We start from the raw sequence: 72089 nt of genomic DNA, 5'->3' as shown, positions 1-72089 counted from the left end.
GCACGAGGAAGGCAGCAGCACCCTGGCAGACATCAATCATGTGAGTCGTGGAGAACCTGCCCGTCTGGGAGCTGGTCAAAAACAAGTACTGCCTGCTCAACTTCACAAAACGTCAACAAATCTATATTTTGAATGTCAGAGACAATCGTAAAAAGTACAAAAAGTTTTTTTAAAAACCATACAAATACACTTTGAAAAGTTTCAGCAACGTACAATAGGTTTAAAAAAAGATCCTACCATAAAGCAAACAATATCCTCTCTTAGCATTTGTAAAACGAAATACAGTGTGATGCTGCAGTTTTTAAAAGTATAGGGCCTCATTTATGAGAAATGACGCATCGCTGCGTGAAAGCAGCGATGCGTCACTTCTCAGTGCGCACTCCTTGCGACATTCCTGATGCGTCATATTTAATGTATGACGCATCATGTCGCAAGGAGTTACAGATACGTCAGTATTTCTGACGTATCTGTAAGCGCAAAAGTGACGCATTGCTGGAGTGTGTCACAAAAGTGACGCAACTCCAGCAAAGCGTACTTTCACATGGGCAAGCCCCATGTGAAAGGGCCTGCGTCAGTCTTACGCCTGCTGTGAGGCAGGCGTAAGAAATTTACGCATTTGTGTCCTAGAAGTGGCGCAGTGAAATCTTATAGATTTCACTGCGTCACTTCTATGACCCTGTCTTGCGTCAGAACGCCCCCCTGCATATATTATACCTGGCGTATGTATAATGTAGCGCAGGGGTTTACAAAGTGACGCATCTACCTAGATGCGTCACTTTGTAAATATGGTGCAACAAGGCGCATTTTTTACACCACTGGTGCGTCACAAAAAGTGACGCACTGGCGGCGTAAAAGTGACGTGCAGCCTCATAAATGAGGCCCATAGTTTCTTAGTAACTGTAGTTAAAACTACCTAGTAAAAAGTTGATAACATTTACAAAGGAAAATAAAGTGCTTAAGTGACTGAAATGAAACACAGTCACAGGGACAGGCACAAATACTAGATTTAGTACACTCACTGCCCTGGAGGCAACACAGTAAATCATGAACAGTTCCGGAACCAACGTCAGACAGGACTCAATGCTAGTACATGCTTGCACATTAACTGATTGTCTCACTGAGGGGTTGGTCAGTTCATAGCCTTCCATCTCTACACTTCTGTACTCTAAAAAAGTGCATTTAGCTCATATTTTGTCTTCTTGACATACAAAAGAAGAATTTTCCAACATGAAAAGTGGATCAAGCCCCTTTAGGTTCTTAACATATTGTACCCAAGGAACCTTGAATTCTTTGACACAGGCTGAGCAATCTGTGAAGATTAAATGCTTAGTAGTAGTGTGGGGAGTGATCCTCAGGGACAGCCATACCATAATAGGTCTGAGTTTAATAAGATCCTCTAAGTAAGGAGTTCAAGTTCCTTGTGACAAATAAAATGTGAAGAACAGGGTGGGGGGGGGAGGGGAAGAGAAAGGACTACACATTTTTACAAGTTTCCCGATTTTGGTCCTTGATTTTAATTCGCCGTCACTTTTGACAAAATTAAATATGTATTTAATTTTCCCTCGTCATTGTCCGTTGAAACCCCCCACCCACTGCTCTTACCGACACGGGCCGCGGCTGCTATCAGTGGGTAGAGTAAACCCCTCTATTTAAATACCCATTTATACATAAAAGCTGCAATATTTACCCCGCCTGGTGTGCACAACTACTTGTGGTGATCTGTGCAATTTAGTTTTTCAAATAACTGTAATTAACTTGTACATACACATATACACATGCCTTTCGTTTTAGTAGCAAGCATTAACCCCTCAATACATGCACCTATAAGGTCAAAGAGCCAGCAATTATGGCATGGTCTGATATAAATGTGTTTCATGCAGTGTAATATACATGTTTACCCTTAAATAACGGTATCTGCTTATAACATGAAGCAGAGGTCAATGTACAGTGATAAACGTGTATAACGACGACCCCATCTCCATTCCGCGAGGAGCATAGTTTGTCATGTCTGAGTATGCTGTTGTGGTGTTAGTTTAGTCATCAAGTTGGGGGGAACCAGCTGTTTGTGGCTAGCAAATTCCATAGTCGGCCTGCAGCTTGAAGAGAGAAAGATGTGCCAGCCATTTTGTTTCCTTGTATGTAGGCATTTTGAGGCAGGGAGCCACTCTTGAGGGTAGGTTCCTTTATTGGTGTATTTGTTCATTTTTTTCCTGATGAAGAGTGGCCCATCGCCATGTATTGCTTTGTGTGTGATACAAAGCAGCTTGAAGGTGGATCTTCTGGCAACTGGTACCCAGTGTAGGGCCCTCAAGGCTGGAGAGATGTGGCTTGTGGCTTCACAAGTAGGAGGCGTCTAGCGGTCGCGTTCTGACATACCTGTAATCTTCTTATACAGATGTGCAGAGGGTAGGGGAGGGGCCATGACTCACCAGAGGTGAAGCCTAGAGTGAGTTATGATGCCCGTCTCCTCCCTCCACAATGGGAATTCAAATGTTCTTACACTGTGTGCATCTGCATTTATAGTTTACGTCATGACAATGCTTATGCACATTTGATTTAACAAAAGCTTCACTGCGGCAGGTATTCCGCCGCAGTGCTAAAGGGGCAGGGCGGCCGTGTGCGGCCGCATACTGGTGACGGAACCGCTCCGTCACCAGCGTCCGTTGCGCTGTGCTTATGACTGAGCGGTTCGGTCATGGCCCGCCCCGCTCAATGGAACGCTCAGCGCAGGCGCGGAATTCGCGCCGCGCAGGCGCTCCGAGCGGGTCATGACGGAACCGCTCCGTCATCGGCACAGCGCCACCGCAGCTGATGACGGAGCGGTTCCGTCATCAGCAGGCAAGGGGTTAAGAGAAACCAGGATGTAAGGGGTTCTATTTGTGCAAGGCAGTACATTCATACAGAAGAGATGCCATGGCTTTCAGGCAAGTTGTTTCCCTGTGTAGAGTAGATGCTACATGTTATCTTTGAGGAAGTGAACAGTATTGTTCTCATGTCAGCTTTACTGTGGTGTTTGGCCTCTGCACTGCAATGATAAATGTCTGGATGGGCGTTTATTGCTACAGTTGCTCAAAACGACATGAGTTATTAGGAGGGCACATTTGTTTTCTCTATCTTCATATGCATATTATTATTATTGCTTCGAGACAGTCTGACTGATGGAAAAGTGGGTACATCAGCTCTGGTTGGTCAGTCACATGTCAGGCTTGTCTCTAGGGCTAGGAAAGAACCAGTCACAAGGCACTGCTCCAGCACTGCCGGACTCCTGCACTCCCATTGGTCTGTATGCGCACACCTCCAATAATCCTAGCATATTAGCATGCAAAGATCTGGTCTGATTTACTACAAAACATTTTCTAAAAAACAATGTATCTGTGAATATGTTTCCCCTATTCCACAATAAAGTCATTAGGGCTGTGTAGAGTCAGAGGGTGTGGCTACCCAGGCTTTGGGAGGCGGTGCCTTCCTGACGCCTGAGAGTTGAAGCTGTCTCCTCCCCTCCCAAGATGGAGGCTGGACACTTTCAGAGTCTTCTGGCCACACTGTGCTGGTGCAGACTTGAATGGAGTGTGATCAAGTGGCTATAAATTGTGTCCGATTGGCAGTCCCCCAAGATGGCAGCATCCATCTGGAGAGGCAGTGGCATGGTACCCTGATGGGCTACAGCCTAAAGTACCTGGAGAACTTCAGAGTTGGGATGCTACAGGAGACATCAAAGCCCCACAGCCTGCCCAGCAGAGCTGAGATGGGAGCTCCAGGCTACATTGGAGGCGGGGTGAGGGTATCTGTGGGAGCCCAGTGTTGCTTAATTTTCACTAGGTTCAGTTAGATTTGGGCTTTAGGTGCAACCATGACTAGGCATCAATGGACCACTAAAGTGACTGTGCGAAGTGCTAGGGAATCCCTGGAAATCTGTCTCTGTCCTGCCCATTCCATTGGCCACAAATGCATGATTAACATCTCCAAAAAGCCCCTGGGTGACGAGTGGCTGCTCCCAGGAGACACCAGTGCAGTAACTTAATTTGTGGAAAAAAATAAGTGCCAAGCTCTGACCTGGAGGCCACTGCAGCTTGAACCACACATTGCCTCGTCATGCTGCCAATGATAGCAACAACAAAACTACTAACAATCACAATTCAGACTGTTCCAGGCCTCCACATCTATAAGAATGGATTGGGCGGCAGGTAATAGTAATTTTTTATGTATACTAAATTAATAATTGACTGTTGATGTGGTTATCTCTAAATTAGCCAGAAAGCACCACCTTTTGGCAGACTGTCACAAGCCCTGGTGTTGACAATTAAGTGCAAAAAGAACAATTGATGGACAGAATGCAGAACAATGGCATACATTCACCCCAGTACAGAGATCTGGGCCTAAATCCATCCTTTTTTTGCTCACCATGATATTCCAGTTTTACCCAGCCATATGCAAATCAGTCTTGACCCTGCACCCAATGGGAACAGTCCAGCCCGAATTGCCATGCCAGGTCCCCCTGGACTGGAAACAAGCATCCTAGGACCGGTTTCTGGCTAAAGAACAATGATAGATTCAACCCAGATCTGTGACTGGGGGTGAGTGTCGGAAATGTTTCAGCGCTCCGTCCAACATCTCCTTGTGGTTGCATTGTTCGCCTTAAGTTAGCAGGGTATGCCCAGACGTGGGTCCCTTGCTCACTTTACCACTGGATTCAAGCAAGCCGGGCTGATGAGAGTTGTTAGTCCAAAACCGGTCCCAGAATGCTTGTTTCTAGTCCAGGGAAGACATGGCTTGGCAGTTCGGGCTGGGCTGTTCCCATGAGTTACAGGGTCAGACTGATTTGCATATAGCTGGGTCTGAACTGGGGTGATGAAATGAGCTAAAGAATGATGATGGATTCAACCAAAATCTGTGACTGGGCGTGAGTGTCTGAAATGTTTTAGTGCTCTCTCCATCATCTCCTTGTGTTTGAGTTGACAATTAAGTGCCAGTGCAAACCACCAAAACCACTGGCTCAAATTAAGCACTGATTATAGGCCATGAGACAAGAGAGAGGGCAAACGGGACATAGATGGAGAGTTTTGAGCCAGTGATGGGCACTATACCCACAAATTAGTTTGTTCAATATCGCACTCACTCTAAGAGGAGGACAGGATCTTGTCTGACTTAAAAACATAGAAAGGCTTTTGATGGCCTCCATAGGGAACATTCACTGGCCCCAATGCAAACATTTTGATAGATTTTGAGAAGGCCCTTGACTCCCTTAACTGGGGCTTCTTATGTCTTCTCAGAGGAGACATATGAGTAGGGAACCACATGACATCTCTTAAATAATTGAAATAGGACTTTTCTCTTCTTAACTCGCATTTCCTGCAAAAGAGGCACTCTCTAGATATCTAATAGGCACAAATTCTGACCCTCCCAGAATGTAGCCCTTTAGAGGCAAATATAGCACTAGAACCTCTGGGCAAGAAAGGCATCTCATTGACTTACCTCTCATTGGAGAAAAATAGCCAGACTCCCTCTGAAACCTCTGGTCGCACTTTGAATGGGACTTGGGGTCTTTAAATGAGGAGGAATGGAGAGAGCTGAAAATCACTCTTCGAGAGTTGGCATCCACGACATGTCCGCACCTCATATACTTTAATTATTTTATAAGACTACACCACAACCCTGAGATGTTGTGGAAAGTGAGTAGAAATCCAACCCAGAACTGCTTGAGATGACAATATGCACTGGGAAGTTTCCTCCATGTAACATGGGAGTGTCCAACAATATGAAAATATTGGTTGTTTGTGTCAAAAATACACTTTCCTAGTTGGATGGCTTCTTGTCCTCACACCAAAATCAGCAATCCTGGTGCTTATGGAAGCTATAGGGTGACACTGAGCCTCTCGTACATTGATCTGGACTTGCTTGCTCCTGGCCAAGGGAGATATTACGCGCTGGTGGAGATCAGATAGGGGGCTGGCTTAGTGGCATGGACCACTGCTCTCACGTAGAGGAGGCAGTATATAGAGCCATATGTTGTCTCTAGGAACATGATACAATATGGGAGTTGGATTATATTCACATTATTAAACCAGGATCAATTACTAATTTTTAGAATAAGATCACAAACCTGGTTGCCAGTTTCTTGCCGCTTGTGTGTCCGACGTGCAGACCGATTGAATCGTCTAAAATTTGCCGAACTGCAGCGGCGGCTGCCGCTCGAGTTCGTGCACAGTCACGAACTTCTGCCAAACAAGGCACAATCTTCGCAATCATTGATTTTATGCGCATCGCCACCCAATACACTTTTTAGTGTTGTATACATCAAGGGAGTATCCTGACATTTCAAGTACAAGCAACAACGACCCCCCAATCCTTGTCCTGAGGAGAACCCTTAACTTATTCAACGGGTTCGAAACGCGTTGGCGTCCTGCTCCACCCAGATACTGCAAACACCAGGGCACAATAGGAATATAATTTGCACAAATTCTACACTTCTGCTTAGTTTTGTGTGTTCCTATTTTGTTGCACCATATGTCAAAAGTAATACGTATCTAGTGGTGGTGGAAACAAGTAGGCTAGTGTCTCATTTTTTTGTCCACTTGTTCATTTTTCATCCAGGATTGGTGCCTCAGCAAAACGTAATTATTTGAGGCATAGCACAGTTGTTTTTTGTAATCACAATTGTTATATGTGTATATTGTAATTTAATGTATTGTTTTTGGTTTCAATGCACTTGTGAACTTCTGTAAGTGTGGTGTGTATCCCTTGATGCCAAAAAACGTTTCAAAAAACTTTTTCATAAAACATAAGTGATTAATCACAAATGGTTTGTCAGCCTAGCAATTAATTATACTAGGTGTGCATTTGTTTGTATTCATTCAGACTGTCCGGCACTTTCTTTTGTTTGTCTCACGTAGAGGAGGCAGTATATAGAGCCATATGTTGTCTCTAGGAACATGATACAATATGGGAGTTGGATTATATTCACATTATTAAACCAGGATCAATTACTAATTTTTAGAATAAGATCACAAACCTGGTTAGACCCCATATAATATGTGAAATTTCACATGCTTACACTTTTATTTTTTCTGATTATCATGTGCAAGACATTGTCTGCCTTTTATAGTGTATTTATGATGCCAATAAAAATGGTTTCTAAAAAAATAAGAATTCATTTTGGAGCGTGGTTTACTAATTATAACAATTAAACTAATTTAAGTATAATTAAATACATGTATGAGCCAGAGAGAACAAGGAAAATTTAATATAATTATTTTAAATGTAATATAAAAAAATCAGATAGGGTCTCTGGGGTGTACATTAATAACATACACAGATTTTAAAGCAACAAATTAAATTACACGTGAACAAGCATTTTGGGGACAAGATCAAAATAAAATGAAATTAAAATGCTTATAATTATAATTCAAAGTAAATGCTAAATGTGAGTTCAGTGAAAAGCTCCTCCCACTGCCATAGAGTAAAAATAAATAACTATAATAAATAACCTTAAGAATAAATAAATACATTACATGCACAAGTAAAGGTTAGGTTATTAATGTAATATTATTAAAATTACATTTATAGAATTATACAAAAAAAATTAAAAAAATAAAAAAATAATGTAATTATAAGTTTCTTAAAAGAGATTAGGGTTGGGCTAGTAAATAAAATATATTTTCATTTATTTACACGTTCTTTAAAGTTAGGATAACTTGTTAAATTAAATTAATAAGACAGCAGAGCATTGTACATGCTCAAAGACAAGCATAGCGTCAACGGGTAAAGGAGCGGTTGCTAGGCTGTGGACAGTTAATTAATTGCTATGTAGTATTCTTTAAAGAGGTGTGTCTTCAACTCTTTCCCAAACTGGACCTGCGTTGGGGCAGTCCTGATGGAAACTGGCATGTTGTTCCAGATCCTGGGTATATAGTTGGAAAAGTCTTCTTTGGTTGTGTTTTCTTTCTTTTACACTTCTTAGTCTGAAGTCTGATGGTGTTCTGCCTGCAGGTGTGTCCAGAACCACCTCGTATGGTGAACTTGTCAGCAAGTGTGGGTGCTGTAAATGATGCAGTTGGTTATGAAGTTGGCGCAGCCGGCAAGAATAGCCAATAGAGTTCCATCTGGATGATGCGATGTGATTATATTTCCTCAGGCTCTGGACGAGACATGTAGGATGCCCTTACAAGGTGCCACGGTGAAGCCGGGGAGGCCAGGAAACAAGTTGTTACCATCATTCATATGCAAGAGTACGTAGGATTGAACAGCAATTCAGAAGTTGCCTACGGGAAGAAAAGGTTTAGCTTCCTTTAGAAGATTTTTCCTGGAGGGTGATGTTGGTGTCCAGGGTGAATCCAAATGACATGAGTTGGTATTCTGTGAAAGTTGGAGTACATATCCATCAAGGGTCATGTAACTTGGCCAGGTTAGTACTAGGTCTTGCTGTTTTTCTTGGCAAAAAACAAGAATTCCCGTGTTGGTTGTGTTGGGCTTCAGGTAGGCATCCGACATCCTAGAAGAGGTGATTCAGGCGGTGGATGTTTTTAGCAGAGGAAACTTTCAAAAAGAGTTGTGTATCTTTGGCATATTAGTGGATTTTAATGCTGTTCTGTATCTACAGCCCTAAGGGGCTCCGTGTAGCTTAATCCCATCCATGCTTAAGACGAGCCCAGCTCATCATGAGGCACAGCGGAGCTGTACTCATGACGAGCTGGGCTCTTCATAACGGCCGCGGCACTCCTCCGCGTGGCGAATTCCACGCCCGTGCGGGCGTTCTATTGGAGTGGGCGGAGAAATGACGAGTCCAGCTCATCTTGAGCCCAGCTCCACTGGACAGCATGACGAGCTGGACTCGTCATGAACACCGCCACGCCGTGCAAGGCCCCTCCCCCCCCCCCGCAATGCTGGGAAATTACCCCCGCTGCGAAGGGGTTAAGAAGATAAACGGGAATAGCATAGAATCTTGGGGGACCTTGCAGGTGATCTGGAGGTGTCTATGTGAATGAAGTTTTTGAGGAGAACCCGTGAAGGACATCAGCAGAGAATCCCATTGGACTGTGTCAAAGGCACCTGAGAGGTCGAGCAGTATGATAGTATGAGACGTCAGGGGTCATCTTCACCTGAGGTCAGGAGGGCATTGTCTCTGATGTGTAAAGCAGTGGTCTCTGTGCTGCTGTGTAATCTGAAGCCAGATTGGAAGTCATGCAGGAGTAAGGTCCATTCACGGTGAACTTGGAGTTGAGGGGAGGCTGTTTTTTAAAGGATCTTCCAAGGTGATCAGTGCCTAGTGCAGGTTTCTTTAGGAGCGGAAGGATCTGCCAACTCTTTAGAGCTTCTAGGAAGAGGCCTTGCGCAAGGGAAGCATTGACAGTGGCAAGTAGGGGTGAGAGAGCTTCCCTAGGGACCGCACTGATGAGAGAGTTAAGTATCTACTCATGAAGAGGGGACCCCTGAAATCGAATACAGGCAGAGATGCAGGGAATACAACACATTAGGAGCACCAGATCCCATTGCAGCCCTTCCACTCACTACATGCAAACACTTCATACTCACACACCCTCACATACACCATAACATACATGCATAACATTTATATCAAAAAGCATAATACACCAAGTTCCCTCACAAGGTGTGGCAACAAGGCCTTTTGCTAACAGTTCATTGATTTTTTTAAGCTAATGCGTCAAAAAAGTTCCTAGAGGGAACAATTCAACAGCGCCGATGCGCGTTTCGTTGGAAAACCCCTTCTATGGGTAAACACCGTCTTCAGGGCACAAATGGAATATAGGAACCAAGCCTGTAGTGAGTGGAAGGACTGCAATGGGATCTGGTGCTCCTAATCTTTTTTAGAAGTGATATGTATTTATGATATGATATGATTATATTTGTGATGAAAACACAAAAAATTAAATAAAGCAATATTTAATTCAAATGGTGTGAATAGTATTGTTTATGATCTAGCAAGAGTGGTCCACTAATTCAATGACATATTGCATATTTCAAACATTATAGGCAGGGTATTGTTTTTTGTGTTATATTGAGAGAGTTGAGTATGTCTGCAAGATCTGCAAATGGTAGGGCTTTGAAGGATGGCTTGTGTTGTAGTCTACAAGAAGGGGTGGGTTTAAGAGAAGCAGTGTGGTGCTGTTCATGTGCAGTCGGATCTCCGGTATTTTTTAATTGATAAAGAGATTGATGGCCTTTCCCCTCCCTGGCATGTGGGATAGGAAGGTCAGGCGTGGGGGTTGATGCAGACCTTGATTGGCTTGAAGAATGTTCTGTTTCTGTTCATTGATGGTGTTGGCCTGGTACTTTGCTTTGGCTGATGTGATGAGTTGTCCGTGTGGAGCACTGTAGTATTTCACTAACACGAAGAAATCAAGGGGCATATTATCAAGGCGGTTTATCTCCGCTTTTTTGGCTTTAAAAGCCAAGAAAGCGAAGATAAAATTATCTCCCTATTACCTAGCTGTCGCTAACACCAGTTAGCGACAGCTTGTAGGAGATAGCGAGCATCTTGGGCCCCACTTTGCATGTCAGTGATATTTATCACTAATGACATGCAAAGTGGGCGTGCCAAGATGTTAGCGACTGGAAACAGTCGCTAACATCGCTATCTCCTATTACCAACTTTTGGAGATATTCGCGCTAAGCTCGATTATCTCCAAAATCTAACACCTGCCCCTGAGCAGTTCTTAGCCATGTTATCCAATGGTAGGTGGATAACATGGCTAAGAGGATTAGCTCGGTAATGCATGAATATCGCTGACTTTTCAGCGATATTCATGCATTTCGGCCGATTTTTATCGTTTAGGATATAAACCTTGATAATAGCAAGGTTCCTCAGCGATAAAAATCGCCGCAGCTCGGCGATAAAAATGATGCCGCTAAACCAACATAGCTATAATTATCGCTAGTTGTTGGTAATATGCCCCCAAGAGTTTTGTTTTTGTATCATTTTCTTTCCTGTTTGTGGATGGAGGGCTTCTTGTCCTCGTGGTCTTTAGAGTGCCAGGATGCTGAAGGTTTTCTATTGCACTTGTGTGTTTTATTGAGAACGTGGGTGGTCAGATACTTTTCAAAAACGTATTGAACTTCTTTCGAAGAGTGTTGGCATCGCCGTGGAGTTTATAAGGTGGGAGATGAGTTCAAGCATTAGGGTGTCCAAAGAAAAGACTCTGAGGATATTAACATCTGGTTGTCTCTTTTTTGTTGACCTTGCTTGTTGAGCAGTGGGACAGAGGTGTCAAAGTGGTCCATCCCGTCCAGAGGCATGGGTGATTTGCATTGGATTGTTGGTGATGTTAAGAAGACAAGGTTGAGAATGTCCCCTTTCAAGTATGTTGTCTGGTGACGTGCTGTACCACGTTGTGTTCTGTAGTCTGAGTGTGTGTGGTAGTGGGATGTGTATGAAGTTGGGTGTGTGTGTTCTGAGGATGCTGTAGGAGTGTTTATTTTGTCTTGGTGTGATTGTGGAGATTGCTAACATGAGGTGCTATGTGAGGCACAATGAGCATTATCACAGGCAACAGACCATGCAAGTTCAACGAATGAGGTAATGGACTAACACCAAACCCGGAGGACCCAGAGAGCTGTTGTTTTTTATTGGTCGGCAGGGCTGACTTTTGATGCACCTGGGGATGTCCTTCTTTGCAATGAAGGGTTTGACCGGCCGCTGTCTTTTTGTCCAGATTTCTTTTCTATCTCCCGCCCCCCTTTTACATCGCCTCTTTTTCATCACTCCTACCTCTAGACACCTAAATCTGATAGAATATGACCAATGGCAAAAAACATATGCTGAGGCAAAGTCACTCCCTGCTCTCCCTTCTAAGTAGAGTCTGCCACCAACACCTTCTTGTGGGTCTTGTCCTTGGCACTTGCTTCCACCTTTACGTTTTTTCCTGTCATCTCATATGGAATGATGATAATTTACCTTCCTCTTCTTCCCACCGCCCAGCTCTTTCATGCCCCGAGCAGGATGCTTAACCCCTCCCATGTTCGTGACGGAACTGTTCCATCATGAGCCTCGGGTGGGCTGTGCTGGTGACAGAACGGTTCCGTCATGGCCCGAACGCCGCGCCTGCGCGGTGCGAATTCTGCGCCTGCGCTGGGCGTTCTAAAGAGCGGGCGGGGCCGTGACAGAACCGTTCCGTCACAAGCACAGCTCACCGAGGCTCGTGACCGAGCGGTTCCATCATGAGCATGGGAACACCGTGCGGCCCCGCCTCCGCCTTAGCGCTGCGGCGGAATAGCCGCCGCAGCGAAGGGGTTAAACCTTCATAGGTGGGGCGGTCTCTTGGGGTGATTGGGGCATTACACCACCTGCACGTGCAGAACAGATTCATAGTTGGACTCAAACCCCTAAAGAAGAGTTGGAGGCTGTGGTTGTTATTCTTTCTCTAGACTGGCTGTTACTGTCTTCTACAATAAATGCAATGTATTGGGATCTGTTCCAAGACAAGAAAGAAGAAAAAGTTCAAATAAGAGGTGTATAGTTTAATTTCCTCCAGCAAAATATTGTTGAGGATGAGGCCTAAAGGATGGAGCGGTCGCCCTCGAAGCTGGGGAACTGGGTTGAAGTCTCAGCAGAGATGCTCAAATCCTGTGATTCTAGCCAAATCACTTAGGGGCATATTAACAAGGACTGACGATAAATATCGCAAAGCGCGATTAGTGCTTGTATATTTATCGCCGCCTATCTCTGGAGTTTATTGCCCGGTTAGGCGATAAAAACTTCAGAGATTGTGTGCATATCGCCGTTTTCCATGGTAGAAAACGGCGATATCATAGATGATAGGGCCTGTGGGCCTAGCCACAGAATCCACCCGCTATGTTAAGTATGCCTTAGTCAGGAATTTAACAGACGTTAAATTCCTGCGTTAAGGCATACTTAACGTGATTTAAATAATCGCTACCCTCCCTTGTTAATATCGCAAAGCTGCCTTTGCGATATTTTCCCTGGTTAGTTTCACAGCCACGCCTACTTTGCATCTCATTTGCAATGCAAAGTTAGGCGTGCTGGAAACAGGTGCTAAGTCAGCAAAACACGCGATAGCGTGTCTTTGCTGATAAGGCGATAAAATTATCGCCACTTTTCGGACAAAAACAGCCGCAAAAGCGGCAATAATTTTATAGCGCCGCCTTGTTAATATGCCCCGAAATTTCGAAGAATTAATGTGTCCGCCTGTAATGCAGCTAGTGGTCATGTAAAGCACTCGAGTTTACGCTAGATAAAACTCCCACAAAAAAAACGCCTTAGAGTGTTTTAAAATGTTTATTTACTAAAGTGTTGCAAATTTCCTCCGCAAGCATAGTTGACAGTGTCGTTTTTCTGATTAAATGTATTTCTTGCGAGGAAAAAACTTGCCAAAAACAGTTTTAGCAGATAATTATTAACCGTCTTTATTATGATTATAAATAAATGTAAGAAATATAAGGTTTTAAAATGTGAGCAGAGCACTTTTTCCTTCCAATCCAGAATTTATTTCACAACAAAAGCTCTATTTCTAACGCAAATATAATAACAATTACATCCATTCACAAAAGTGTTAGAACATGCAGGCACAATTTTGCCTGCTAGGTATGCAACATTTCCCCAGTTTTGCATGCCTTTAGAAGTACACACTTCCTAGCTATTTCGCTAAAGAGGGATCAGTCACTTTACTGGTACATGATTATTGCATTATGTGTTACAAAAAGTGCGGACAATTCTTACAATTGGCTTTTGTGTAATTATTTGAAATATTAAATTTTGCAAAAATGATTTGAAATGCATAATCAGCAATTAGCACTATATTTTAGTGCAAAGTGAATCCTCCTGTCTATTTTGGACACGAGGACGCATTTTGAGCTAAGAAATATAACATGATAAACCACAAGTGCGGTGCACACCAGCCACACATTGTGGTACTTCTTGGCCTCCGGCACTAAAATTTTACCACCATATGGCATTATGACATGATTACAGGAATGTCGCTTAACAAGCGTAACGTGAAATTAGCTAAATTATGTGAGATTATGTTGGCATAATGAAAATTTCTCCCAGGCCTAGTTACAATGTTAACCTTTCCAAAGTGTTTTTGTCCAGTGCATCGCATCAATGCCCTCCTCCACCCAGAACCTTGCTGTGTGCATCATGGCTCGCTAAGCAGAGGAAGTAAATGTGATAGCACACTGGCCAACTGAGCAGTGTTATCATGCACATATGAGAGATGTGCGAAGTTGAAATGTTTTTCCTCTTTCTTCAAAATGTTGCTGGGTTCACGAATGTCACAACTGATGCAAAGTTTAAATTGTGAGAGGAACAAGTCAGCAAAAGTAATTTTGCAGAAAAAAAACCTCGCAACAAATCATCCTTAATGGGAGAATATCTGTGAAAAACATTTTTGGGAGAAAATTCTTCTGCAAATAGTGAAGTTTACAAAACCTAGCAGCCTTTCAAAATGTGAACTTCGTAAACTTGACAAAACTTTGCAGAAAAATATTAAGTATCACTCATCCCTTGCACAGATACTGCCATTATAAATACGGAAGATGGGATTACTAACTCCTCATTGGTCCAGGCCACAAGATAAACAAAATAAGTGTTTCTTCAACAACAGTGTACCAAATTGGTCAGAGAGAAGAGTAATAGAGACGTATCCATGGCTTGTTTCACCCCTGATGGTGAAAGTATATTTTCCAGATGAGAGGGGGCATTTCTCTTCCATGTGCTAAAACCTTCAGAAGAGCAGTTCTTAGATAGATTGGTACCCGCTGTGGGATCTACTTCGTCCGATGAGATACGCCACCACCACGATAATGATAAGCACAGCCAATATCACCCCAACGATGATGGGCACGACCATACTGGGTTGGTCGGTGAGGCAGTAGTCCGCTGTGGAAGAAGGAGAGAGGTCAGAATTACTTATCAGTGGACAATCTATGTATGAAGTTACAAACCTTTGCACCTCCTCCCCCTCTGATGGCCTATTACAAACTCGTCCACAAAACATAAGAATGCAACACACCGAGAGGGTAACATGAAGCCGCCCCCAGGAGTAGACAAACGCAAGCCAGCTCACCCCTGCTGCCGAGGCGGTGAATGTCACTGACCTGGGCCTCACCCAGCGGGTGTGGAATCCTGGTTTTAATATACCCGTGGTAAAAGGGTCGAGAGGCGTGAGATATCTGTACACTTGACAAACGGTGCAAGTAACCTGACCCCAGTCTTGATAAAGGGCACAAGTAACCTGACACCAGTCCTTATAAATGGCCTTAGTAACCTGACACCAGTCTTGATAAAAGGCACAAGAAACCTGACACCAGTCTGATAAATGGTACAAGTGACCTGACACCAGCCTTGATAAAAAGCACAAGAAACCTGACACCAGTCCTTATAAATGGCACAAGTAACCTGACTCTAGTCCTTATACATGGCACAAGTAACCCGACATCAGTCCTTATAAATGGCACAAGTAACATGACCCCAGTCCTCATAAATGGCACAAGTAACCTGACACGAGTCTTGATAAACGGCACAAGTAACCTGACACCAGTCCTTATAAATGGCACAAGTTACCTGACACGAGTCCTTATAAATGGCACAAGTAACCTGACACCAGTCCTTATAAATGGCACAAGTAACCTGATACCAGTTCTTATAAATGGCACAAGTAACCTGACTCCAGTCCTTATAAATCACACAAGTAACCTGACACCAGTCTTGATAAACAGCACTAGTAACCTGACACGAGTCCTTATACATGGCACAAGTAACCTGACACGAGTCCTTATAAACGGCACAAGTAACCTGACACAAGTCCTCATAAATGGCACAAGTAACCTGACACCAGTCTTGATAAACAGCACTAGTAACCTGACACGAGTCCTTATACATGGCACAAGTAACCTGACACGAGTCCTTATAAACGGCACAAGTAACCTGACACAAGTCCTCATAAATGGCACAAGTAACCTGACACGAGTCCTTATAAATGGCACAAGTAACCTGACACAAGTCTTGATAAACGGCACAAGTAACCTGACACCAGTCCTTATAAATGGCACAAGTTACCTGACACGAGTCCTTATAAATGGCACAAGTAACCTGACACCAGTCCTTATAAATGGCACAAGTAACCTGACACCAGTCCTTATAAATGGCACAAGTAACCTGACTCCAGTCCGTATAAATCACACAAGTAACCTGACACCAGTCTTGATAAACAGCACTAGTAACCTGACACGAGTCCTTATACATGGCACAAGTAACCTGACACGAGTCCTTATAAACGGCACAAGTAACCTGACACAAGTCCTCATAAATGGCACAAGTAACCTGACATGAGTCCTTATAAATGGCACAAGTAACCTGACACAAGTCCTTATAAATTGCACAAGTAACCTGACACCAGTCCTTATAAATGGCACAAGTTACCTGACACGAGTCCTTATAAATGGCACAAGTAACCTGACACCAGTCCTTATAAATGACACAAGTAACCTGAGAGGAGTCCTTATAAATGGCACAAGTTACCTGACACCAGTCCTTATAAATGGCACAAGTTACCTGACACCAGTCCTTATAAATGGCACAAGTAACCTGACACCAGTCCTTATAAATGGCACAAGTAACCTGTCACGAGTCCTTATAAATCACACAAGTAACCTGACACCAGTCCTTATAAATCACACAAGTAACCTGACTCCAGTCCTTATAAATCACACAAGTAACCTGACACCAGTCCTTATAAACGGCACAAGTAACCTGACACCAGTCTTGATAAACAGCACTAGTAACCAGACACGAGTCCTTATACATGGCACAAGTAACCTGACACGAGTCCTTATAAACGGCACAAGTAACCTGACACCAGTCCTTATAAACGGCACAAGTAACCTGACACCAGTCTTGATAAACAGCACTAGTAACCTGACACGAGTCCTTATACATGGCACAAGTAACCTGACACAAGTCCTTATAAACGGCACAAGTAACCTGACTCCAGTCCTTATAAACGGCACAAGTAACCTGACTCCAGTCCTTATAAACGGCACAAGTAACCTGACACCAGACCTTATTCATGGCACAAGTAACCTGACAGTGGTATTTGTAGGGCAGATGCACAGCTCGTATTGACTGTCTATACAGTTTTATCTCTTTTATAGGTGCTCCATAAGTGAGGTCGAGTGTCCTGTGGCGTCTTAACAATCTGAATCATGAGTAGAACCAGTGATTCACTAGTTCTATCCTTATGTGCACGCTTTCATTCTTCTGCAGAACAGAGAATTCGTGAAGTTCAGGATGTTTTAAGTGATTTTAATTCCAAGGAATAATTTGCAAAAGGTTTTCCAAAAGTAAACATTATATATGCATTATTCTCATATTATTCAACATATGACAAAGTCTTTCAATTGATTCCAATGCATTTCGGGCTAGTGTTTAAGCCCTTCATCAGGGAAAAGACGCTGTAAAAATAAAACATAAGGAACAAACTCTCAGTATGCCTCCTGTATAGTATGTAGTAAGTGGGGTGTACAATGTCCTAGCACGGAATCGTGGTTAATGTGTAGTTAGGGGATCACCTTAAGAAACCTCCGTTCCCAAGTGTATGAATATAGGAAGGTAAAATCTGAAATATCTTACATGTCACTTAATTGCTGGGTAACCTCGGTTATAGCTATAGAAAAAAAACAGGAAAACGAAAAAACATGTGATGTGTGCGGATAGGGTTAAAAGCGAAAGTTGAGTCCATAGTTAACAGAAATGGGTCGGGTCACTAACCTGAAAAGGTCGCAGTATGGTGAATGCGATCATTCTCCTCTCATAGACGCTGGTTAGACGTGTCCGCCATTACCCGCGTTTCATAAACCTAAGGTGTTCCGCTCACGTGATTAGTTGGCACGGACGAAAGACTCGGGTGCCGAGCCGGCGTGTGTTGATGATATGATAGATAACGAGTGTGTGTATAACACTGGATGAAATAAATTGAGAATAAATGTAGACGCGGTAAAGCAAGTAAAAGAGATAAAAATAAAAATGAAAATTAAAAATAACCAAAATATGGAGAAAATCGAACATGTGAGGGTATGGGTGGTAAGTCGGAGTCTTAGTATGGGGTGCTAGGGGATGGGATCAGCATGAGGAAGCAAAGTAGGGTGAGTATATCAAGGTAAAATACAGAATTCTCGAGGCATGTAAGTAAAAGGAGTGTTCAAATGTAACTGGTATACATGAAACAACACAGGAATATACTAAATTGACTATGGAGCAGTTTCATAGATAACATGACAGTTCTATTCTATTGTTAAGCCCAAATGGCTTATGGGTGGAGAGTCTTTGTATCCAGACCTTTTCTCTCTGGAGTAAGTATTTAGTATTGTCTCTGCCTTCAATTTTGGTGATGGTTTCCACAATGATAAACTTCATTTGCGAAATGTTGTGTTTTTGATCGATGAAGTGGGTTGCCACTGCAGATTTTTCATTTTTCAGACGAATATTAGATTTATGTTCGGTGAGTCTGACCTTGATTTTACGCTCGGTTTTTCCAATGTATAGTTTGCCACATGGGCATAAGAGAGCGTAGATGACGTTGCTGGAGTCGCACGTGGCGTTAACTTGAAGTTTTATTTCATGTCCTTTCATAGGGTGATTGATTTTGTTACCCTTTATGATGTTGTTGCAGTTTCCACAGTTGTGGCACGGTTTAGTACCTGTAAATATAGTTGTGGTTGTGGGTTTATATTGTAGTAGTTCACCTAAATTGCGTGCTCTTGTGAAAGCGAACATAGGGGGTTCCACGAAAATGTGAGAAAAATCAGGTTCAAGGTTAAGCAGTGACCAGTGTTGGAGTATGATTTTCTTGAATTTGGCACTGGATGTAGAGTATTTGGAAACTACCACAATGAGGTTTTGCTATTTCTTTTGGGTTGGTTGTAGTAGTTTGTTTCTGTCAATGTTAGAGATTTTTTGTTTGGATTCCTCAATGATGGCTTTAGGGTACCCTCTTTTATGGAATTTAGTTGCTATTTCATCTATTCTTTGTTCAGCTTTGTGTGGGTTCGACGTTATTCTTTTAACTGTTTATCTGTGAGAACGGGAGATGTTTTTTGAGGTTAGGTTCATGAAAGCTTGTGTAGTGAAGCATGTTATTCCTATCCGTAGGTTTAATGAAAAGATCTGTTTCAAAACCATGTTGGCTGATAGAAACTGTCACATCGAGGAAATTTATTGATTTGTCTGATATTTCCCAGGTCAGTTGGATCCGTTCATCAATTTTATTGAATTCGCTTAGGGCCATTTGTAATTCTTCCTTGGTGTTCTTCCAAATGATGAAGATGCCATCAATGTAGCGAATTAGAAGTTTCAGGTTATCTGTTCATTTCTTGTTACTAAAAATATGAGTCTCCTCGTAGTTCTGCATAAAGATGTTGGCGTATACCGGCGCCACCGAATTGCCCATTGCCATTCCTACAAGTTGTTGGTACCATGTGTCTTGATAGGTGAAGTAGCTTTGATAAAGTGTGAAAAGCATGAGCTCCATCAGGAATGTTTGGAAAGGAATATCCAGATTGGTGTTTAACAGGGCCTGTTCAATTGTTTCTATCCCGAAAGAGTGGGGAATGGAGGTGTACAGTGAGCGTACATCTGCGGTGCATAGTATTAAAGGTTCTTCGGTGTTGAAAATTACGTTTTGTAGTATGGATATGAAATGAGTGGTATCTTTAATGTATGTTCTCATTGTTTGGACCGTGGGTTGAAGATATTGGTCCAAAAGTTCACCAATTGGTTGATGTAAACTGACACAGGTTGAGACTATTGGTGTCAGCGGGGGGTCCATAATGTTCTTATGTATTTTGGGTACCATTCTTAGTGTAGGGCTTTTTGGATTTGGTGTTGTGAGAAACTTTTTGGTTCGGTCATTAATTATACCTGTTTCCAATGCTTTCTCTAGGATATTTTGTAAGTTTTTCATAAATTCTCTTGTGGGGTTGTTGTCCAATTTCATATAGGTTGTGGTATCAGAGATGTGTTCCATTACTTTGGCTTCATACATAGTTCTATTCATAATAACAAGGGCTCCCCCTTTGTCAGCTTTGGTGCAGATAATTTCATTGTTGGTAGATATTTTTTTGATGGTATCCAAGTCTTTCTGTGTAATGTTTTTACCCCTCTTATTGGTATGTTTGATGCTAAGTAGGTCTTGTTTCACCATGTTTTCGAATAGATCAAGGGTTTTATGGCTGACCGGTGATTGAAAGGTGCTTGGCGGCCGCAGGCCTAGTAGTTGATCCGGTTCATCTGTGTTCTGTTGTGGTAGAACATTGTCAAAAAAATGACGGAGTCGAAGCTTGCGCATGAGTTTAAAAAAACTCACTTCCAATTCTAGGTTATCTGTGGTCGTGATGGGTACAAATGATGTGCCTTTTTGTAGGAGTTGAATTTCATGAGGAGTGAGATGGTAGTCACTGATGTTAACAACCAGTTGTTCTGTATTCAGACCTTTTTCCCTTTCTTGTCTTTGGTGGTCCCCGTTACGCTTCTAGTGGACGGTAGTTCTTTGTCTTTTTCTTTTTCTTTTGTTTTGTCCTCTCCGGGGTCTCCTTTTTGCGCTTGTCCCTGTTCTAAAAAAGGATTTGGTTCAGTTTGTAAACTAGTGGTTGGTTGTTGAGCTTGTGAGGTATCCATTGGTTTGGTAGTTGTTTGGGTTCTCCGTGGTCTTTGAGCATTGTCACTATCTGATGAGGAAGTCTCCGTTTGAGAGGTGTATGGTTTATTCCGTCTCTTTTGGGCGTAAACTTCGGCCCACGTATAGACTTCTCCGAGTCTATAATCGAGGGTGTCCCTCTTGTATTTCCGGATTTTCCGTTCGTAGATGTCACTCGTGTGTTTATCCATCTGTATTTGTATGTCATCGAGTATCTTTTGAAGTTCTTCCTCAGACATCATTTTGGATAGTTCCATAGAAGTTTCAGAAATCTCTATGGTAAGTTCTTCTAGTATTGTGGACAATTCTTCGATGATTAAAAGGATCAGGGCGAGAGAACATTTGTTAAGAATTTCATACCACCTTTCCTGGAATTTTTTTGAGTTTTTACAGAGTGATGGTTTTAAGGCATTTCTTAGGCCTCGCGGTATACGTTGATTGCGATGGTATTTTACAAGAGTGCTTACATGGAGTTGTTGGTTGATACGTCTTTTAGTAAGGTATAGTAGTTGTCTTATATGTTGCTCCTTAGTACGAGAAGTAGTCTCCTGTGCATTTTCTTCCCTGATCAGTGCATAAATGCGGTCCGCTTCGTCAGGTTTATATGCAAAGGTACTGGCTCTGGCCTCCGTGCTTTTGGAGATATCCCCAAAGTTACTCATGGTTTGAAGGTTAGCGTGCTATCTATCTACTTCTGGACACGAAAATGTAACAGTGGTATTTGTAGGGCAGATGCACAGCTCGTATTGACTGTCTATACAGTTTTATCTCTTTTATAGGTGCTCTATAAGTGAGGTCGAGTGTCCTGTGGCGTCTTAACAATCTGAATCATGAGTAGAACCAGTGATTCACTAGTTCTATCCTTATGTGCACACTTTCATTCTTCTGCAGAACAGAGAATTCGTGAAGTTCAGGATGTTTTAAGTGATTTGAATTCCAAAGAATAATTTGCAAAAGGTTTTCCAAAAGTAAACATTATATATGCATTATTCTCATATTATTCAACATATGACAAAGTCTTTCAATTGATTCCAATGCATTTCGGGCTAGTGTTTAAGCCCTTCATCAGGGAAAAGACGCTGTAAAAATAAAACATAAGGAACAAACTCTCAGTATGCCTCCTGTATAGTATGTAGTAAGTGGGGTGTGCAATGTCCTAGCACGGAATCGTGGTTAATGTGTAGTTAGGGGATCACCTTAAGAAACCTCCGTTCCCAAGTGTATGAATATAGGAAGGTAAAATCTGAAATATCTTACATGTCACTTAATTGCTGGGTAACCTCGGTTATAGCTGTAGTAAAAAAACAGGAAAACGAAAAAACATGTGATGTGTGCGGATAGGGTTAAAAGCGAAAGTTGAGTCCATAGTTAACAGAAATGGGTCGGGTCAAATGCCCATGTGGCAAACTATACATTGGAAAAACCGAGCGTAAAATCAAGGTCAGACTCACCGAACATAAATCTAATATTCGTCTGAAAAGTGAAAAATCTGGGCCTACAAAGCCTTGATCAAAGCCTCTTTGGATGATGTCAAAAAGTTGATTTTGTAGATCATTGGTTGGGTTTTTCCCAATGCGACTTAATCGAACCGGTGGCCAAATACATTGATTTTTTTCTAAAACCCTTTATTGAGTCAATTCCAGCACATCTCAAAGATACCACAGCATTCCTACAAAAAACAGCGACAATACAGTTTGATGATAATAAACAACTAATGGTTACGCTTGACGTTGTCTCGCTATATACCCAGATCCCTCAAGAACAGGCACTTGAAACGCTGGCAATATTTTTGGACACAAGACAAAGACCAATGTGAGTACCCACTGAGTTTATCCTGGAATTAGCAGCATTTGCTCTGCAAAAAAACGTTTTCACCTTTGACTCTGAATTCTTTTACCAGATAAAGGGAGTAGCGATGGGGTGTCCATTTGCCCCTGAATTGGCTGTTATGTTTATGGGACTATACGAAGAAAAATTCTTGTATAAGGATAACCCTTACATTGATCGCATATCGCATTACATGCGGTATATAGATGATGTGTTTCTGATCTGGACTGGAGGACGGGAAGATCTCAACAATTTTGTGGATTGGTTGAACGCACGAACAAATGATATCAAATTCAGTTGTACGGCATCAAATGATTCCATCACATTTTTGGATGTCAAAGTTGAACCACATGAAGGAGGCCTATGTACCACCTTATTCCGCAAAACGACGGATCGAAATAAAGCATTACACTTTCAAGTAATCATCCACGGAGCCTTAGACAAAATCTCCCTTTGGGACAATTCCTCAGGATTCGTAGGAATTGTACAAAAAAAGATGATTACTTTGAACATGCAAACCAACTCAAGGAGCGGCTTCTACTAAGAGGATACCCGAAAAAACTTCTAAAAAACTCTCTTAAAAGAGCCTGGTGGACGCCACGTGAAACGTTGTTTAAAAGGAAAGTTAATTCTGACCTTAAAAGATTGGTTTGTGTGTCTACTTTTTGCCCAGTGGCCAACCAACACAGGAAACTAATAACATCAAATTGGCATTTACTCAAAGAGTTACATGAGGACTTTACAGCACCCCCCTTATTCGCGTACAAAAAAGAGAAAAGTGTTGCAAATCACATTGTTAGAGCTGCTCTGCCAATTGAAAAAGCTCCTACTTTGAGAAGCCTATTTGGTTTCCCCCCAACATCAGGACACCATAAATGTGGCACCTGTATATGTTGCGACAAAACAATTGAAAATACAGTCTTTTCCTTTGATAACATCAATTGGAAACACAAAACCTTTACTAATTGTAAGACAAGGAATGTGGTGTATGCCATAGTCTGCCCCTGTCCCATGTTATACATAGGGAAAACAACCCAGGAAGCGAGGCAACGAATAACGCAGCACAAGTCAAGAATTCGCCGAGAGGTGGAAAATGCCCCGTTAGTGAACCATTGGGTGGCTAAAAATCATGATAAAACTAAATTACAGTGGACAGTGTTATCTAAAATTGAGAGGGATCCACGAGGAGGGGATTTGGATGCACGACTTAGCCAGTGAGAAGCGCTGTTAATAATGAAATTTAATACAGCGGTTAAAGGGCTGAATGAGATTTCTGAAATTTACAAACCTAATTCATGATTACTGCACACATGTTTTTATTACATCTCAAGCGCCATAGCGGAGTGAACACTGTATGGATAAGACTACAACTCCCACAATTCCATCGGGTGAAGCCGCGCCTTCAGGAAGTGAGTGTACTCTCCACTTCAACATTCAGGCGATCTTAGGAGCGGCAGCGTGTGAAGGAGCCAGAGCGATTTTGCGGTGAGGAGCGTTACTGTGAGCCTCAACGGTAAGAACGCCAGGCGCAGCCCAGTTTTGAGACCAAAGCGCCACTGACAAGCCAAATACGAGCGTTAACACGCGCCGTTTGTCTCTTCCTTCAACAGCGTTTGATTTACTTACAGCGCGACCCCCTATTGAAAAAAAGAAAATGAAATAATTGTGGAATCTGTACACGAATCCACGGGTAAGCCCACGCATAACTGTATGAAAAGAGCGTTTGTTGATGTTTTAAGGCGAGTTGCTTGTTTCGTGAATTCTAAAACAGTGCACATATGTGTCTCTTCCTCTAGCTCCTTCCCCTTCTCTGCATTGAAATACAATTTATTGATCTTACGGTTTGGAGCCTTGACCCAGGATTTGAGGTAGGCTGAGGGGAGTAAGAATGTGGATAGGGGTGGCATAAGTCTCTTAGTTCAAATCAGAATCCTCAAAAAATGTTTTCTTTCTTTTTAGTTAATTGTGGTCCTGAGGAGAACCCTGACAATTACAGGGTTTGAAACGCGTCGACCGACCCGGTCCCGGGTCATTGTTTGGAAAAACATTTAATTCACAATTACAATTTGAAAAAACACGAGGAGTCTTTCCTTTTCCTTTGAACTTTACAAGGAACTATAAACTGTCCAAAGAACAGGAGTCATTTTTTGCTTTTTGTACAGGTTTTTTGACACCGGGACTAGTATGTTTGAGTAGTGGTGTGAATGTATGGCCAAGAGTGTTTGAATTTAAGAGTGTGTATAATTTGTTGTATATATTGATCTGTATTTTGTATTGTTGTATATAAATGTATATAGTTCATTTGTATTTCCATGCACAAAACAAAGATGTGTTAAAAATAATTGAAATAATCTTTAAAAAGAAGCAATTAAAAATGATATGTTGCAGTTTATAAAGCAGGTTTCCATGTTACATTCTTGATAACCATTTGTTTGAATAAGAATTTAAAAGTTAGGTTCTCAGCACTGGCAAGTGTATCGTTTCTTTAGTTTTACGCTGGCTCAGCCTTGCTGAGTTTTTGAGTCAAGGCCCTTTCAGTTGTCTTTCATGGGAACAGTCCAGCCCGAACTGCCAAGCCATGCCTTCCCTGGACCGGAAACAAGCTTCCGAGGACCGGTTTCTGGCATTCCAGCCGTCTTCAGCCCGGCTTGCTTGAATCCAGTGGTGTGGAGTGCATGGGACTCACGTCTGAGCATACCCATCCCACTCGGGGTGACGAATGCAAAAACCACAGTTGATGGACAGAATGCAGAACAATGTCATACATTCACCCCAGTACAGAGATCTGGACCTAAATCCATCGTTTTTTTGCACTCCACACCACCCCAGTTCAGACATGGCCATATGCAATTAGTCTGACCCTGTGCCTCATGGGAACAGTCCAGCCCGAACTGCCAAGCCATGCCTTCCCTGGACCAGAAACAAGCTTCCGAGGACCGGTTTCTGGCATTCCAGCCGTCTTCAGCCCGGCTTGCTTGAATCCAGTGGTGTGGAGAGCATGGGACTCACGTCTGAGCATACCCATCCCACTCGAGGTGACAAATGCAAAAACCACAGTTGATGGACAGAATAAGAGTCATCTACAGTGAGACATGGGGAGGGTCAACTAGTCATGAAATGGATGAGTGAGGGTCCATCTACAGTGAGACATGAGGGAGTGCAACCAGTCATGAAATGGGAGAATGAGAGTCCATCATCAGTGAGGCATGGGGTGACACCTCTCATGCAATAGGAGAATGAGAGTCCATCATCAGTGAGGCAGGGGGTGTCAACCTCTCATGCAATGGGAGAATGAGAGTCCATCATCAGTGAGGCATGGGGTGACACCTCTCATGCAATAGGAGAATGAGAGTCCATCATCAGTGATGCATGGGGTGTCAACCTCTCATGCAATGGATTAATGAGAGTCCATCATCAGTGAGGCAGGGGGTGTCAACCTCTCATGCAATGGGTGAATGAGAGTCCATCATCAGTGAGGCGTGGGGTGTCAACCTCTCATGCAATGGGAGAATGAGAGTCCATCATCAGTGAGGCAGGGGGTGTCAACCTCTCATGCAATGGGAGAATGAGAGTCCATCATCAGTGAGGCATGGGGTGTAAACCTCTCATGCAATGGGAGAATGAGAGTCCATCATCAGTGAGGCAGGGGGTGTCAACCTCTCATGCAATGGATGAATGAGGGTTCATCATCAGTGAGGCATGGGGTGTCAACCTCTCATGCAATGGGAGAATGAGAGTCCATCAGCGGTGAGGCATGGGGTGACACCTCTCATGCAATAGGAGAATGAGAGTCCATCATCAGTGAGGCAGGGAGTGTCAACCTGTCATGCAATGGGTGAATGAGAGTCCATCATCAGTGAGGCAGGGGGTGTCAACCTCTCATGCAATGGATGAATGAGAGTCCATCATCAGTGAGTCATGGCGTGTCAACCTCTCATGCAATGGGAGAATGAGAGTCCATCATCAGTGAGGCAGGGGGTGTCAACCTCTCATGCAATGGGAGAATGAGAGTCCATCATCAGTGAGGCAGGGGGTGTCAACCTCTCATGCAATGGGAGAATGAGAGTCCATCATCAGTGAGGCAGGGGGTGTCAACCTCTCATGCAATGGGAGAATGAGAGTCCATCATCAGTGAGGCAGGGGGTGTCAACCTCTCATGCAATGGGAGAATGAGAGTCCATCATCAGTGAGGCAGGGGGTGTCAACCTCTCATGCAATGGATGAATGAGAGTCCATCATCAGTAAGGCATGGGGTGTCAACCTCTCATGCAATGGGAGAATGAGAGTCCATCATCGGTGAGGCATGGGGTTTCAACCTCTCATGCAATGGATTAATGAGGGTCCATCTACAGTGAGGTGTGGGGTGGGTCAACCTGTCCTCTAGTGCCAGGAAACACATTTGACATTCGTTCCTGCATGGGACTTGGAGGGTTCTCTCTACTGCTTGCCTCAGTACATTTGACAAGGAAGTCAGTCGACCACTGCACGCTCTGCGTTCCCCCTATTCTCTACTCTCGCTCCATTTCAAAGCCTGCAGATCGGCAGTACATAACTTGAGGTCTGTGTCAAGAGATGGTGTGGTCTGCACTACATAAATGTTCCCCTACTCTCCTCCCAGCCCCTTGCATGCTGCCATTGACCCAGATTACTCCCTTACAGTCTCTAGATAAGAAGCACTCACATGGGCTCTCCTCTCGCCTTGCGCTCTGCACTTCTCTGCTATTTCCCAAGTGAGAAGCTTGAGCCCCGGCCATACCGCCCTTGAGCTGTGCTGGGCTAGACTTTTTCGTTTGATATAATTTATTCTGATTATTATTTGGGTTAATTGAACTAATCACCTATATTATACATAACGTCATCAACTATGTTGTGTTATGTTATGTTATGTTGATACCTTACCTTACTTTATCTTATCTTATGCTATCTGTTCTCATGTTGTGTTATGTTATCTTCTCTTATGTTATGTTATCTTTTCTTAACTTATCTTATGTTTATGTTGGGGGATTTATTAAGCGCTCCTATATGAAATGGTCTCTTGGCGCTGTGAGGTGAGGGAGAGCCTTTCAAGGAGCTCTAGCAGTAGGCTTGAGTGAGCAACCATGCTTTCAGTTTTTTCCTAAAAGTGGTGTACTCAGGTGTAAGTCTGATGTCTATCGGCAAGGAATTCCAAAGTGTGGGGCCAAGTACCGAAAAGCGAGAGACACCCATTCTTTTACGCTTAAATCTAGGAATAATCAGCATATTCATAATGGCTGTTCTAAGGTTCTGTTTAGGTAAGTGCCTTGAGATCTTTGTGGATATAAATTTGGGGCGCGTCTCATAGAGTGCATTAACCCCTTGGCTGCTGGGGTAATTCCCCTGCCGTGCTGGGGGGAGGGGGGCGCACACAGCGCCCCGGTGCTCATGACGATCTTGTCATGAGCCACGGTGGTCATGTGCTCATGACGAGCTGAGCTCATCATGGCCACACCCGTTTCATTAGAACGCTCGCACAGCAGGGGAATTTGCCCAGCGTGCGAGCGTTCTAACGGTCATGACGAGCTGAGCTCGTCATGAGCACAGGAGAACCGTGGCTCATGACGATCTGAGCTCATCATGAGCGTGGGAGGGGTTAAAGACCATGCAACCAGTCTTAAACATGGACCGCTGAGCCACAGGGAGCCAGTGTAGGTGCTTCATTAGTGGCTTAGTGTGACGGTGTTTCGGTTACTGAAAGATCAGCTAAGCCGCTTCATTTTGGATCAACTGCTGACTATGGGTTTGATTGGCAGGGAGCCCTAAATAGATGGCATTGGCATAGTCCAACCTGGACATAATCGGGGCCAGCATGATAACCATGCTTGCCTCCCTGGTGAAAAATGCTCTGCTTTTCTTGAAGATCCTCTGGTGGTAAACACAAGATGAGGTAACCAGGTTGATCTGTTCCTGCATGGATAGATTAGCATTTTTTTAATCCCTAGATGTTTGACTGAATTTTTAGGGATATATGGAGTACCCAATGCAGCTGGCCAGTGTGCTGGCGTCCACTGATCGAGTCTGTTGTTGGAGATAACTATCTCTGTTTTTTCAGAGTTTAATTCGAGATAGATGTGACTCATCCAATCTTTAATGAAAAGCATAGTGTTTTGGAAGGAATCCTTGGATTCCTCCGTCCCATCAATCTGGAAAATCAGCTGCACGTTGTCTGCATAACTATATACCTTCACTCCCCGGTTTTGAAGAGCATGGATAAGGGGGCTGATACAGATGTTAAACAGATGAGGGGAAAGGATGATCCTTGGGGTACACCACATGTGGTATTGACCCGGGCTGAGTTGAAAGGTGCCAGCCTGACAGACTGGGTACGTTCCTCTAAAAATTAGAGCATCCAATCCAGAGCTGTGCCCCTCGGACCCGCTGCTGCCATTCTATCCGCTAATGTGGACTGATCCACAGTATTGAATTCAGCGGACAGGTCTAGTAATACCAGGGCCTGTGTACATCCCCTATCTGCACCTTCATTCAGGTCATCCACTACACTCAAGATAACTGAGTCAGTAGAGTGTGATGGTCTGAAACCTGCATGATGACAGTCCAGAAATTTAGTTTTTTTCAACGAATGCACAAAGAAGTTTTGCTACATGCGCCTCCAGCAATTTTTCCGGATAAGGGAGGAGTGATATTGGTCTATGATTTCTCAGGAGGCCGGGGTCTACTCCAGCTTTCTTTTGCAATGGGACCAGCACTGCCTCTTTGAAGGCACGTGGGACCACTCCTTGCTCTAAGGAGGCGTTGAGAAGAGAGAGAAAAGTAGCCGGGAAATGTGCAAGAAGATCTTTTTGTATCCTAGCAGGACAGTGGTCGATGGGGGAGCCAGATTCTATCTTGTTTCTGAATTCAGCAAACTGATCCAAGGTAATGTTTTGAAAACTAGACATTGTTATGGGATTTATATATTGCTTATGTGATTTCCATTCCTGAGATCTAGAGGAGATAGAGTTCTGAATTGTCTTGATTTTTTCATGTTGTGTTATGTTATGTTATGCTATCTTAGCTCATGTTGTGTTATATTATCTTATCTTATGTTGTTATACACTGTGGCTGAGTCAAAATATTTACTTTGTCTACAAAGTTAACTACGTTGTTCCTAAAGAGCTTGTCAGTTCAGGCGACCCGCTTCTCGGTCATCTTGTTCTTTGTCCCTCCTTTGTTTCTCTTCTTTGCATACAGGCCCATGTGATGTACAGTTATAGAAATGTTTAATATGTATCCTGCCACAACAGGCATCTCTTCCCAGACATTCCCTATGCCTACTATGGGACAGAAGAACAAAGCGCAGTGAGGCGGCATGGGGACGTGTGAGTGGGGAGGTTACCACTGTCCGAAGTCCCACCAGAGGAAGCGACCATCAAACACAGATTTTGGGATGAATTCCAAGCTGGCCAGTCTGAGGAGTCTTCGCATTGTCATGCGCTCATGTGCGGAACAGATACTTCCCCTCGGGCAGTGAAAGCTGGATCCTACCTGGTACCTTACTACTCACCCAATAGGGTTTGTAGGCGTACAGTTGTGACACACAGTGCATGGCCCACTTCGTGCCTGTGGTGGAATCAGTAGGTCTTAGCGCCGGTGACCCCGCTCCACCATCTGCGCTTCGCATCTGATTATGTTAATGTTACTGTGGGTTTTATAGAGCGCTCAGCTGCTCCGAAGAGCGTCCCGGCGCTATAGATCATCACACCAATACCAGCAACTAACAGGCAGCCATAACGGCACCAGCATTCACCAGAACAATTACAGGGCAAAGAGATAAGTTTTAAGTCCCTTTCTAAAGACAGACAGATTGGAGCATGTTCGCAACGTCAGGGGCAGCGTGTTCCAAGACGGGGGCGAGGTAACTAAAGGAACGACCTCCACAACGAGCACGTTTCACTGTCGGCACAATGGCATTGGCCTGGGCAGCGGACCTCAAGGGTCTAGATGGTGATAGAAATTGACCCTTCTCTGCAAATATCCAGCGCCGAAATTGTGAAGCGCCTTAAAAGCTGTAGTTAAGGTCTTAAAGGAGATGCGCTTACGAATCAACAGCCAATGCAGAGAAACAAGGAGGTTGCTAGCCCTAGCTTTTCTGGTTAGACCAAAGATTGCCCTGGCTGCTGAATTTTGGACTATCTGCAGACGGGTCAGCAGATATTCAGGAAGACCCAGATAGAGTATGTTGGCGTAGTCTAGGCGTGAGCCTATCAGGGCCTGCACCGTAATCTTCTTGTGCTCCAAAGATAGGTATGGCAAAAACTTTCGCAACATCCTTAAGATGGCAAAGCACTTCTCAGTCAGGCCAGCAACCTGGGCTTTGAAGGAAAGGGTGTTATCAACCATCATGCCCAGATTCTTGGCTGTAGCGGAATCGCTGGCAGGGGGAAACATGGCCGAAGGCCACCAGTGCTTCCATCTCGGGTCGGCAGGACAACCAAAAAACAATATCTCGGATTTGTCTGAGTTGCATTTGAGGCCGCTTTTCCCGAACCAATCAAACACAAACTCCAGACACTTCCGGATGGCCGCTCCGTCGAAGTCACAGCCCTTGTCACAGGTAAACAGGAGCTGTGTATCATCCGCATAGGATACGATCTGAGCCCCTAACTCCTCCACCCGTGCCGCCAGAGGTGTAAGGAAGATGTTAAAAAGGGAGGGGCTAAGTATGGAGCCCTGCGGGACCCCCTCCTCAAGCTGCGGCATAGGGGCGGAGAAAGGGGGGGCCCAGATTGTTTGTCTCCGGCCGGCCAAAAAAGATTGGAATCATGCGAACACCGTTCCCCTCAGGCCAATCTCCCAGAGTCTTGTTAGGAGAAGGTTGTGGGGAACGGTGTCGAAGGCCGCCGACAGATCGAGCATGATGAGCAAGGCCTTTCCACCCCTGTCCAGAGTCTCCTTCACAGCCTCGGTTACCTCCAGTAGAGCGGTTTCTGTGCTCAGGTTAGATCTGAACCCGGACTGTGACTGATGTAATAAGGAGTTATCCTCTAAAAAGTTGGTTAAGGTGGTATGAACATGCTTTTCCATTATTTTGTCCAGGGCAGGCAACAACGAAATTGGCCTATAGTTGGAATGCAATTTGGCGTCTGCATTCGGCTTTTTAATAAGGGGAAGGACTAGGGCCTGTTTCCAAGATAAGGGGACTTTGCCCGAGCTCAAAGATGCATTGATAATAGGGTGGATGATTGGGTTGAGAGCAGGCGCCAAGGTCGCAAGACACTTGGCAGGACAAGGGTCAAGTGGAGAGCCAGATTTCAGGCTAGACAAGAGGTCGAGTGAGGCCTGAGGCTCTAAGGAGGGGAAACAGTGCAGGACAGGACCCGGGGAATCCGTGTGCGATACCAATGAATGTGACCAGGGGTTAAGAGAGCCGTCGGCGACAGAGCCAGCATCCGAGATGTTATGGACTCCTTGCAAGGCCGACTGGATGGTGCGAATTTTATTAGTGAAAAATGCTGCAAGCTCCGTGATCCAAGGTTCCGAGAAAGCAGACGTAGGAGTACAGCAGGAAGGAGAGATAAATTCTTTAACAATCTTAAAGCTCTCTTTGCAGGAGCTGTCTGCTTCCTCAATTCTTTTAGCTAGAAAGGATTTTTTCTCTGCAGTGATCTCCCTATGATATTCTTTCACTGCTTCTCTGTAAGACTGCTTAGCAGATGTATCATACTGCCTCCTCCAAATTCTCTCCAGCCTCTTGCAATGCCTTCTCTTACCAGCCAAGGCAGCAGAAAACCACGGGGCCGACGCTTTTGCCAGTTCTGATCTAACCTGGCGGGGTGGTGCCAAGGCTTTCAAACGTGCAGTGAGCCAGTTCTGAAAACACACTACATCGTCCTCCAACCTGCCCGTGAGAACACAAGGATAGGTTTCTAAAGCCTGGGTAAGCATGGCCGGGGTGACTTTGTGAAAGGCTCTTGACATACGTGCAGCTTGCCGCTGCGTGATGCAGGCGGCCGCTAGATGATGTACTATCATAAAATCCGCTAGGAAATGGTCCGACCAGAGGACTGGGGCAAGGGAGGAAAGGGCCACCGGAACGGTCGAGAAAATTTTATCTAGAATTTGCCCTTTCTCGTGTGTAGGTGACTGCAGGTACATATGAAGTCCCTCCGAAGATGTCACATCCAAGAATTTTTGCACTTCAGGATCCTCACCCTTATCCATGTGGATGTTAAAGTCCCCAAGGATTAGGCAGTGTTTTGCCCTAAGACTGAGTGTGGAAATAATCGATAGCAGATCCTCGGTAAAGGAGCCGAGAGGGCCAGGCGGTCTGTAAAGCAAGAGCCCCATACAGGATTGATGGGGGGAGAGGGCCAAGGAGAAGGCAAGGGTCTCACAGCGAGGTAAATCATCCACAGACAAGATAGTGCACGGAATGTGCCTTTTAATGATAAGTGCCACTCCGCCTCCCCTTCCCTTACTTCTGTCTCGACGGAAAATAGCGTATGAAGGAGGGATGGCAATAGCCAAATCAGGTTCCGATCCCTCACCGAGCCATGTCTCCGTGAGAAAGAAACAATCCATTTCATCGTGTGTTAAAAGATTATGGATGTCAAGAGCGTGTTGGGGAAGGGACCTGGTGTTTAACAAAGCACATTTACTGCCTAATGGGGGAAGCTTGCCCGAGAAGGTATTAATAAGGCCAGGCATCCACCCGCACGTGAGACACTTGGTAATAGCCCCTGCAGAGTAGGGGATAGCTCGCTGACATGGAGCAGTATGTACATTATGAGACAGAAGTTCCTCTATAGTGTACATCATACTGAGTGCTCGATGTGACCCACCGGGCTCGCGCCCGAGCGCCTCCGGGACGCTGACGGGCGCAGACGGGCTGACTCAGGCGAGACTCCGGCGCAGGGACGGCGCCCCCGCAAACGCGACCGCTAGCGCGGGAGACCACTGTTTCCTTTTATGTGGTGCACTAGAGCGCTCACACCACTCTAGCCCCCACTCAAGATGGCCGTGAAAGATTGACGAAAATCCGTGCAAGTGTCCTAGGAGTATGCTGAATGCATTGCAGAGTGAAAATACAACAGTTTTACAATTCGATAAAATTCAATAAAAACGAGCCGTTTTACTCACAGAGCACGAGATAAAAGAAGCGTGCTCAGTGCTTCACAAATAGCAATTCAATCTGGTATGATGTGCACTGCCACAGACAACCCTGTGGAATTCACCTGCTGGTGCAACCACCAGCTCAGACCTGCCCTAGTGGCAAGTTGCACAGCCACTCAGAGAGGTTTTAAGGCTTGAGCAAAGTCGGCTCTGGCCCAGAGCCCCAGCATCTCAGGGGGCCCCTTTGGAGCCAGCGCTGTTCTATAGAGAGTTTTTCCCACCCTGATAACCTTTAATAATTCTTAAAAAGATTGTTTTAAATACCGTTTACATTTAATTTATTTTAATGTGTGTGATGTGTGAGTGTATTATTGACATTTTGCAGAGAAATGTGTTTGTTTCATGCAACATCCATAAACAAAGTTTCATTTAGATCGAAACAAGACTGCACATATGAGAAATGGGAGGGTGTCACAGAGATTATTTGCAGTAATATTAGTGAGCTGCTGCTGTGTTAAAAAATTTAAATCATGTAAATATCCCTGAATATTAGATGTAAACACATTTAGAATCTGGACGAGTGTGCATGTGCACTGTCAGTGACCTGGCCAAAGAGGGCATGAGAGAGCTGAAATTGGATCATACATGCAAAGCTGTTCCAAACAGGTGCCCCCAAAATATGTTTGGCACAGGACCCCCAAAATCTTTAAAATGTCTCTGCAGCCGCTGGTTCTGAAAAACTTTGCTTCATGGTGGAGAAGTGTGGCTCAAGTGGTTGGAGCGGCAGACCCTGATGCAGAGGTCTGGCCCGGACCAGGGTTCAATTTCCCGCCTCGGCGTGTCTTGCGCTCAAATTTCCCCGGACCTGACAAGTCTCGCCTCGGTGCCTATTCCAATCATGGAGTCCCACACTGTAACTCTGGGCAATAGCTTGCTTAATCTCCACGACGGCCCCACGCAGCGGGATGCCTGGCTTTCACCTTGGGGATGCCCAGTAATGGGTTATCTAACAGGGGAATACCAGGACGGGTTCGCTAAGCAAGCGCTTAGAAACCGGTCGGTGATACAGCACTATAAAAATGAACTACAGTTACATCCCCCAGGAGGGGGCCCTGCCAGACACTGCTCCAGGCATGCCTGGTTACCGTATCCTTCCTTCCAGCATGGAGATACAATGCTAGGACTTCCTTCCAGACTCATCAGTGTCGGCTTACCCAGAGTGCACCTGCTGCAGGGATCCTCTGCACACGTCACTCACGCAGTATGGTAGCAAGGCCTTTGTTTGCACACCTGGCTTACAGCACCTTTCAGACTTTGCAATACAAACTGTTCTAGTGTGTGTGTCCAGAAGCTTTTAATTTATTGCATGCAAACTCTTCGCACCTTCTGTTTCATGTTATATCAAAACAAAGCAATGTACAGGCAGCCTTACGTCACCTACCTCGACCAAACTGGCCATTCTGGAGCTGGAAGGCTTGCACCTGCTCTTGCACAATGTTCAGCGACACGGTGTGGGACACGTCTACGGTGAGGTTTTTACACTGGTAGGATTTGCCGATCCCTGTCTCGAACTCGTGCAGACTGGAGTTGTGAGCATGGAAAGACGTTTCTGTAGAAGGGAGGTAAGAAAAGCGTACAGAGATCAGGGTGGAGGTTGGTTCAATCGCTAGTTCGCTCTAGATTGGACTGGTCTTCCCAAATCTCACCTCTCTCCCCTCAAATCCGTCCTCCATTCAGCAGCTCGCTTCATTTCAGGGTCCAAACGAAGTGACCACATCACCCCTATCCTGTTTTCTCTCCGATGGCTTCCCATCGAGGCTAGAGCTATCTACAAAACGGCGTGCATTACCCACAAAGCTTTGCACTTTTCCTCCCCTCGCTATCTGGCGAATAAACTGAAATTATCTGGAGGCTCAAGACCATCTCGGAATGCGTAAACGTTCCTTCTTGAGCTCCCCTCCTTCAAAAGGGAAAAATTGATGGCACAATCGTACTCAGGTAATGCAGTGAAAATCTGGAACTCACTTCCTCCTTCGCTCCGTGCCAGCACCTCCATCCAGATCTTCAAAGCGGACCTCAAATCTCTTTTATTCCAAACACACTTTCAGAACTAATTCCCCCTTCTCAGACCTCGCCAGGAAGTTCTTTAGTCATTGTAAATGTGTCACATATATTTATATTTTTATTTGTACATCCTGTGCTTGCTGCGTTTGATTTTGTGTTCCGTTTGCCTGCGTTGCTTTGATTCTATGGCCCGCTATTTTTCGCCAGGAAGTTCTTATTTCATTGTAAAATTTGTCATTTATATTCATATTTTTGCTTGTACATTCTGTGCTTGAAATTGTGTGCCTTATGCTTACGTCGCTTTGATTTAATGGTATGCTATTTTTGTTTGTTCCATTTTTGTAACAGTTCTCTCATGTAACGTAACTGGTTCTATTGTACAGCGCTCTGACACCTTCGGGTAAAGTCCGTGCTTTATAAGAATGCATTAAATAAATAAATACAAATAAATAAACAATTTGCGCCTGTGTCAGTACCTCCTTAGCTGGCCCAATCACTGAGAGCCTTGGGTACCCAAGGAGATGGATGCTGGATGAAGACCTGGGTCTGGGAGATGTGCTCCGGTGATGAAGGTGCGGAGTGTAGAAGCTAGAGTCCTGGATTGCAATCTCTGCTTCCCCACTTCTGGAAATTGTGTGATACTGGGCTAATCCATTATCTCCCTCCATTATTTGTAAACGTATTTTGAATTTATAAAGCACAACGACCACCCAACTAGGGTATCATGGTGATAATAAAACCAAAAGAAATATCAGCAGGAAGGCACAGTTTTCATTGACAAGAAAGGGTATAAAAAGAACTAACTCCTAACTAGATGGAAACTAGCAAAGCTTTTATGAAACATCTTTAGATTTGACCCTCGAGGCAGATTTGAAGGCATAGAGTTCCATGGTTAAGCTGCAGCAGCGGAAAAAGCCCTATCACCAACAGGAATCTGGAGAAATATGGGACTGGCCAAAAGAAATGTTGGGGCATATTATCAAGGCGGTTTATCTCCGCTTTTTTGGCTTTAAAAGCCAAGAAAGCGGAGATAAAATTATCTCCCTATTACCTAGCTGTCGCTAACACCAGTTAGCGACAGCTAGTAGGAGATAGCGACCATCTTGGGCCCCACTTTGCATGTCAGTGATATTTATCGCTAATGACATGCAAAGTGGGCGTGCCAAGATGTTAGCGACTGGAAACAGTCGCTAACATCGCTATCTCCTATTACCAACTTTTGGAGATATTCGCGCTAAGCGCGAATATCTCCAAAAGCTAACACCTACCCTGATCAGTTCTTAGCCATGTTATCCGATGGGAGGTGGATAACATGGCTAAGAGCATTTCAGCGATATTCATGCATTGCGGCCGATTTTTATCGCATTTGCGATAAACCTTGGTAATACCAAGGTTTATCTGCGATAAAAATCGCCGCAGCTCAGCTGTATATTTTTGTCTCTAACCAAGCAATAGCGATAATTATTGCTATTGCTTGGTAATATGCCCCGTTGTTTTTTACCAGAGAAAATCATTGGGGCAGTTCTACTGGAATGGCTGATGCAAAGCAAATGACTAAAGGGAGTAGACAGTTGTATGATCAAACACTTTGATTGCACAATGGTCCTCTCCTTCCAGGGAGCCAGTGTAGTATGACCAGGGCAGGAAAAATATGATCATGTGAATAGAGGTTCAGAGTCAATCTGGCAGCAAAATTCTGAAATATCTGTAATCTTTGAATTCAATGAACTTTTAATTAAAAATGTACAGTACTAAGGCAATCAATCTGAATTGATAAAAACAATTTCAGACCCTAAATCCAATGTCAAAGATAAATGAATTCTGACTCCCAAGTTCTTTACACACTGGCTACGGAGGAGAGCCCATTGCTAGCTATGGAGGATAACCCAGGACTATAGCCATAAAAGGATTTTCCAAAGGGAAAAATTGGGCACAGAATCTCAGTTTTGTCGCCATTAAGTTTCAGGTTATTCAAACGCATACATTGCTGACGTTTCAGAAGACAATCCTGGAGCTTCGATGCCGTGTGGATGGCACCAAAAGGGCAGAGCCCATCCAAAAAGGACAATGCTCTCAACCCAACATATGATATATATATATATATCCCATAGTGCTTGTCCCTCTCCGTGCACCAATTCTCACTCCTTCTAATGTTCTGCCAGTTCTCTTTGCCTTTTACTATCACTTGTATACATTTGCTGGCTTCCTCTCTTTATCGATGACATGTCGCTCGCTGATTTTGGTACTGTAATGTTTATTGTACACAACTCTGGCTTTGTCCTTCTGTAATCAATTCTCTAACCCCTTCCCTTGTATTTTGCCTTTGCTTCCTGTACGTACCGTGTTTATCCCTGTAAAGCTCTCTGATACTCTAACGGGTCATGTTCACGCTATATAAAACCTCAAATAAATAAATAAATATGATGATAAACTCCAGTTAGATTAACAGCAACACAATAAATGTTATCCTACATCAACCCAGTGCAGTTCAGAAATCTACTTCTTGGTGCCGAATGCCAATAAAAGTGTGAATACAGCGCACCGATTCTAGGAAGGTTAGAGACGCTATCAGAGAAAATTACTCAATGCGCTAACATGTGAGAACATCGCATCCTCATCGGTTGGGTCAATCAATGCCTGCGAGCAGACAAAACGTACAGTGATACCAATGCATTTATCAATGCTTATCAAGTCCAGTAATACAAATTAGTTAACACAGAGCTCCGGTATGTGAGCGTAGGTTGCCACCTTCCGCTTGCGCAAAAGATGCAACAAGCAGAATTAACTTATTTACCGGGAACTGAAGTTTAAAAAATAAATTTGACCATTGTGTTAGCCCTCCGAATAGCTCGAGGTGATCAAGAGGTTCAAAGTTAATCCACACATATATGCTAGCAGGGATTTGTGGCTGAAATAAGTGGTTGTTCCAAACGTGTCTGTTCTTTAAGTAAGTGTGTAGACCATAGAACCTGGGAAATTAGCCTGATTGATGATAGCAAAGAAAATCGCAAAACTGAAAACTCTATGGTAGCGACAAAAAGCCTCATCCCTATTGGAAGGGCAACACCGTGTTGAAAGAAAGCCTGAAACTAGACCTGATGGACGTGAAAAGAGATGGGATTGGGAAAGGCTGAATCACATTAGAACGTTACCACCACCAGGTGATGATATTATGCATAACAAAATCATGTTCAAAGCAAACACAAAATGTAATCGGCATTATGCATTGTAGCACTACCTAGCCAATACAGATTACATCTAGCCACTTCGATGCTGGTGACGGAACCATTCCGTCATCAGTCACGGTTGAGCTGTGCTGATGACGGAATGGTTCCGTCACGACCGCACCCTGTTCTGGAATGTCCAGCATCGGGGAAGAATCTGCATCGCACGGAAGCGGATAAATATAGACGAGGTAACAACTCATATCAATGTTATCATTCATTCCATTTGGACAAATAGTATCCAATCCATTTATCCAATAGAATTGTCTTCCCTTTGTGACAATCTTGTTGCTTTGTCTATTTCCTGAATATTACCAGAAAAGGGTTCCAAAACATAAAATCCTCATTGTGTGATGCCGTGTTATTTCTCTCTGAAATAAGCAGGACTCTTGGTTTGGTGCTTGTATTTCTGATTGTTTCTGACCCAAGGAGTTGGCTTCTGAACCATGGGAGAGATGCTCGGTGTGGCAGCTGAAGCACTGTGCAACGGGAACCGAGGTGGAATAAAGCATGGGGTCGCCATGTTTCTTTCCCTATTCCCTTACTGGTCTGATAAAGAGCATTAAAGCTGGTGACCGTGGATCATGGTGTGACGTAGGTAGAGCAGATGGGACTCTCAGTGGGTGCTGAATAAGTGATATCACCATACAGAATGAGAGGGGAGTGGATGGGGTTAGGTATGGGGAGGGTTCAAGGGCAGGCAGGAGGCTGACATGATAGGGAAACTACAGCATGGGGGACTTCATTCAAGGGTTCTATCAGATTTAGAACTCTAGTGCTGCCAACAGTTGTGCGGTAAATCATGGTGTTGCTGTAAGGCGGACCTCAGAGCCCGGAGCATGGCCGCAGGTCACAGGGCATTTAGCACCCATATGTTTCAGGATTGCCTGGAGGAACATGCTGCCAATTATGGTACTTGTGCTGGGACTGGGATGTAAACTCCACGCCTTGGCCTTGCTTAGAAATCACTCACAGTCACACTTAGCAAAGGCATTCTGATGTAGAGAAGTGTGGCTCAATGGTTAGAGCAGGCAGACCTCGATGCAGAGCTCTGGCTAGGGACCAGGGTTTGATTCCTGCCCCGGCGGTTCTCGGGCTCATTAATTCCCCTGACCGGATATTCTCGCCTCAGTGCCTATTCTGATCATGGGCCCCACGCTGCAACTCTGGGCAATAGCTTGCTTAGTCTCCACAACGGCCCCCACAACGCGAGGGATGCCTGGTCTGCACCATGGGGGTGCCCAGGAGTGGACACTTCACAGGGAAAACCAGGAAGGGTTCCCTTGCGGTATTCGTACAAGTGCCGGGAAACCCACTGTGGGTAGCTGTGCGCTACACAAGTACATAAACATTTACATAAACAACATGTAAATTCAGCCAGGCCCTGCTCTTACAAGCAGATAACTCACCATGGGAGTCCTGGAACGTGTGGTTGATGCTTAGAAGAGTGTCACTCAAGTAGACAGACTGTAGAGAAGTGTTCTGTAAATGAAGAGAGGAAAGCCACAGTGATTGGGCTGCATTGTAATAAGGTTCCACACAAACTGCAGGTGCTCTGAGTAAGTAGTTCTCGTCTATATACAGGTCAGGCTTTCAGTCAAGAAAAAGCTACTTACCCTTAACCATAGGTTTACAGCTGGAGTTGTGTGGATTTGCATGATCTACCCAACAAGAGAGGATTCATTATATGCCCTTCCCAACACAAGAGAGGGCAACAAGAGGTCCTGCAAACCATAATGTGAAAGAAAAGACCGGAAGCCCTGACCTCCCTGAAAGAGCATCTCTTCTTAGGATGCAGGACCCTCGCCCACCTTGAGGTGGCGCTTCACCTTAGAGCCTGCTCTTCATTCAGAGCAGGTAACATGCCTGTCTGAATGGGCTCCTGTTGGAAGGAGCTCTTGTGGAGAATTTGATCCAAAACAATATTACTTTCCTAGTACAAAGGATCTGAATTTAAACGTGACTGACATCGCCTGGTAGTCAACCTTAGGAACGGTGTGTGGCTGCCCTCTGTAACATTGAAAACAAAGAACAGAGTTTAGATGCTGGTAGAAGATAATGGATCCCAACATCCAGTTGGTTCCAGACATGGTATTGGAAGGGCAGCCCTTCTGACACCATCTCCGCCAGCGGCTCCACCTCATAGAGGGCTTTCTCAATGGTGGGACAGCTGCCAGTTTATGGCAGGTGCCCCATCACTGCCCACCTCCACATGAGGCTCTCAGACTAGTCTAAAAGCTGCAGAGACAACAAAGAGGTCTCATTAGACCAGAGAGAGGGTGCAGGAAAGCTGGACTTCTAAGAAAGAGAAGATGAGTTTGAGGGCCAGAAGGTAGGAGATGGTGTCAATGACAGTAGTTGAGATGAAGAGAGTGGCTCTGACTCCTTACAGTATTGCAAACCCTACTTCTTCAAAGTCCTGATGCTGAAGAAGAATTTCTCTCTTTTGTATCCTTGAATGTCTTTTGGTTGAGGCAATATGATGCAGTAAGCAGATGAAGTAAATGTTGTTAGTTCATTTCAAGGTTTGTTTTGAAGGAGACTTCCCATTCCTTTCACTGGGATATAGAACCTGACTCTGCAGTTTTACTTTGTTCTGAAAGATGTCTACTTTGCGGCAGGTTTGCTCTACGCTTATTTTGTAAGAGTTGAGCGCAGCCTTAGAATAGTCGTTAGAATTGTTATAACAGATTGATGTCCTGGTCTGCCCCCCCCACCCCCCAAAAGGAATGAATGGTGCCTCAACCCCAGGCGAAAAAAGGGCCTTGTATTCAATAGGAAGACCTGTGCGGCTGCGTGGGGGCTGGGGTGGGAATAAGGGGGGCAGTTCCTTTCTTTGGGGGCATCGGAGCGCCTGCCACCTCGCCCCCATCCTCTTGACTGGAGCTGGCCCTGGTCCTGTTCGTCTTCTCATCATGTCCAGAGAGGGACATCCGGAGAGGAGTAAATGCTGGAGCATTCCTCATCCAACCTTTCGCGCCTCTAGTAGCGATGCTGGGATAGTCCCTGTTGGTTGGATGTCTCTGGCAGGCTCTCGAGGTTCAGCGGTCTCTCTGGATCTCTTTAAGACTGCAATCACTTCAGGACTCAGAGGAGGTGTGCTCGTTTTTTAGCTCATGGATGAATGAATGAATGAATGAATAAATTGTGAGATTTATAATGTGCGCAGCTACTCAGAGAGTGTCCCGGCACTAGGATATCTGCCCTGTAAGGAGTGTGACATCTAGTCCTGGAATAGGTGTGTTTTTATTCATTTCCGAAATAGTTTTTTTGTCTGCAGCACACTTGAGGGGGATTGGTAACTTGTTCCTGTGTCTTGCCACCAGTACTGAGCAAGCAGTGCAACCCATTTTTGTTTCTTTGTGTCAGGGATAACCAGCAGATGTGGTGATTGTGAGCGAAGGGATCTTTGAGGGATGCTGTTAGGGCCCCACAAAATCATTTTGGCTGCTAATGGGGACCTATTGGCTTGGCCAATGCTTGTTGCTGATGATGTTCAGCATCAGCAAAAAAAGGCATGATGACGTGTTATGATGCAGACGTCATTGGTTTAATTTACCAATCCAAGAGGGCAGGCTCCAACTTGGAGGTGTGTATAAAAAACATGGGGGCAGATTTACAAGCCCCCTGCGCCACCAGTACGTCATTTTTCGTGATGTACTGGTTGCGCAGGGGGCTCCTCCATATTTACAAGGACAGGAAAACCCACCCTGCGTGACTTTTCCTCTCCTTGTGAATATGGCCCCTTCACATGCATCACTGGGCGTGGAAGGGGCGTTCCATGGGTGTTGCTGTGGGTGTTCCCACGCAACACTCACGGAACAAGACACGTCTCCAGATTTACGAGAAATTGTAAATCTGGAGATGCGTCTGAATGCTACGCCACCCTAGAGGTGCCGTAACGAGGCCCAACGAGGGGAAATCTTTTCATTTCTCCTCGTTTTTTCCTCTTTCAATGCGTGCTGCATTCTACAGCACGCATTGAAAGAGGAAAATGCCTGCAGTGATTGTTTTTGTGCTGTCCCTTCCTGCACACAAACAATCTCCCTACGACGCATGCATCCTTGGATCATGGTGCAAGGGTGCCTGTGCATGGCTGCAGTGTGTGCGCCAGCGCAGGGGGAAGCACAGAGTTTAAACATATCGTAAATGTGTGGCATCCCTGTGCTTCGGAAGTGCCGCAGCGATGCGCAGCCAAAGAGCTTGCGGTGCCACGCTGCAGCACTTCCTTGTAGACCTGCCTCATGGGATACAATTGCACAAAAACGCTCCTTGAAAAAGGGGAAACCGAGCAGCAAATTGAAAGAAGGAAAGAGTAAAACCAAACTTGAAACAAGGAATGTGGTGGGGAGAAGAAGGGGAGCAACAGCAGAGTCGGTGAAGGGGGTTAAAAAGTGAACCCTCTCGGGTGGCGGTAGACATCAGGGTATTGAAGGGAAGGAGAGATGCAGTCATACTGAGGAGCCACAGGGAGTGGGAGAGCCATGGGAAGCTTGGGGGTGGGAGGATTTAAAAAATAATAGACAGAAGGAGTAGGGGAAGCAAAGAACGAGCTTGGGGTGTGACAGCAATATAGAAAGATGTTGGGGAAGCGGCATCTGAGGGAGACAGCAAGAAAACACATGCACTTACCCTGAGAGATGAAATGCAGTAGCTGCTCCTGGCGGGAGTGCTACTGGGCGGGGACGTGGGGCGGGGGAGGGGCAGTGTGGGGGGTAGTAAACACTGGAATACGGATGAATGCAGGTAAATTGACAATTAAATCAATAAAACAAATTTTGTTGCGTGCGCTGCCTCCTGCAGGTCAGAACCTTTGTTGCTGACCATGCCGGGCCCATCGGCTTCTGCAAACTCTTGGAGTGTTAAGATTAATCGCACTCTCCAGAGTCTACAGTTGAGTGAAATTGTACAACTGCTTCTAATTCACGTCTTTTGTTATGTAGGGTGCCCGACAGAAGCCTGTCTCTTGTCGGCTTCACCATATGCATGCTTCATCTGAAGCGAATGTGCGTGGGCAAGGGACAGTTTGCAATAGGGAGATGTTTGCTTTGCTCTTCCACAAGTCCACTCAGCTGTACTATGGAGTATGTCTATCCTGAGGTCATTTGGCGCGAGAGTCGTCTGTGTGATTGGGAAGATGAACTGTGTGATTGGTCTGGGGGTAAAAGGTATGTACCTGATTGCTGATTGGCTGAGACTGATGAGGTAGCTCGACGCATCATTGGTACATGTGTTTGTCAGTCAGATGAGGGAATGAATGTACTGAGGCCAGCAGCAGGGATTATGAGGAGGCTCTGACAGAGCAGACCATGTGCAGGGTGTGCTAAGGGGACATTGGGAAGCATCTCCAATGAGGGAGCTTCTGGGACTCCATGACGGATCCTCCCAAAGACCGTACCAGTTCAGGAAGAGGGTGGGGTCCCTAGCAGCTATTCGCTTTGAAAATGAGTCCCTTAGTGCGCCACCGGAAGGAATGACCTTCTGTTTCCGATACGTCGGGTGAATCACCCTCTGCCCAGAGGCGCAGGAGAGAGAGCGAGTGTGCGGGTCCCATTTTGCCTGGCAATGGGGGGGGGGCTCCTAGAGTGTTGGGGAGCCGCACCCTATTAACCCCTGTCACAGTGTGTCCATTGGACTCACTATCCATAAAGAAAGTTCTCTGAGGAGTTGGGGTATAAGTGCCTGGGGTATAAGCAGACACACCCCCACAAGCAGGGCTCCCACAGGGTCCCTGAAGTATAGGTACTCTGTATGGGGGTCTCATGTCTCAGCGAGTCTGGGTAAGGCCCGCTCACGCTACGCCCTGCTGAGGAGCACGGGCAAGGGTCCTGAGTAAGTATGTTTTGTGTTCCCCGATTGAAGCTCCTAATGACTTTAGTGAGTACCGCCTTGTGTAATCACGTGTTGGGGTACCAGAGCATGGGCGTAAAATGTACATGTAAAATGTAAACACTAACTCCAGATTTGTAAAGCGCGACTTATCACCCCTCAGGGTATCCAGGCGCTGGGGGCCGTCGGGGGGACTAAATGAGCCATTGCCCAGAGTCACATGATGCTGAGATGAGCTGCTGCCGGCACCGAGGATCGAACCATGAGCCCGCGCTCCGTAGTCTGCCACTCTGGCCGCTGCACTACACCTCTCCCTCTGCACTAGGTGTAGTCATTCTTTTACATCAGGATTATGTTGTTATCCATGAGGCATCGTCATAGATCAGCAAGCATCTTATGTTCAGGAGTCTCATGGACTCCGCATTTCATCTTCTCTGTAAGGGAGGAAGCCCAGAGCTGGAGGATCCCTTCTAGAACCCTGGACGTATAGTCTCAATTGGACGGGGGTCTGAAAGCAGGTTAACTCCACCCAGGACAGCCATGACTGAGCATTTACAGAGCTAACTCAGTTGGTAGTCACCCCTGCTGCTCTGCCTTTGTGGGACATAGTAAGTAATATACAGTGTTTATGCACGTCAGTGCATTCCTGTCCTTTCCCCCTGTGCTGGGGCCATTTCGGCAGCCTAGCTACGACCTAGGCCCCCTGGCACCATGGGGCAAGAGTGCCTGTGTTGTCAGCAGGATTCTTTTTGTGCTTTGTGTGATTCTTTCTGTGCTGCAGAATAAATCACACATAGAAAGAGAAAAGAATAAGGAAAACATACATATTTCTCCTCGTTACGCCCCACCTCGGGAGGCTTACGGATTTGGCCCTTCTCCAGGGTTAGGTGATTTTGCAATCACAATCCATGGGTGTTTTGTGGGAAAAACCACCGCAACCCCCATGGAACGCATCCCGGGCACAGAGTAAGGCGACGCAGACATATGCCTTGTGCTGCCTTACTGAAGATTTATGAGGCCACTCTAAACCGCGCAGGGTGGCTTTGCGTGGCTACATTAATCGGATTCAGAGCCCTGCGTCACTCATGCGCCACTTTACACGCGGCAAAAGGGAGGCAGTGGTCTCATAAATAGGCCCCTGAAGTGCACCTTCAGCAGGGGCAGTGCCAGCCAAGCAGTGGATGGGTGCAGCGTGTGGGCACTCCCCGCTCCCTGATAGAGGCTCTCCTGCCAGGACAGAGGTCCTTTGGAGAAGTGTGGCTCAATGGTTAGAGCGGCAGACCCTGATGCAGAGGTCTCGCCCGGGACCAGGGTTCAATTCCCCGCCTCAGCGGCTCTTGGGCTCAATTTCCCCGGACCTGATAATTTTCGCCTCGGTGCCTATTCCAATCATGGAGTCCCACTCTGCAACTCTGGGCAATAGCTTGCTTGATCTCCACAACGGCCCACACAACGCTAAGGATGCCTGGCCTCCACCTTGGGGGTGCCCAGGAGTGGACGCCTCACAGGGAAAGCCAGGATGAGTTCCACAGCGGTATACGTACAAGCGCCTTGAGACCCTTGCGGGTGAGTAGTGCACTATACAAGTACCAATTTACATTTACATTTACATTTTTGGCAGAGCAGTGGGCACTGCCCTTGCTGGGCTCTCACCCTCCTCTGCCAGTTGTTTTCATGTCTCGATATCGGAATCAGGAGTCAGACTTTCCTGCTCCTCAAAAGGGGAAGCTGAGACAGCACGGGGGGGAGGGGGGTGGGGACAGGAAGGGGAAATGAAGTTTCTACATTTATGAGGATGACAAGAGCTCAAAACCAGCATCCGCTTCTTGTAACCAAGAGTCTATAAAAAGACACAGGCACGAGCCTGCTCTGGGGACATCCTTTGAGGAGTGTGGGATAGTAGCATGAGACTTGAAACAGGGGGCGCACAAAGAGGGGTTTTGGGGGTACGGTTGAGCTTCTCAACTTGCTGTAGCGCCTTCACACCATGCTCTTGGGAGCTATGCTGCACTTACATACCCTGAGTTATGATATCTAACCCTCTGCTCGTGTTAGGGAACTTTATCCACTTTAAAGCAAGGGACAGGGCTAACATTATGTACAACAACTTTCACTATCACGTTCCACAGCAGCAAAAATAATACAGGAGTTAGAACAGGTAACTTATACAGCTCAATGTGCCCCCCCCCTTTTAAAGGGCTCTCAGCAAACATTCTGTCCTCTTTCTTGCTGCTCACCCCTGAGCTCTACTCTATATGTCACTGAGTTCAATGACAGGTGCAGGCAGTAATACAGAAGTGAGAACACACAACTTATACATCACAAAAAGGCTCCTCCCTCTTAAAGGGCCCGCAGCAAACATTCTGTCCTCTTAATTACTGCTCACCCCAAGTGTTAGTGAATGTGGTACTGGGTTCGGTGACAGGCATAGGCTGAGGCAGGACTACCTTTGGGTGACTAAGTGCACAGTCCCAGTGCCAGGAAGTTGCATCTTATGGTATGATAATATATCTAAGGCTGTCTCTTGCTGTGCTGTGTGATGCAATGCTGTTATCGTGAGGCATGTGCTGTGCAGTTAGTTTTTGTGGCGGTGACCCGCTGCTCTGCAGTATTGATGGAGTACACGTAAATATCCCCCGCCCTCAGATTCTAAAGATTGAACTCACTCACCCTGTCAGTCAATCATGATCACATTGATTGATCTCTTTGAACTAATACTTGGCTCCCTGAAGTACTCAATAGGCGCTAGATCAGTGAACTTTAGTTCAGACTTTACGGGTTTCAACCCCCTTCTTGGCTCTCAATGAGCGTAGTTCCAAGTCTGAGGAAACTGCACTATCAGGCAGAAGCACCCCTTAAACAGAAGCGGGAAGGGGCGGTCCGGGGACACCTCCAACTCACTTTCCTGTTGCCGCCGTCAGATGATCCAGTGATGAGTTCTTACCTGGCCTCTGAGTGGAAGACCTTGAACCAATCAACTTCTAGTCTTACCAGGGGAAGGTGTGAGCCTTACACCCACAGGCATTCAGGACTGGGACTAGTGGTTAGTGTTAGTCTGTGGCGGTGACAAGTCCTCTCAGATGACCATTAGAACCAGCTCAGCGTCACTAGTTGGTCCGAACCCTTCCTGGAAGACGAGGATGTGGTGTCTTCAACGGGTCTGTGCCCGGTCTGACATTTTGGTAAAAACTTGACTCAGATGTAGGTCTGTGTGTCTCCAGAGTTCATGACATGGGAGGCTGGGTGGAATTTGGTACCAGGAGATCCCAGTATAAATGGCTAGTACACCCTTAACGTTTATATCATTGAAGACTGGGTGGACCTTGGTACCAGTGGACTCCAGAGCACATGGCTAGTCTGTCCTCAGAGTTCTCTTACAGTTGCTTCTTCCGCCTCAACAATCTAAGAAGAATCCTCACATATGTATTCTTTTTGCACCAGGTTACATTTATCAACATTTCTACTTCATCAAATGTGGACTTTGTAGATGGAACGTACCCGGCCGTACTGATTCCTCTATCGAGTGATTGAAAGGTGTTCAGTAATTTAATGTTATTCCCCATTATTTCCATCAGTTTGTGGTCTGGTTTACCATCTGGAAGAAGGGTCTCAGGATTCAGTGGTTCTCAGTGGCCTTAGATCTCAGTACATACCATGTTAGGTGTGCAGATGCAGTCCCATCACCACAGTTAGAGTTAACCGAGGAAGTACAATAAAGAGAATCTTTGCACTTCAAATAGTTTCTTTTGGGAATAATACTCAGATTAAATAATAACATCACACATCAATATGTAAAAAAGAGTGAAATAATAGTGCAATCTTAGATTTGACCAGAGGATCACAGCCAGCACGTGTTTCGCCCCCTCATGGTTTGCCTGGGGCTTTTCCAAGGCATTTTGAGAAAAGGATGTACAAAAGAATGTACAGAAGTTTTGGTCTTGCTTAAAGTCTACCCTTAAAGTCTGGAGTACCACAGGGCTCCTCCTTAAGCCCGACCCTATTCAATATTGATGTAAGGCAGCTTGCCAACATTATACAGGAATTTGACATCCTAGGCATCTTGTACGCAGACGACACCCAGTTGAACGTCGCTCTGCCCCAGGATCACCATAAGGGAGACTCTCCCCTGGGCCCCTGCCTGGAAAAACTGGCCAACTGGATGTCAGATAGTTTCTTAAAATTGAACGGTGACAAAACCGAATTTATCATCTTGAGTAACAGGGCCATCCCGAGACCCCTAAATCATTGGCCTCCCTGTATGGGGGAGCCTCCAGTTCCTAAACTGGTTGTAAAAAATATAGGTATATGGCTCGACAGCACACTCTCAATGTGCGAGCAGGCAAGCAAATTGTCAGGCATCTGTGTTGGACTCCTGAGGACGCTCAGAAAGATGTTACAACTGATCCCGGAGCAACTAAGGAAAACCGTCATGCAGTCTTTGATAGTCTCCCGTCTGTACTATGGGAACTCTCTATATCTGGGCTCTCCCAAGTATGTGATCAAGAAGATCCAGACGGTGCAGAATGCAGCGGCCAGGCTCCTGCTTAAACTCTGTAGACAAGCAACAGTGAGAGAATCCTTGAAACTACTCCATTGGCTTCCAATAGCGTCAAGAATATAATTTAAAGCCCTCTGTTTCGCTCACAGGGCAACAAATAACAAAGGCCCATCGGAACTTAAATCCCTCATCTCGTGCTATACTCCCTCGATATCTCTAAGGTCCTCCCATGCACACCTCCTCAGCACCACAAAAATTAAAAAATCCAGATGGGGAGGCAGATCTTTTTCCCACCTGGTCTCAAAACTATGGAATGCTCTTCTGTTGGAACTCAGAGGGCAGCAAAATGAATTAATATTCAGGAAAAAGCTGAAGACCTGGCTATTTCCATCAAGCCACTAAGGGGCCTTTGTCTCTTACTACAGCTAGCCAGGCGCTATATAAATCACATAAATAAATGAATAAGGAATAGGTTGACTCACTCGCAGATAAGTAGATTTTTAGCCAGGTAGGTTGAGCAGCGTGCAGCTACAGTGACTCCCACGCAGGATTTGTGGCACCCATAGCACAACATGGCACTCCACACATCATATATTACACTGGCCTCACTTGACAGCATACCACAGCACAGCATGGCACACCACATAGCATACATTACACTGGCCTCACGTGACAGCATACCATAGCATTCCACAGCCTACCTTCTGGAATGTGAACTGGATGAAGCCGTCCGGGAAGGTGAGCCTCAGCATGGCTGTTTCATCGAAGCAGTGCCCGGATGCAGTGGTGTAGGCGGGCCCTGGCACTGTGATTGACCCCCATACCTAGTGGAAAGAAAGAGACAAAGGACACATCAACAACAAAGATATCAGCAGGATGCGATGAGTAGGTGACATCATGACACCCATGGGGAGATGGGGCCACACAGTGCTTTAAATGGGAAAGCATAAGTGCGGAGCCTCATTAAATTGAGCGGGGGCGTGGCTAGTGGGTGGGGTTAGAGGTGGGGCGAGACATGATGGTACATAGTCACTGCTAGTCTCAAACTACCAATATGTGCAGATTCACAGCTAGTGCAATGCCATGACCCCCTGAAATAGGCATGCAGTCCTTTACATTTAAAGGGACAGGTTGATTTGGACTGTCATGTTCATGCCTCAAGCTTTTCAGTACAAGTTTACCAGGTTTAGAACTGTGCATAAGGGTCAGTTAGATCCTGGTTATAATTTCTGGCCACCAGTAAGTGATCTTGGCTAAGCTTTGTGATAAGTTGATCCAGTATTATATGATCCTAGACTCTTTGGCCCAACATTGAGGGAAATTGGCTCAGCACTGTGTGATCTTGGCCCATGCTGTGTTTTCTTAGACTAGTAATATATGGACTTGGCTCAGCGCACTTTATTTGTGAGCCACCCCCATGTGTTCTAGAGCCATTGCTGTTTAGGCCAGCCCTGGCTGACAGTGGACCTTTGATGTACTTTCTTGTGCCAGTGGTGTGGGGTCTTAGCTACGCCCTGTCTGATCGTGGCTCAGTATTTTAGATCTTTGCCCAGTGCCTTGTTCCTCACTGAGGCCAGACGATGAACAGATCACGGTGAGATCACGAAGAGCAGCAATCAGCTCCTAGTGACATTCATGCAAAAACTCAACAAGGAGGCTGAGGGTGCTGCTCCTGCACAGCAGTTTCAACACACACTCACCCATCACAACTTTCCCTAATTTTTCTTTTTAACAAGGTAGCACCAATTCCTACCTGTGCATTCCTGGGCACCACAGTTTTAACCAGATAACACCAATTCAGACCTGTGCAGTCCTGGGCGCCACAATTTTATTCAGATAACACCAATGCCTACATGTGAATTCCTGGGCACCACAGTTTTAACCAAGTAGCACTAATTCATACCTGTGCAGTCCTGGGGGGGGCATCGTTTGAACCAGGTAACAACAATTCAGACCTGTGCAGTCCCGGGTGCCACAATTTTATTCAGATAACACCAATGCCTACATGTGAATTCCTGGGCACCACAGTTTTAACCAGATAACACCAATGTCTACCTGTGAATTCCTGGGCACCACAGTTTTAACCAAGTAGCACTAATTCATACCTGTGCAGTCCTGAGCCCCACAGTTTTAACCAGATAACACCAATTCCTACCTGTGCATTCCTGGGCACCACCATTTTAACCAGGTAACACCAAAGCCTACCTGTGAATTCCTGGGCACACAGTTTTAAACAAGTAGCACTAATTCATACCTGTGCAGTCCTGGGCGCCACAGTTTGAACCAGGTAACACCAATTCAGACCTGTGCAGTCCTGGGCGCCACAGTTTTATTCAGATAACACCAATGCCTACATGTGAATGCCTGGGCACCACAGTTTTAACCAGATAACACCAATGCCTACCTGTGAATTCCTGGGCACCACAGTTTTAACCAAGTAGCACTAATTCATACCTGTGCAATCCTGAGCCCCACAGTTTTAACCAGATAACACCAATTCCTACCTGTGCATTCCTGGGCGCCACCGTTTTAACAAGATAACACCAATGCCTACCTGTGAATTCCTGGGCACCACAGTTTTAACCAGATAACACCAATGTCTACCTGTGAATTCCTGGACACCACAGTTTTAACCAGATAACACCAATTCATACCTGTGCAGTCCTGGGTGCCACAGTTTTAACCAGATAACACCAATTCATACCTGTGCAGTCCTGGGTGCCACAGTTTTAACCAGATAACACCAATTTATACCTGTGCAGTCCTGGGTGCCACAGTTTTAACCAGATAACACCAATTTATACCTGTGCAGTCCTGGGTGCCACAGTTTTAACCAGATAGCACCAATTCCTTCCTGTGCAGTCCTGGGCACCACAGTTTTAACCAGATAACACCAATTCATACTTGTGCAGTCCTGGGCACCACGGTTTTAACCAGGTAACACCAATTCAGACCTGTGCAGTCCTGGGCACCACGGTTTTAACCAGGTAACACCAATTCAGACCTGTGCAGTCCTGGGCGCCACAGTTTAAACCAAGTAGCACTAATTCATACCTGTGCAGTCCTGGGCGCCAAAGTTTTAACCAGGTAACACCAATGCCTACCTGTGAATTCCTGGGCACCACAGTTTAAACCAAGTAGCTCTAATTCATACCTGTGCAGTCCTGGGCGCCAAAGTTTTAACCAGGTAACACCAATGCCTACCTGTGGATTCCTGGGCACCACAGTTTTAACCAAGTAGCACTAATTCATACTTGTGCAGTCCTGGGCACCACAGTTTTAACCAGGTAACACCAATTCAGACCTGTGCAGTCCTGGGCGCCACAGTTTTAATCAGATAACACCAATGCCTACCTGTGCAGTCCTGTGCACCACAGTTTTAACCAGATAACACCAATTCATACCTGTGCAGTCCTGGGCACCACAGTTTTAACCAAATAACACCAATTCCTACCTGTGCATTCCTGGGCGCCACAGTTTTAACCAGATAACACCAATTCCTACCTGTGCATTCCTGGGCACCACAGTTTTAACAAAGCATAACGAATTCCTACCTGTGCAGTCCTGGGCACCACCGTTTTAACCAGATAACACCAATTCCTACCTGTGCAGTCCTGGGCACCACAGTTTTAACCAGATAACACCAATGCCTACCTGTGCAGTCCTGGGCACCACAGTTTTAACCAGATAACACCAATGCCTACCTGTGCAGTCCTGTGCACCACAGTTTTAACCAGATAACACCAATTCATACCTGTGCAGTCCTGGGTGCCACAGTTTTAACCAGATAACACCAATTTATACCTGTGCAGTCCTGGGTGCCACAGTTTTAACCAGATAGCACCAATTCCTTCCTGTGCAGTCCTGGGCACCACAGTTTTAACCAGATAACACCAATTCATACCTGTGCAGTCCTGGGTGCCACAGTTTTAACCAGATAACACCAATTCATACCTGTGCAGTCCTGGGTGCCACAGTTTTAACCAGATAACACCAATTCATACCTGTGCAGTCCTGGGCGCCACAGTTTAAACCAAGTAGCACTAATTCATACCTGTGCAGTCCTGGGCACCAAAGTTTTAACCAGGTAACACCAATGCCTACCTGTGAATTCCTGGGCACCACAGTTTAAACCAAGTAGCTCTAATTCATACCTGTGCAGTCCTGGGCGCCAAAGTTTTAACCAGGTAACACCAATGCCTACCTGTGGATTCCTGGGCACCACAGTTTTAACCAAGTAGCACTAATTCATACTTGTGCAGTCCTGGGCACCACAGTTTTAACCAGGTAACACCAATTCAGACCTGTGCAGTCCTGTGCACCACAGTTTTAACCAGATAACACCAATTCATACCTGTGCAGTCCTGGGCACCACAGTTTTAACCAGATAACACCAATTCATACTTGTGCAGTCCTGGGCACCACGGTTTTAACCAGGTAACACCAATTCAGACCTGTGCAGTCCTGGGCACCACGGTTTTAACCAGGTAACACCAATTCAGACCTGTGCAGTCCTGGGCACCACAGTTTTAACCAGATAACACCAATTCATACTTGTGCAGTCCTGGGCACCACGGTTTTAACCAGGTAACACCAATTCAGACCTGTGCAGTCCTGGGCGCCACAGTTTAAACCAAGTAGCACTAATTCATACCTGTGCAGTCCTGGGCACCAAAGTTTTAACCAGGTAACACCAATGCCTACCTGTGAATTCCTGGGCACCACAGTTTAAACCAAGTAGCTCTAATTCATACCTGTGCAGTCCTGGGCGCCAAAGTTTTAACCAGGTAACACCAATGCCTACCTGTGGATTCCTGGGCACCACAGTTTTAACCAAGTAGCACTAATTCATACTTGTGCAGTCCTGGGCACCACAGTTTTAACCAGGTAACTCCAATTCAGACCTGTGCAGTCCTGGGCACCACAGTTTTAACCAGATAACACCAATTCATACCTGTGCATTCCTGGGCACCACAGTTTTAACCAGATTACAGTGTTACTTGATCCCAACACTGTGGTTTTTTGAGCGATAGCAGGACAGTGTGTGGATTCCGTTCTGTTCAAGGCGTGCTTTGTGATACTGGGCCCTATTTTTGTGACACTGCCACAACACTGAGTGATCCTGCCTATCAGTTTCTATTTAAATGGTCTGGGCCAGCACTGTATATTGAGCCAACTATATATTGATAACTTTTAATATTGATGAATTGCGTTATCTTCTCATTATATTTTTATGTATCGATAACTTTTATGGTTTTATATGTTGAAACCAAATAAAGAAAGTTGATTGATTCATTGATTGAGACAAGTGTGACTAATGCACCAACAAGATGTACAGGGAATTGACCATGCATCAAATTAAATGTTCACCAGCCCTGCTAAGAAGAAACTTTTATTGCAGCTGTGGAATGAGTATCCTCAACACAAGACAGAAAAGCTTGCCACAGTTAGTCAGGTGTACTGAATGGATGAGTGAGTGTTAGGAAGTTACGGTGCAACTGGCATAATAACGAGGGTGGGATTCACAAAAGTAAACTTAGAGTTTTGTGTAAGTTTACATTTTTTGGGAATTCACAAACCTGCATTTTAATAGTAAGTTTACGAGTACGGAGACTCCGTGGTCAGGGCGGTGAACTCCGACCATACAAAGGTACGACAGGCCTCTCTTTTTATGTGCGGAGTTCTCCGCCCCGACTGCGGAGTTCTTTGCCCCGACTGCGGTGTCTCCGCACTCGTAAACTTACCCGTAAAATGCCGTTTTGTGGATTCCAAAACAAACGTAAATGTACACAAAAGTAAAAGACTTTGTGAATCAGGCACAAGTTTGTTTTTTAACTGAACTGAAAGTGCCTCTCTGGTTCTCGTCTCTGGTTGCTGAATTTGAAAGCACCCGGCAGCGGTGGACAAAACCTCTGAAGGGGCCGGACAGGGTGCCGCTGCATAAGGTGTGCTAGGGTGCCTTTCAGGGCCAGCCTTCCTTTACAAGGGGACTTGGAGAAGGATTTTACCTTCACTTATGCTAATAAAGAGTGGTTTGAAGACCTGCTGGGAACAGGCCCAAAATCACAATGGAACGAGCTTCTAAACCATGAATGAGTCAAGAAAGCAGCAGCACTATTAGCACTTCCAGGCTGGCGACCAGTGGCCAAGGAATGGCTCTGGGATGGCACATTAACCATGAGGTCTGCACCAGTTGCAGGACAAACAAAACACGTGAGAAATGTATCAATACAAACAAAAGGCGTTAACTGACTACACACAAAAGGCTCACATGGGATTATTCCGGCCAGCGGTGGGGCCTCCATGGGGGCGGAGGAGCGTCGCCCACCCTGCCGCCAGCGCAGCAAACAAAAAAAATAAAACAGTAAAAAAAAAATGTTATTGATGTTTCATTTTTCAGTGCAGTGGGTCATCCCGAGCCAAGTGTTGGAGCATGGCCATCACTGCTGACTGGCAGCAGGGAGGAGGAATGCTGCACACCTTTAGTGTAAAGTGCATGTCACTTTGGTCGGCTGTCTTGCGATGACCAGCCTGACATGCGCACTTTAAATCTCTCCAACCTGAGCTATCTTAGACAGCTGAGTGGAGAGCAGGCACAGGCCTCCAGTGCCTGTGGGAGTGCTGAGCCAGCCCACTCCAACCAATCCTGGTGCTTCTCTCATGCTGGTTCACAGCATGCGAGCAGCATCTGGATTGGTATGGGAGTTGGCTCAGAGACCCCTTGCTGCCTTTTTGCGAAGTACTGAGGTTTTTTTTTGTAAATTATTTTTTGTGTCGCTCGATTTCTTTGTCCACACCACCAGGCAGGTGAGAAACTCACGCTTTCTTCAGCCTTAACTCCAGAGCTCTTAATTGTGGCCCCTTATAAGCATTGTTTATGAAGTACCACATTTGAGAGCTTTGGGGCGGCGCCTGAGGCCATTCCTGGAGTGCCCTCCTGATCACCTCACCACTTTCTAAACACCGACAGCGTGAATAATAATTGTGGGCAATGAACTCCGCTCCGCTAACACTCCGCCGTAGTGGACTTAGCTACTGCACCCACAACCCTTTGATAAAATAACTTTACCTTTACATGCTAAAAAGCATATAACCAATTCTCCAAAGTGAGCTTTGAAAAATATCAATCTCTTTCATAAACCTCATATGTAGGTAAATCTCTTAATTTTTCTACACTATTATTAGACAAGTTATTTCATCCGATAATAACAACACATTTGAAAAGAAAAACACCCTATAGGAAGGGACCACACACACCTCTTTTAGAGGATTGTATCAAATGTTATCTTATTCTTGGAATTTTGACATCAATATATCATATATACACATTTAAAAAGGCTTTCCTAAACAAAATTGACATAAAAATATATCCGTGACAGGTTTGTGTTCAAGTGAAAAGTGATAAGTGCTTAAGTTTGTGAATTGATGAATATATACAAACAAAGGTAACAATATGACAGTCCCAAACTCAAGACAATAGTTTCAACAGATACATTTTTCTTCTTTGTATTGAAACTTAGATAGGGACTGATCCATATTTTAACGTCGACGTTTCGACCCTAGACAATGGTGCTGATTCTATCGCAACCGGGGCGGGTCTTCATCAGGATTATAGTACAGTTGGACAACCTGTTGCTTTAGAAAATGTCCTGCGTGCATCTCTCAATAACAGCAGGGCAGAAACAATGTGTCAGCCGACACGACCGCCGGAAAGCTAAAGCAATACAGCTTTGTGGTGGAAGAATATAAAGTGATCGCACTTGCGGCACTTACCCTGGATACATCCAAATTCTCCACCGGCTGGTGGATGAATTGAGAACGGTTACCTAATAAGATATCAGGATTGGTTCCTCGGTGTCAGATAGTGTGGGCTGACACATTGTTTCTGCCCTGCTGTTAATGAGAGATACACGCAGGACATCTTCTAAAGCAACAGGTTGTCCAACTGTACTATAGTCCTGATGAAGACCCGCCCCGGTTGCGATAGAATCAGCACCATTGTCTAGGGTCGAAACGTCGACGTTAAAATATGGATCAGTCCCTATCTAAGTTTCAATACAAAGAAGAAAAATGTATCTGTTGAAACTATTGTCTTGAGTTTGGGACTGTCATATTGTTACCTTTGTTTGTATATATTCATCAATTCACAAACTAAAGCACTTTTCACTTTTCACTTGAACACAAACCTGTCACAGATATATTTTTATGTCAATTTTGTTTAGGACAGCCATTTTAAATGTGTATATATGATATATTGATGTCAAAATTCCAAGAATAAGATAACATTTGATACAATCCTCTAAAAGAGGTGTGTGTGGTCCCTTCCTATAGGGTGTTTTTCTTTTCAAATGTGTTGTTATTATTGGATGAAATAACTTGTCTAATAATAGTGTAGAAAAATTAAGAGATTTACCTACATATGAGGTTTATGAAAGAGATTGCTTTCCCGGCAGAACCATTGTCTTTATATAAACTTGGAACCCAGGTTCTGAGGGTCACTGGGCCACCCCATTATATTTAATGGTTTGAAAAATATCAGGCAATGAGAGAGATGTTGATTTTGGGGCCTCCCCTAACCTAGGGGGAGGGCAAGCAGATGCCTTGAACACAAAGAGCATATCATGCCGAACGATTCGGTGGTGGTTCCATCCTCCTAGGACCACCCCAAGCAAAGTTATGGGCAAATATACAATGCCAACCATAGGCCCAGCAAAGCATTATGGGGTGAGATTCTAGAGCACAGCACAGCAAAGCACAGCTAAAAAGCAAAGTAAAGATACTAGCTAAGAAGACCTCAAGGGATTTGGATGTAATCAAGGCAAGGAGCATTAGAGGTTCTGAGGAGCTTGTAATATCCCACAAAACCTTTCTTTTCCAACCGTACTTGGGAGCAGCAATTGAAAAACATGCATTTAAGAGACATTTTATTATTTAGGCTACTGACTACACCCATTAGGGAGTACAGGGTACACTGGAACAACTGCGCACTGGTACAGTCGCAATGTAGACTGTGCAATTCTCACTCCGAATCAGCTGCCCACATCGTATGCTGCTGCACAAGCTTATCATTACAGAGATGTAGGTATTTGCGGCCAATCCTTATGCAACATGAGATAATCATGCAAGGAAGCCCTACTATTCATGTACACATCTGTCACTCCAAAAGACCTAGCACAGGTCTGTAAATTCTTTGCAGAAGTGGGCAGAATACTACGAGAGTCCGGATCACCATTGGTGAGAGTTGATAACTGCACAAAATCCTCTATGGAGCCGCCCCTGTCCCACACGACAGTAGCCAGCAGTACTGTAGCCCTAGGAGTTGGCACTTTTGTAAACCTGGCTGCTCGAACAAGCTTACACGTGCCGATTGCCAACCATTAAAACTAAAGACCTGGGTTCCATCCCTCTTCAAACACTGAGGAACTTGCAAAGATTTGCACAGATTTGAAACGCATCACATTTCCTTATAGTTAGCACACAGTCACACACACACACACTCACACACTCACACACGCACTCACACCATATTCTAGTTATCCACTAGCTCTCACCTGCTGGCCACTGGTGTTGGTATTTTGGCGCCAGAGTTTCAAGTCCATCTTAGTGCGCAGACATACACTCACACACTCATGCACACACACCCACCATATTCTACTCATCCACTAGTCTCAACCCCTGGCCGCTGGTGTTGGTATACTGGTCTGATCTAGAGCTTCAAGCCCATCTTAGCGTGCACACACACACTCACACACTCAAACACACAAACACCATTTCTACTCATCCACTAGTCTCACCTGCTGGCCGCTGGTGTTGGTATACTGGATCCAGGGCTTCAAGCCCAGCTTAGCGGGCACACACATACTCACACACTCACACACACACACACAGACTCACGCACACACACACACACACACACACACTCACACGCACTCACACCATATTCTACTTATCTAATAGATCTCACCTGCTGGCCACAGGTATTGGTGTATTGGAGCCAGAGTTTCAAGTCCATCTTAGTGCGCAGACACACACACACACACTCACACACTCATTCACACACACACACACACCATATTCTACTCATCCACTAGTCTCAACTGCTGGCCGCTGGTGTTGGTATACTGGTCTGATCTAGAGCTTCAAGCCCATCTTAGCGTGCACACTCACACACTCATACACACAAACACCATTTCTACTAATCCTCTAGTCTCACCTGCTGGCCACTGGTGTTGGTATACTGGATCCAGAGCTTCAAGCCCTGCTTAGCGTGCACACACATACACTCACACACTCATACACACGCACACACTCATGCACACACACACACACCATATTCTGCTCATCCACTAGTCTCACCTGCTCTCCGCTGGCGTTGGTATACTGGACCCAGAGCTTCAAGCCCATCTTAGCGTGCAGACACACGCACACACTCACACACTCATGCACACACACACATATTCTACTCATCCACTAGTCTCACCTGCTGGCCGCTGGTGTTGGTATACTGGACCCAGAGCTTCAAGCCCATCTTAGCGTGCAGACACACGCACACACTCATACACTCATGCACACACACACATATTCTACTCATCCATTAGTCTCACCTACTGGTCGCTGGTGTTGGTATACTGGATCCAGAGCTTCAAGCCCATCTTAGCGTGCAGACACACGCACACACTCACACACTCATGCACACACACACATATTCTACTCATCCATTAGTCTCACCTGCTGGCCACTGGTGTTGGTATTTTGGCGCCAGAGTTTCAAGTCCATCTTAGTGCGCAGACATACACTCACACACTCATGCACACACACCCACCATATTCTACTCATCCACTAGTCTCAACCACTGGCCGCTGGTGTTGGTATACTGGTCTGATCTAGAGCTTCAAGCCCATCTTAGCGTGCACACACACACTCACACACTCAAACAGACAAACACCATTTCTACTCATCCACTAGTCTCACCTGCTGGCCGCTGGTGTTGGTATACTGGATCCAGGGCTTCAAGCCCAGCTTAGCGGGCACACACATACTCACACACTCATACACACACACACAGACTCATGCACACACACGCACACACACACACACTCACACGCACTCACACCATATTCTACTTATCCAATAGATCTCACCTGCTGGCCACAGGTATTGGTATATTGGAGCCAGAGTTTCAAGTCCATCTTAGCGTGCACACTCACACACTCATACACACAAACACCATTTCTACTCATCCTCTAGTCTCACCTGCTGGCCACTGGTGTTGGTATACTGGATCCAGAGCTTCAAGCCCTGCTTAGCGTGCACACACACACACTCACGCACACACACACACACACACCATATTCTGCTCATCCACTAGTCTCACCTGCTCTCCGCTGGCATTGGTATACTGGACCCAGAGCTTCAAGCCCATCTTAGCGTGCAGACACACGCACACACTCACACACTCATGCACACACACACATATTCTACTCATCCATTAGTCTCACCTGCTGGCCGCTGGTGTTGGTATACTGGACCCAGATCTTCAAGCCCATCTTAGCGCGCAGACAGACCTCAGATCCATTCTTCACAGTGTAGTCTCCTACCGGAATATCCGGAGTGATAGTGGGGATCATTGTGGTACTCGGAGCTGCTGTGTGATTGGCTGTGTGAGGTGCAACAGTGTGATTGGCTGTCGTGTGAGTGTCTGTTGTATTTCCTGTTATGTGATTGGTTGTTGTCTGGGGTGCAGAGGTATGATTGGCTGTTGTGTGAGTGCCTGTTGTATTTTCTGTTGTGTGTTTAGTTGTGTGTGGTGCAGAGGTATGATTGGATGTTGTGTGCAGAGCAGTTGTATGATTGGCTGTTGTGTGCGGTGCAGAGGTATGATTTGCTGTTGTGTGTGGTGCAGTTGTATGATTGGCTGTTGTGTGCGGTGCAGAGGTATGATTGGCTGTTGTGTGTGGTGCAGTCGTATGATTGGCTGTTGTGTGTGGTGCAGTTGTATGATTGGCTGTTGTGTGACCTGTTGTGTGAGTCGTGTGTGGGTGTGTAGTTTGCCTTGTGCTTGTTTGAGGGGTTGTGGTGTGATGTGTTGTAGTTGTGGTTTTTTTGTGTGGCGGACAGGATTCGTTTTCCTGAGCAGTACTGGAAGCTGAGAAATGGAGAACATTCTGAATATTAGCAATGAGAAGCAAAACAAACAGTAATAGATGTATTTTTATTTCAAAAGTAAAACATCAAAGTTTTGTTACTTTTTGACACTCAAAAGAGTATTGACAAAATAAATGTTTTGCTAAATGTAGCGACCCATGTCAGGGCTAGAGCAGAACTCTGCTCAATGACACACAACACCAAACATGACAACTATAGGCCACACTGCAACACAACGTACAGCGCTAATAGGGCCATGTACAAACCCTATTTAGTGGGTCGCAATTTATTTGAGCTTCGCTAAATAGGATTCGCGACTGGCAATTAGGCATTGCAAGGGCGTCCCTTCCTAACTGCGTCTCGCTACCCTATGTAAGAATGTTTTGCGACCGCAATTACAGTCGCAAAACACTTGCAATTTACCACCCTCTTCAAGAGGGTAGTAATGCACTCGCAAATGCTGGGGAAAATATTTTTTAGGGGCAGGCAGAGGTCACAGGAACCACTTCCTGCCCTTAAAAATTTAAACAAAAAGTTTCACCTTTTTTTTTGAATGCGTCCGGTTTTCTTTAATGGAAAATGGGTTGCATTTAAAACTGCTTTATTGAAAAGAAGTCCCAGACATGGAAGTCTGCTGAGCCCAGCAGGCCACCATACCTGGAAGGTCCAACCATTCCTAATGGGGCCGCACATTGCGAGTGCCTTATGAATATTGATGAGGCATGCAATTTTCGACCCCATTGGGAATCGCAAACAGTGTCTCCGACACTGTTGTACATGGCATTTAGCGACTCATAAATTGCAAGTCTCAATCGATGCCCTGATCGTACATCTGGCCCTTAGTGCTAAGTGACAAGGACACCAGTGTGAGTCGACGCTACCTACTGTACACTACTCTGTCCAGGTTTGGACCTGTGCTGGGTGGCCAGTGATTGGCCCGCTCCGAGGTAGGAAGGACCATGGACAGTGGCGTCTGGTGTTGGTGTGGGTGAAGCAAGGTGGGCACGAGCTGCTGTGAAGGGATTCATTGTTACCAAAGGGGCGCTGCCACCTGAAAGAGCCTACAGAATCCCCGGGACCAACAATATCTCCCCTCTTACAGAGCCAATCACATCCAGGCACCCCGGACCATCAGTGACACAAAAACAGGACAATAATGTGAGGCTTGCTTCAAATCCCTTTGCAAAGAGCATGAATTATTTTGTGTAATGTCCTGGGCTATTCTTATGGTGCTCTGCTGCCTATTGGCTAGGTTTGCGGTATGGAAATACAATATATGTCCACGCACGTGCTTTGCGGCCTGGTAGCATATATGAGGATTCCCATCGTCCTGCAGTTGCTCCCATTCTCTTGGTAATGACCACGCAGCAGTCCCTGGTGCTTCAATTGAGAAAGAATAAGTGCTAGGGCCCAAAGTTTTGCTTTGAAGCCCTCGGCCGGTGTGATTGAAGGTTAAGGTGACCAATACTAAGGCCGCGTAGTCCTGATTCCACTGCATGCCTCTTTCATCCACAAACTACACTCTTTGCCTCTTTATGTTACTCTTGCAGGTTCTTTTACAGCACTGGTTTCTTACTTTGTCACTGATTTTCATCTTTTTATTTCTCCTTTTCCCCTTTTGTGTTTTTCCTCTCTTGCTCAGGATCATAGTCCCTTGAGGGAAAACTAAATGATGGACCCTGTACGGAAATGCCTCTTTTTGTACGTTCACCCCCAAGTTTTTGGACAGATGCTGCACTGTTTTTAGGTCTCGCACCTGGCGATACAGCGTGAAGCGCTGTCGCCAGCGAGACCTATAGTCATGGACTCTGCTTTCAAGGGCTTTCAAGGGCTTGCAAGGGCGACAGGAGATGGGCACGCGCAGGCTGCATGCCGGATCAGATCTGTGGACGCGCGCGTTCACCACGTACAGTCACGCGCTGAGCCCATCTCCTGTCTCCCTTGCAAGCCTCCTGTAGTTACTTTCACTTTCCCTCCCCCCTCATCTGTCGACTCCTTGTCAACGCGCCCCGAAGTGCTCCTTTTCGCAACAGCACAATTGCATTTTACTTGTTGTAATTACTCCCGGGTCTGACACCAGAAAGGGCCCTCCCCACAGACCAAAACTCGTGCTCAAGGCTTCAGCTACTGGCCGGCCACCCACTCGGGAGTGGATACCTCGGCGCTGCCCGGGTGCCACTTGGCAGCCTCTCTCAGCAGGTAATCTCCTGGGGCAGCCTCTTTCCACGGACGGGAGGGAGTCTGTCGCACTCACAGCGACCACCACAGCTGCTAAGAGCACGCACAGGAATCCGGGGAGATGAGACTGCGCGTGCATGGTCACGGGACAGCAGCGAACCAGAGGCAATGCACAGAACTGGACAGGTTGGCAACGCGACGTGACGTGGTAGAGGCCGGGTGGCTCTTAACCCACGGGTTGTGCCAAAGAGAAGGTGCTGCGTAGTGAAGTTAGACTCATTTTACTTGTTTTTCTTCTTCATTCCAGGCGATGTGCACACGAAGGGCACAACGCGCTCATGACGTGCTTGTTTTCTCAGGCCGCGCTGCGCCGACAGCTTCTCCTCGGCCACGCCACCCGACAGCCAGCATCTCGGGTGCCTTATTTCAGTTACTGCGGCTCACAGGACAAGATGCGCCCGCGTATAATTAAGGGACCTGACGAGTCACACGCATAAACGTTTGCCAGTAGCTGTTTAATCTACACTGCCAGTTTCATTATGCATTATAATTCCTTAACTTTGATGATGGACCGAAAGGTAGAAGTTGCGATTGTGTGCATATTAGAGAACGAAATTCTACGGCATTTGGCCAGCACAAGAAAGGGGGGGTTGCTACAGCCGCACCCTTGCGGTCTGTGCTGCAGGGGCGCGTGAAGCAAGTGAGGAGGCAACGAGAAAACAGAGGGATGCTACACCTTAAAACAGGCGCGCCACTCATAAGAATTCTTTCACGTCATCACTGTTGCGCCACAGTGCAGTGCCTCAGTTAAACAGGTCACGCAACTTCATCAAGATGACTATACTAATACCTATCCCTAACAAACACGATAACCGCGAGGGAAGGGTAAAACAAACAAGCTACGTGTTAAATGGACATGCAGGCCCCCTTGGTAGTTTTCCTAGTAAGTATACAGCCTGATGTACAAAGCAGTTTTTGAGGTCGCAAACCCCGCGATTCACAAAATCACAGGGCTTGCGACCGTAGAAGGGCATTTTTAGAATGTGCAAAGTCTTTTTACAAGTTGAAGAATTCTTTCCGACTCATAAGATGGTTTTTGTGATTAGTCCGAATGGTAAATAAGCAAAGATGTGCAAGAGGCAACCCCCCCTTTTCTGTTTCCTCTTCAGAATATTTTGACCATGTGACTGATGGCGGCCCTCCCACTCCACGAAAAGCGAGGACCTGTCACGCTATATGCAGACAGCTGGCTGTGCTTTACAACGTGAAGCCTGCCTAGATGCGTCAGGTTGTAAATAAGTCACAACGTGGCGCATGATTTACGCTGCTTCACAAAAGTGACGCAACGACAGCACAAATGTGTCGCAAGGGGCTTCTAAATCTGCCCCTTTGTGTCGATTTACGTCACATTTGTGACACAAACACGGCACAAAATCTTAGTAAATCTCTTCCTTTGTTATTTCTTCCTTGGTGAAACATCCGACGTTGCACCCTTTCTGTTTGGGAAATTCGCTCCATTGCAGGATTACCAGTGGAGAAAGTCGAGATAGACCAGTTGCAGGAACACTAAATGATTTAGGAGACAATATTTATGTCAGACAATATTCTTGAAATGCTCTTCTACCGCCTACCTTTTGACGCAATCAAACATCGACAAGAGTATGTTTGTTGGCACTTTGACTCTGGAAAGACGCGTGCGTTAGGGTAATGTAACCTGCTGCAGCCATGTTTTCTTGCTCAGGCGAACTTTGACCGCAGGAAGTGCCCGCCTCTGACATGGACCACTCTTGGCTCCCGAGATATGAAGACAAGAGACCAGCTCTCTGGAGGCATCCCTTCCGGTAAGAACTGACCAAGTGTCTACACCTCAAAGCATCAACAGCAGAGTATGAAGGAGTCCTGCCTTCAGTCCTTGAGCTGCCCTCCACTGACCCCTGCTGGTGGAACCAGCCTCTGGCCCACTGGCCCTGTCATTCCACAGAATATTCAGTTTTGTTTGGCAGTAAACACTTTCGATTTTGATTTCTTAGACAGGACATGCGACTGGAAGAACACACCCAAGAGGCCCCTCGAGGGAAGTGAAACTTGCAGGACTTTGGAGCTGTTCGGGTTGGAAAGAAGCTGAGGGAGTCTCTGAGTTGCAGAGAAACTGTGGTTTGTGTTCAGCGATGGTGCAATGCGCGTGCACTCGTGATGAGCACGTGACAAGGTATCAGTGCACGACATGAGGAGAAAGTGCACTGGGATCCACCATCATCATCATCCCCCTGGGGGAGGGGCAGGGGGATGTGGGAGCAGGAGTCAGCAAAGGAGTTGGGTGGTGGGGTATGACGCGTAATGGTGGCAGGAAAGCGCCACGAGGCCTCTACAGTGCTGGTGGCACAAATAAACACCGCTGTTAAGCATTTCCAAGGACATTATTGAAACTTTACTTGCACTTATCAACATGGCTGCTATGCTGGGTATGGACTGTGCCATCACTTGTCACCGTTGCTACAAGTCTGGTAATGGACTGTACCTTCTAGTCATGGGCTGTACGTATACCATTACCTGTAAGTGGGCTGCTATTCTAGTAATGGGCTGTACGTCAATTACTTGTAAGCAGGGCTGCTATTCTAGTCATGAGCTGTACCATTACTTGTAATCAGGGATGCTATTCTAGTCATGGGCTGTACCATTACTTGTAAGCAGGGCTGCTATTCTAGTAATGGGCTGCAGCATTGCTTGTAATCAGGGCTGCTATTCTAGTAATGCGATGTACCATCACTTGTAAGCAGGGCTGCTATTCTAGTCATGGGCTGTACCATTACTTGTAAGCAGGGCTGCTATTCTAGTAATGCGATGTACCATCACTTGTAAGCAGGGCTGCTATTCTAGTCATGGGCTGTACCATTACTTGTAAGCAGGGCTGCTATTCTAGTAATGGGCTGTACGTCAATTACTTGTAAGCATTGCTGCTATTCTAGTAATGGGCTGTAGCATTGCTTGTAATCAGGGCTGCTATTCTAGTAAAGGGATGAACCCTGTTGACACTGTGGTTCCAGTTGGAATCTCCTGAGTAGCATTAGGACCTGGGACCCCTGGGGACACCAGTTCTGTCTGGTGGTTCCAGGGATTTCAAAAGAGAACGGTATGGAAGGTGTCACACTGCATCAGATCTTCCTTCCAACTGCTGTTTCTTTCCCCTCACTGCCCTGAGTAGCCCTAAAGTATTTCAGAAAGGTACAACTTTCTTTTGCCTGTCTCTAGCTAGCTGGCAAATGAAATGGTCTTGCATCAGCTGCCATCCTTTAGGTTTTGTCAATGCTTGTTTTGCTTTGTCAGGGTTTTTGTACTACTTATTTTTCGAGGCACTGCTAGCTCCTCATCAATATAAATTAAACAATAGATGGAAGCATGAATAGTTTTTGTTATCACAAAGCATAATTTGCCATAATAGTCCCAGGCACTGAAGGGAACTACTTTGTGTGTGGATGTGCACCCTGTGAAAGGGGGGAATGCCGTCAATCCCAGTGCAGTTAGCCAATGGCTGAAGTGGGCTGACCCATTGCCCCATCTGTATGCTGGGATGGGAGTGAGAAAAAATGTGAATGGCACAACAACTGACCAATGGATTAAGAGGTTTGACTGAAATCCCACTATATTTATGCATATTGTATCCTTAATTTTAGTAAAATCAAAATGTATTGGCTAACGCCAGACCTAAAAGTTACTCTAAGTTACCGGCTATGAAGTTAAGCAACTTTATGCACAGCTACTGGTGAAGTGAGGAATGTATCAGAATGATATTAATGGAGCGACTGATATTGGTCACATAAGATCATTATACAGAGTGTGCTAGCCAATTTTGGAGTAGCAACAGACATGAGAGGGCAGCAGGAGTAAAAAGATGGCAGCTGGGGTCCAAAAGTCAGGTGTAGGCGTGAGGCCTAGTCTACTTTCGACATCAGTCATCGTCCGGTTGGTACACCTGCCCATGGAGCGGACACACAGTAGAAGTGGGATCGCGCACTGCTCCGCTGCCGCTCTGGGTCGCGGGGCTGCTGCGGCACCCATAGCTCCTCCCACAGCGTATGCGCTGTGGTTCAACCGCTGCAGAGGAACTCACCGCTGTATTCTCCTGTATCACTGTATCTGCCTATGCCGGGTTCCAGGGCTCTACAGACACCTCACCAGGATACCTCAGTGATGCCAGAAGAGGACGCCGCATCGGACACATGATGGCTGCAGAAATGGCACCACGCCAGCACCGCACATCATGGCATAGTATATTAAAGGTTAGTTGACTGGAAATGTCTAAAAACCGAGCCTGAGGACAAATTTACAGACCCTAAAGCTACAGTTAGGATGAAAGGTCAGTTCTGGTAAATTATCTGCATTCGCGACACATTAGGTGTAACATTGTGCCTTAGTTTGGGCTCTAAATGGGAGCGAAAAATAAACATGGTGATTTCCTATGGATTCATCCAAAAGTGTTATGCTGCAAATATTTTTGCACTCGATCAATCAGCACCAAGTCTGCAACAAAAGCCCAGTGATCGATGGGGCATGAATATATAAAACCTTGTGACATATTTACAAGCCCCTATCTCCATGGGAACATTACTTTTTACGACGTTCTTGTGGCGATAGGGGCTTCGGCTTATTTACAAGGCAGCGTTAAGCCCCTTAATGTGGCTTAAAACTGCTTTGTAAATAAGGCCCCTTTCGCGCTATACTTAGCATGAAAGCGGAGGGCAATGGGTGTTGTAGTGGGCGTTCCATCGCAACACCTCTAGATTCTGACGCTGCCCCCTATTTACAAGGGAGGCGTTATTAGGAGGCAGCGCCGGAATTAAGACCAGGGGAAACCTGGTCTTACCCGGGTGCAATGAGGAGAAATGTTTCATTTCTCCTGGTTTTTGCTGTTTTATGCGTTGTGCAGCGCACATAAAAACAGCAAAAGGCCAGTGATGGTTTATGTATCGGAAGGTCCGCCTTTCTGCATATAAAATGCTGTATAAAATACAATGTGTACTGCATTAAGCAGCACACATAGGAGTTACAAAACGGAATTTCAAGATTGTTTATGTACAGGAAGGGGGATTTTCCGCATTTGCTTCATAATCCATCGTTTGCGGCAGAATTTGCAGAATTCAACTAAAACATTGTTTCTAGCTCAAACGGATCAAAAGTTACTAAAAACGTGGCGACACGTCGTGTAACGGAAAGCCCTTGGCAAAGGGTGACTGGTCACCTTTCTGATGCTTATGGCCGTATTTGGGTGCAGACATGAGGTACCGAGAGGGTGGAAAGTCTGAGGCTGCAGCTGTGTACATGCCTAGGACAACAGACTGGTTATAAATACCCCAGCGCGCTGCTGGTTTCTGCTCTTCTCTCCATTAAAGAAGGTTCTGTGATGATGAATTATGTGGCAAATGCGGGAAACCATAATTATGCGGAGTGGCCCTGACTATCATACACTGCGCCGAGGTTCACCTGCATTAGGCCACGCCCTCGGTTACAGAGGCCTTATCCCCTCCCAAGGGGCTTGGTTACCCCTCCTTTACAGAGCACCCCACGATTTCCACTTCAGAGAAACAGTGGATGTGGCGAAGGAGAAGGGAAGGCAGAGGGGGTGCGAAGGGGAGAGGGGGCGCGCCATGGTATCCGCACCGGAGGGAGCGAAAAGGGAAGGGAGGAAAGGTGGGAAGAAAACGGCAGTGGTGGATTGGGAGACGAGAGTAGATATTGGAGAATGGAAGCAAGGGAGGAAGGAAAAAAGAAAGGACAGGAGTGGAGAACGGAGGAGGAGCGGGAGAGGGAGGCACAGAGGACAGAGATGAAACGGCCCTCTAGGTGACGACTGACGAGTGTCAGATTGTAGTTAGACATATTATACATTAAATACCTGCGAGAAGGAAGGCGAGGGCCAAGAACAGGGCCAGGGAGCCTTTCATGGCGGTGATGGAAGCCGGTTCCAGGAAGCGTGATCTGCTTGTTGGCTTTGAAACCAATCCACCTGTGTCAAATCCTGGCTCCCCTCTTGACCAGGCGTGTGCTCCTGGGACAATCGTTTGGTCTCACTGGGCTTCAGGTCCCTTCTCTGCCGACCCGGGAGCCCTCGGGAAGATGCCCAGCACCGGTGTGACGCTCTCTTTGAACCCAGAGAGTCTGAGACAGAGAGCGGCGCTGCAGAGGGCCCTGGCTCGCCTTCTGCCAAACAGAGACAACAAGTGCTGGAGCAGCTGACTCCTTCCCTCTCCGGCGATAAAAGGAGGAAACGCAACCTGAAATCATCCCACTCAGCACCGCGGGCCGGGCTCACCGCCTCCTCCCGGGCCTGCCCCGGAGGAAGCTGCCCGGAACTTGCACAACCTCCAGGGACTGACGAAAAGAGTCATGGGGGCTCAGCTGACTCCGGCTCCCATGGGCGGCAAGGAGGGGCGCCCTGACAATTGGAAGGACCTGGGTCCTGGTCGTGCTGTGCGCTCCTGGGCACCTGTGCGCTCCTGCGTACCTGTGCGCTCCTGCGCGCTCCTGGGCACCTGTGCGCTCCTGGGCACCTGTGCGCTCCTGCGTACCTGTGCGCTCCTGGGCACCTGTGCGCTCCTGGGCACCTCTGCGCTCCTGCGTACCTGTACGCTCCTGGGCACCTGTGCGCTCCTGCGCACCTGTGCGCTCCTGCGTACCTGTGCGCTCATGGGCACCTGTGCACTCCTGCGTACCTGTGCGCTCCTGCATACCTGTGCGCTCCTGCGTACCTGTGCGCTCCTGGGCACCTGTGCGCTCCTGCGTACCTGTGCGCTCATGGGCACCTGTGCACTCCTGCGTACCTGTGCGCTCAAGGGCACCTGTGCGCTCCTGCGTACCTGTACGCTCCTGGGCACCTGTGCGCTCCTGGGCACCTGCGCGCTCCTGCGTACCTGTGCACTCCTGGGCACCTGTGCGCTCCTGCATACCTGTGCGCTCAAGGGCACCTGTGCGCTCCTGCGCGCTCCTGGCCACCTGTGCGCTCCTGGGCACCTGTGCACTCCTGGGCACCTGTGCGCACCTGCGTACCTGTGCGCTCCTGAGTACTTGCGCGCTCCTGGGCACCTGTGTGCTCCTGCGTACCTGTGCGCTCCTGCGCGCTCCTGGGCACCTGTGCGCTCCTGCGCGCTCCTGGGCACCTGTGCGCTCCTGCGTACCTGTGCGCTCCTGGGCACCTGTGTGCTCCTGTGTACCTGTGCGCTCCTGGGCACCTGTGCGCTCCTGGGCACCTGTGCGCTCCTGCGTACCTGTGCGCTCATGGGCACCTGTGCACTCCTGCGTACCTGTGCGCTCCTGCATACCTGTGCGCTCCTGCGTACCTGTGCGCTCCTGGGCACCTGTGCGCTCCTGCGTACCTGTGCGCTCATGGGCACCTGTGCACTCCTGCGTACCTGTGCGCTCAAGGGCACCTGTGCGCTCCTGCGTACCTGTACGCTCCTGGGCACCTGTGCGCTCCTGGGCACCTGCGCGCTCCTGCGTACCTGTGCACTCCTGGGCACCTGTGCGCTCCTGCATACCTGTGCGCTCAAGGGCACCTGTGCGCTCCTGTGCGCTCCTGGCCACCTGTGCGCTCCTGGGCACCTGTGCGCTCCTGGGCACCTGTGCGCACCTGCGTACCTGTGCGCTCCTGCGTACTTGCGCGCTCCTGGGCACCTGTGTGCTCCTGCGTACCTGTGCGCTCCTGCGCGCTCCTGGGCACCTGTGCGCTCCTGCGCGCTCCTGCGCACCTGTGCGCTCCTGTGCGCTCCTGCGTACCTGTGCACTCCTGGGCACCTGTGCGCTCCTGCGTACCTGTGCGCTCCTGGGCACCTGTGCGCTCCTGCATACCTGTGCGCTCAAGGGCACCTGTGCGCTCCTGCGCGCTCCTGAAGACGGTTTGGAATGCGAGAAACCGGTCCTCGGAAGCTTGTTTCCGGTCCAGGGAAGACAAGGCTTGGCAGTTCAAGCTGGACTGTTCCCATGAGGCACAGGGTCAGACTGATTTGCATATAGCCATGTCTGAAGTGGGGTGGCAGAGTGGGCTAAAGAAAGGTGATGAATTAAACCCAGATCTTTTGACTGGGTGTGAGTGTTTGATTGATTCAGATGCTCCGTCCATCACCACCGCCTTTTGTACCGCTTTTGGCCGCCATAAGTCTGGCAGGGTAAGCTCAGACGTGAGTCCCTTGCTCAATTTGCCACTGGATTCAAGCAAGCCGGGCTGAAGACGGCTGGAATGCCAGAAACCGGTCCTCGGAAGCTTGTTTCCGGTCCAGGGAAGACATGGCTTGGCAGTTCGGGCTGGACTGTTCCCATGAGGCACAGGGTCAGACTGATTTGCATTTGGCCATGTCTGAACTGGGGTGGCAGAGTGGGCTAAAGAATGGTGATGGATTAAACCCAGATCTTCTGACTGGGTGTGAGTGTTTGATTGATTCAAATGCTCCGTCCATCACCACCCCCTTTTGTACCTGCGCGCTCCTAGGCACCTGTGCGCTCCTGCGTACCTGTGCGCTCCTGCACGCTCCTGGGCACCTGTGCACTCCTGCGTACCTGTGCGCTCCTGGGCACCTGTGCGCTCCTGCATACCTGTTCGCTCAA

The 72089-nt window shown here is 46.2% G+C and overlaps 1 protein-coding gene across 1 annotated transcript; it reads right to left on the bottom strand.

Annotated features, from left to right (window-relative positions):
* Window positions 1-13235: 13235 nt before the first annotated feature.
* Window positions 13236-69874, bottom strand: CD68 (CD68 molecule). The gene is made up of 6 exons (XM_086946144.1): window positions 69388-69874; window positions 60674-61320; window positions 49877-49999; window positions 40258-40330; window positions 35002-35169; window positions 13236-14851 (listed from the first exon to the last, which is right to left on the bottom strand). Exons 1-6 carry the CDS (start codon window positions 69434-69436, stop codon window positions 14712-14714), a joined length of 1200 nt encoding a protein of 399 aa, XP_086802270.1. The 5' UTR covers window positions 69437-69874; the 3' UTR covers window positions 13236-14711.
* Window positions 69875-72089: the final 2215 nt, after the last annotated feature.

The sequence above is a fragment of the Lissotriton vulgaris genome, chromosome 12, assembly GCF_964263255.1.
Source record: "Lissotriton vulgaris chromosome 12, aLisVul1.2, whole genome shotgun sequence".
Lineage (NCBI taxonomy): Eukaryota > Metazoa > Chordata > Amphibia > Caudata > Salamandridae > Lissotriton > Lissotriton vulgaris.
This window is presented reverse-complemented; position numbering and strand designations above follow the sequence as displayed.

What these genes read in the sequence shown, in the direction of transcription:
- CD68 (XM_086946144.1), bottom strand. Translation starts at nt 69,436, where the DNA reads ATGAAAGGCTCCCTGGCCCTGTTCTTGGCCCTCGCCTTCCTTCTCGCA. An exon ending in CCTCGCCTTCCTTCTCGCAG is followed by an intron (nt 61,321 to 69,387) that starts GTATTTAATGTA and finishes TCCATTTCTCAG; the next exon opens with CTTCCAGTACTGCTCAGGAA. An exon ending in CCAACACCAGCGGCCAGCAG is followed by an intron (nt 50,000 to 60,673) that starts GTGAGACTAATG and finishes TCTTTCCACTAG; the next exon opens with GTATGGGGGTCAATCACAGT.